At 50.8% G+C, this 65,625-nt stretch overlaps 1 protein-coding gene and 2 long non-coding RNA genes across 14 annotated transcripts; 2 read left to right on the forward strand and 1 right to left on the reverse strand.

The window, feature by feature from the left end:
- Window positions 1-22,292: 22,292 nt before the first annotated feature.
- On the reverse strand, window positions 22,293-49,739 carry C1H10orf71 (chromosome 1 C10orf71 homolog). 12 transcript variants are annotated; one of them, XM_070615337.1, is made up of 6 exons: window positions 49,590-49,726; window positions 49,258-49,331; window positions 47,341-47,445; window positions 31,276-31,378; window positions 27,688-27,805; window positions 22,293-27,451 (listed from the first exon to the last, which is right to left on the reverse strand). In XM_070615337.1, exon 6 carries the CDS (start codon window positions 27,302-27,304, stop codon window positions 23,021-23,023), a length of 4,284 nt encoding a protein of 1,427 aa, XP_070471438.1. In that variant the 5' UTR covers window positions 27,305-27,451; window positions 27,688-27,805; window positions 31,276-31,378; window positions 47,341-47,445; window positions 49,258-49,331; window positions 49,590-49,726; the 3' UTR covers window positions 22,293-23,020. The 12 variants fall into 12 exon arrangements, with proteins under 12 accessions (XP_070471438.1, XP_070471444.1, XP_008520200.2 ...); XM_070615343.1 differs by lacking the exon at window positions 47,341-47,445 and having other exon boundaries at window positions 49,590-49,739; XM_008521978.2 differs by lacking the exon at window positions 27,688-27,805.
- LOC139082700 (uncharacterized) lies at window positions 47,703-52,435 on the forward strand. The gene is made up of 2 exons (XR_011538910.1): window positions 47,703-48,119; window positions 49,606-52,435. It is a non-coding gene; the product is annotated as an uncharacterized lncRNA (long non-coding RNA).
- A 445-nt stretch (window positions 52,436-52,880) lies between these two features.
- LOC139082711 (uncharacterized) lies at window positions 52,881-55,657 on the forward strand. Its single transcript, XR_011538921.1, has 3 exons — window positions 52,881-53,206; window positions 53,712-53,894; window positions 55,304-55,657. It is a non-coding gene; the product is annotated as an uncharacterized lncRNA (long non-coding RNA).
- The last annotated feature ends 9,968 nt before the right edge of the window (window positions 55,658-65,625 follow it).

A 65,625-nucleotide genomic window follows, 5' to 3' on the forward strand; every position in this document is an offset into this window, starting at 1 on the left:
GGGTGTTCAAATATCTCTTTGAGACCCTTATTTCAATTCTTTGGGATATACACCCAGAAGTAGGATTGTTGGATGATACGGTAGTTCTAGTTTTAATTTTCTGAGGCGCCACCACATCATTTTCCACAATGGCCATACCATTTTACATTCCTGCTGACAGCGCACAGAGGTTCCAATGTCTCCACATCCTCACCAGCACTGGTTAGTTTGTTTCATTGATGGTGCCATCCTGACGGGTGTGACGTGATGTCTCCTTCTGGTTTTGATTTGCGTTTCCCTGATCATCAGTGATGTTGATCATCGTTTCATGTTCTTCTTGGAGGAAACTGTCTCCAACGTGAAAAAGCCTGGCTGATGGGGATTCTGGAAAGGATTGAATAGGAAAATGTGAAGTTGACTTTGGTGATGTCATGTTAACTTTTTGGGATAATTTGTCAAGAGGAGATGGAATGCCAGCCTGTTTGTCTTGGCCAAGGAATCTATGGCAAGCTGTGAGTATGACATATGGATGCACGAATTTTCTCTGCATTTGGATCATTATACTGCAACCTACAATCACCTGGTGAGAAAAGAAAGGAAGTGGGGCAAATTATAGCTTCTCCCCATTGCCGACCTTTCCTCTTCTGGCTTCTCTGTCTAGAGATGCCCACTGCTGCCTGGTTTTGCGTATCTGTCCAGAGATGTGCATATAAATAGTAGCACATCACACACACTGTTTGGTTTTTGCTTTTTTTCTCTTAAATGCATACTCTGGGGACGGTTCCATATTAGTGAGTGTAGCTCTGCTTCTGGAATGTTCTTCTGAAGCTAATTCTCAATCCACATGTCTGCATTCCCTCTCTCCATGCACTTAGCCTCGAGAAGCTTGCCCCCATGTTTCCTCCTGGTGTTCGGCCAATACTTTTCAAGTGGTTTCTTCCTCACTCACACAGATAACACCCAGAGCTCAGGTCGATCCCATGAACATCAGAGCGAAAGCAGAGGTTTGTGGGAGCAGCATGCCTCTTGACGTTTGTCTTTTCCTGCTTTAATTCCAGTTAGCAACTTGATTTTTCCCTTTACATTTCTTTTAAACATAATACGGGTCAGTAGCGTCTGGTGTAACACAAACACTGCTGTCTTAATAAGTATGTTGATACTAAACTGTTGACTACTTAGCTTAAAACGTTCCTTCATCAGCTGAGGTTCCAAAGCCTTAACTTTGGCCTGAGAAAGTTGATCTAGAGGTTGCCGTATGATGTTTGGAAATCCTGCTTGTGGGAAAGTCGATGTGTTCATGTCAAGAGTCAGTATCGGGGCCGGCCCGGTGGCGGAGCGGTTAAGTTCGCACGTTCTGCTTCTCGGCGGCTGGGGGTTTGCTGTTTCGGATACAGGGTGCGAACATGGCACCGCTTGGCACGTCATGCTGTGGTAGGCGTCCCATGCATAAAGTAGAGGAAGATGGGCACGGATGTTAGCTCAGGGCCAGGCTTCCTCAGCAAAAAGAGGAGGACTGGCAGTAGTTAGCTCAGGGCTAATCTTCCTCAAAAAAAAAAAAAAAGAGTCAGTGTTGCCCCAAGTGAGAAGAGCAAAGCCAGCCGGGGAGCCCTGGGGTGGAGAGAGAGGAGTGGAGGATGTGGGCTGAGGGCGGACAGCAGGGGCCTTGTGAAAAGTATTGGAATCCGCAGTTGTCAGTTGACTTTGTCTTTTGTTACAGAAGTAATGATCAGTTACGGGTATTACCCACATGCCAGGCATTCTGCCTGACGCTTCTCACCTATGGTTTCTGATGCTCACACACATTTACAAGGTTAGCATTGTTTTTCTCACTTTACATCGCAAAGAAGTGCTGCTCAGCCGGTTTGAGTGACTGATTCAGAATCAAGCAGCTGGGGATGGGCGGAGCCAGAATTTCTACTTGGTGTCATCCAATGCCAAGGCCCTGGCTCCTCGCCTTTGCTACACTCCCTTTCCTGCTGTTCCTGTCTCAGAGTGGAGGCCCGGTCTGTGGGGACACCAAACTGTTACGAGCCCTCCCGCCTGTTGGAGAGAGAGGTGTGTCCTGCTGTCTGCAGCGTCGGTCAGCAGACTGGTTGGTGCGCCTTCCCGGGGCTTCCAAATGGAGGCAGGCCCTTGGCCCTGCCAGCGCCAAGGCAGATGGCCTGATTCTCTGTCTGCTGACGTGGGGAGCCAAGCACCCTACTTCTCATCCCTCGAAAGCCACTGCAGAGGTCATGTTCCAACCTGGGAGCAGACTGGGTGTCCCCAACAGGGCCCCCTGGAATGTGGGCTGCACTGCACACTGACCTCAGCCTGTTGAGGCAACCAGACACCTCTGCACAGCCATCAGATATACCTGGGCAGCTCAGCGCATGGCCTTGGGGCCTGCCTCCTCCTCCATCCAGTTATCACTCCTGCCCTGGCTTCACCAGCTCCCAGCTCTTGGCTGATTCTGAGCCATCTCTATCAGTCAGGGTCAGCAGGCACCCTCCCACAGGGGACAGAGGAGAGCTTAAGAGAGGGACCGTTTTCAAGCGTGTAGGTGGCATAAAGGGAAGCCAACCAGAGGTGGTGAAGCACCCAGGGGTTGGCGACAGTGGAGAGCCATTCCCTCCCTGGACCTGATGGGAGGGCACTGGAATCAGTGGGTCCTGTCACTTGGAGAGGGCTGCTGGACGGGAGCATCGGTCTTCGGGAGAGGAATCCATCCACTGCCTGCCCACAGTCTCCTGGAGAGAGAGCCAGGGGAATAAATATTTCTGCCTGCTTTCCTCCTGCTCCTGGTTCCTGGTCAGTTCTCCATCGTCTGAATGGAAGCCAGAGGACAAGGGAGCCTGTCAACGCAGCAGAGTGGGCTGGAGGATATGGAGCTGGGGGCTGGAGGCCAACTGGAACCCAGGATGCACGCCATCCCTCTGGTCCCTTTGGGATGTGGGTCTGATTCAGTCTCCCAGGCTGTCTGGGCTGGTCCTCCTGCTGTTCCAACATGCGGAGGAAAACTTGACCCTAGCCAGTCCTCCCCAAGCCTCCTTGGAGGTGCATAGGTAGGTGGTGCAATGGGGACAAGATATGGAAGAAAGTGTGAGAGTTTGGGGAAGTCCTGAGCAGAGTTATGAGGGCCTTTGGGCCACTTCCGTCCAATCTTTGGGACCCACGGAGGCTGTCTGCCACTCCCGCTCTATCAGTTCCCGGAGCTCCAGTTCTGCTCCGCCCTTCCCTCCCTGGCTAAGTGGTCATCAATTACTCAGGGAAATGAATGGCGTGTCCACTCTCTTGTTTTCATTAGTGTCCATTTCTCTTTCTCTAGATGTCTGTTCAGAGCTGGCTCCCCAGTGACAGTCCTGGGCCAAAGGCCCGTGTTCTTTCTGAGCTCTTTCCTCCCAGGAACCAGCCAGGGCCGCAGCTGCTCTGGGATGAGCCCTGCATGGGGCCGGTGAGATGGAGCCCTGAGGACAGAGGGGGACCCCCATCGCTGTCCAAGTTGGGTTGGCTTGTTCCCGTCCTGAAAAGATGGTGTGTCTGTTGGTTCCTGTTTCTCTGTGGGTCAGCCCCTCTTGTAGGGGCAGGATTCATGCGTGTGGGTGGAGGAGTGCTGGCGAGAAGAGGAGGGACATAGGACAGCCAGGCTGGGGCTGCCGGCCACGCCCACTGCCCCATTTTCTCCAAGGAGTCTTTTCACTCTTCTTATTTTTTGGTATCTGCACCATCCCGTTTATGGGGCAATTAAGGAGCAGATGTGGGGTTGATGCGAATCCACAAATTCCTTGTTAATTTCTGAGCATTTTGTGCTGCAGGAGGAAATGCAAATAAACTTGGGAGAAAATATTCATCTTTTAAAAAAAACTTTCTTCTTCCCTCCCTCCCACCCTCCCTCCGCTTTCTCTTACCTTCTTTGGCTCTGTGGCTTCTTTTCAGCTGGCGGGCCCCTCTGCCTGTCAGCCCATCTCATCACCCTCACTCACTCACGTGTAGCCGGTGTGGCAGGCAGCTTCTAAAATGACCCCCGCCTGCCGTGTAATTTCCTTCTCTTGAGTGTGGACCGGATTTAGTAAGTCATTTCTCATGAACAGAAGAAGTTATAGGATGTGGCTTCCCAGATTAGGCCACGAAAAGATGGTGGCTTCTATCTTGGAGACTGCTCACTGTGGGGAGGGGGAGCCAGCGGCCACGTCACTAGGCCGTCCTGTAGAGAGGGTCCCGGGGTGAGGAACCGAGGGAGGCCTCAGGCCAACAGCCGCGAGGACCACAGGCCCACCCGGACGAGCCTGGACAAACCCTTCCCCAGGGGCCTCCAGATGAGACCGCAACCCAGGCCAACAGCTTGACGGCAACCTCATGAAACACCTTGAGCCAGACGCCAGCCAGCCATGCCCAGCTCTTGACTCGCAGGACTGCATGACAGTGAACATTTGCTGTTTTAAGGTGCTAAGCTTTGGGATAATTTGTTATGCAACAATAGTAGGGGAGACTCATTGAATCATGGAAAGGAGGACTGGACCCCGGTATGAGTTGGCAGGAGAAATCCAGGGAGTCCTGCCTGCCTCTCAGGAGTGGCAGAACGGGAGCTGGGCAGCTCCCCAGGGTTGGGGCGTCATCCAACAGCCTCACCAGCCTCGGAGCTGATATCAGCCGGAGCTCAGTGCCAAGGCTGAGGGATGGTGGGAGACTTTATTGGGGTGGGGGAGGCTGGGGTCCCCTTTCCTTTTATTATCGACTGAGCTCCATGTCTATTTTATGAATAATGCATGCCTGGTGGTAATGTCTGTGAACGAATGCTCATCTCCCAAGTCTGATGGCTCTGTGGGGCATCCCTCCCGGAGATTTATCATTTTGTCTCTGTTCTTTATTTAGCGGTTTTATTGCCAGTGATTAGCGATGGCATCAGTTGGAGTCCATCTTTATGGGGAAGATCTTCTCTGTTTACTGGTGGGATGACTTGGGAATGATGGGGCTTGTGAGGCCGGGAGCCTGTCCCCACCCTGGGCTCCCTCACCCAGCAGCCCAGGTGCCCCAGTGCCTCCACGACCTCGGGCCACAGACGCCCCTGCAGGCCCGCCTTAGCCTCGTTGTCATCGGAGGTGGGGAGCACGTGAATGAAGAGCTCCAGGCTTTTCTCTCCCCTTCCCCCTCTCAGAGGAACTTGGAATGGTGACACGCCTGAGCTTCCCTCCCGGCCCCTCCTCCAGCACCATCCCCCAACATCTCACATTCTTAGGAGACTTTGGAGCTGAGGAGATGCCCCTGTAGCCGACCTGGGGGCTGGGTCATTTGGGGCTGCCACTACGCAGTCTAACATTCTCCACTGCCTCACCCACTGTTCCTGCCCGTCCAGTCCCCTGTCCCGGGGGTGGCACCTTCTGACGTTGGGAGAATCCGACCTTCCTTTGCAGTGTCCCTGATGATAGCTGGGCCTCCAGGCATTGCCGGAAGCCGCAGGACCCAAGGCTGGGGGCCAAGGTGTGGGGCTCTCATCCCCGGTGTAACCTGCCTAGGCACGTGCAGCTTTCCTGATGGACCTGTCCCCTGTCTGCTCCCTGAGAGCTCAAGGGGCCATAAAGTGAGCCCCTCCTGTTCATGCAGACAAGGCGTATAGGTGAGGCAGGTTGGCAGCCAGGGGTGTGTGGGGAGGAGTGCATCTCTGTGGCTGGATGGCCTGGAGGGCCCAGCCGAGCTCACTGGGGTTGTCTGCAGCCAGGCCCCCCGGACGCCAGGCCTCTGCCGAGCAGTGAGCTGATGTGGTCGAGGGGAGCACACTGATGAGGACTTAGTGGGTGTCAGGCAATAGGTTAAGTGCTCTACCCACACTAACCCAGCTGATCCTCATTACCATCACACGAGGCTGGGATTAGAATGATCGCTATTCTACAGATGAAGATACTGAGGGTCAGAGTGGTCTGCTCAATCACTAAGTGGTCCACTGGGGATGTGGACTGAGGGAGCCTCATGAGAGATTGAGCCAATAAGCCACTTCTGCATTCCTGACCCAGGATAGTGTGAGAAAATAAAGATCTATTGTTCTAAGCCATTAAATTTTGTGGTATTTTGTTGCCCGTCAATAGATGACTAATACAGTGTTTATATTCTTGCAAGCAGGGTATGGGAATGCCCATTGCTCTGTATCCTTGTTAACACTTGGGACTGTCAGAATTTTCCCAATCTGATGGGTGGGTGATGCTACTCATTACCCTTTTCATCATGATTTTAATTTGCTTCATATACTTAGAGCTCTGTTATTAGTGTAAACACATTTAGGATTGTTATGTCTTTCTGATTAATTGGCCCCTTTATCATTATGAAACATCCCTATTTATTCCTTATTCTAAAATCTACTTTCATTGATATTAATATAGCCACTCTAGTTTTGTTTTTTAATTCTTCTGTAACTTGATTTTATTCCTGTAATTATTAAACCAGTAAGAGTCATCTCCATGTGCAGTTTAAGTTTATTCATGCTTCTTGTCATGTGATAGTCAATTGTAGGAATAGTTCATATTCTTCATTTCCAATATTTGATTGATTTATAATTTATCTATTTATTTGTTCTTTAATTTTTGCAATTGCAATCAACTTCTGAAAACCTTTTTTGCACTAAGAGTAAGGAGTGTTTTAAGCATGAGATTATTTCCATGGATTTTTCTTTTCTTTTGTGAGGAAGATTGGCCCTGAGCTAACATCTGTGCCAGTCTTCTTCTACTTTGTCTGTGGGACGCCTCCACAGCACGGTTGATGAGTGGAGTAGGTCCATACCCGGGATCCGAACCCACGAACTCCGAGCCACCCAAGTGGAGCACGTGGAAATTTAGCCACTCAGCCATGGGGCCAGCCCTGGATATTTTTTAATTTAATTTTTTTGTTGTAAAAATTTCATACAAGAGACCCAACCAGTCCAGGATATGTGGAGCATGGACATGCTGGGGAAGTTTCTGTAGTGGACGGACTGGAGAACACTGACCGCTCCTAATGCGCACGAGTACAGTGTCTGAAGCCACTCAGTGAATGAAGTGGTTTATTCAGATATTTGCCTAATAATGAGACTTGGGATTAGATTTTGTAGATTTGAGCTGCTAACATCTCAAATGTGTTAGAAAACACCAAATTGCTTCCCCTATTAGTTGTGTCCAATGTGAGCTCTACAAGCAGTGTCGAAATCTCTTCTTTATGCCCATGTTCTCTGAACAAGCTATTGTCAGTTATGCATCTATCTCTATGTCTGTACCAATACCTCCATCTATCTATCATCTGTCTATCTATCATCTATCATCAAATTATCCATCATCTATTTACCTGCATACCTACCTACATATCTATCTACCTGTAACCTAGATATCTTGATATTTTACTAAACTAATGAGCATGAAATATTATCTCATTTTGGTTGATAAAACTCATTAACAGGGTATAACACATAAACTGCATAGACCATGACGCAGAAAGGTAAACATCACAGAATTATCCCAAAGTGGACACACCTGTGTCATCATTGCCCAGTCGCCGAAAATAAAATGACATTACCACCGTGCAGAACTTCCTTAGTTTCCCTCTCAACACTGCTCCTCCCTCCACTGTCCTAGCTTGTAGCTCCATGAAGAAATTTTGAGATGGGCATGGATGTTAGCTCAGGACCAATCTTCCTCAGCAAAAAAGAGGAGGATTGGTGGCAGACGTTTGCTCAGGGCTAATCTTCCTCAAAAAAAAAGAAGAAGAAAAAAATTTTGACTGCTTTTGCACATTATAGAAATGGAATCATACATTTTCTTTTAAATCCAGCTTCTTCCACTTAGGGTGGCTGATGAGTTTCCTCCGTTGCATTGATTGTGCCTGTAGTTTGTAGGATTTCATTGCTTCATAGGTTTCCAATGAATGAGTATTTCACAACATTTATACATTCCACTAATAAATGTCACTGCATCCTTATCAGTTTGGGGTTTTACAAAGGATTCTGCTAGGAATATTCTGTTACCTGCCTTCTGGTGAAGGTGCGTACACGGTTCTGTTAAGTATATACCCAGGATGGAATAGCTGGATTTAGGTATACATGTGACCAGCTCTAGTAGAGAATGCAATACGGCTGTTCAAAGTGGCTGTGCAAATTCCCCCTCCTAGCAGCAGTATATAAAATTCCCTTTGCCAATGCTTGGCACGGACAGTTTGGAAATTTTAGCTATTCTGATGGGTATATAATAATACTCCTTTTTTAGGTCAGGTTTTTGGAAGAATAATTAACTTACAGTAAAAAATCAACCTTTTTAGTGTACAATTCGACAAGTTTTAACAAAATATAGTTGTGCAGACCCTACCACAATCAAGATATAGAACATTTTCATTATTCCCCCAGATTCTCTCGTGCCTCGTAAACACAAACTCTCTTTAAACTCTAGTTGCTGGCAGCTGCTGATCTGTTCTCTGCCCGTATATTTTGCCTTTTCTAGAATGTCATATAAAGGGAATCATACAGTATTCCATTTTATAGGCGGTCTGTTGCGATTGGCTTTTTTCTCTTGGCAAAAATGCATTTGAGATTTGGGGCCAGCATTCATTCCTCTGTATCGAGTAGTATTCTGGGGTATGGATGCACCAGCCTGTTGATCTATTCATCAGCAGAAGGACATTTGGTGGTTTGGGGGTGAGTAAAGCTGCTATAAACATTCAGATACAGTTTTTTGTGTGAATCTAAGTTTTCATTTCTCTTGGGTAAATTCCCAGAAATGAGATCACTCAGCCACATGGTAAGTGTGTGTTTAAGGTTATGAGAAACTACTAAACTGTTTCCCGAAGTAATCTTACCATTTTGTATTCACCAGCAATACGTGACTGTTCCGGCTGTTCTGCATCCTTGCCAGCGCCTACTTCGCTTTTTTGTTTTAGTCATTCTCATAGTTGTGTATAGGTATCTGATTATCTTAATTTACATTTTTCTAATGACTAATCAAGTCGAACATCTTTTCATGTGCTTATTTCCTATCTATATAACTTCTTTGGTGACGTATCTCTTCAAATCGTTGCCCATTTCTTGTTGGATTGTTTGTTTTCTCGTTTTTAGACAAATCGTGGATATAAGTCATTTGTCAGATACATGTTTTGCAAATAGTTTCTCTCATCCTGTGGCTTCTGCTTTTCCTTCTCTTAATCATGTCTTTCACAGAGCAGAAGCTTTACATTTTGATGAAGTCTAATTGATAAATGCTTTCTTTTGGATGTGCGTTTAGTGTAGAAGCTGAGAAATCTTTGCTCAACCCAAGGTCGTACATCGTCTTCTGTGTTTTCTTGTAGAAGTTTTATGATTTTAGATTATACATATAGGTCTATGATCAATTTTGAGTTAAGTTTTGTATATGGTAGGAAGTACGGGTTGAGGTCCTTTTTTAAATTTGATTTTCAGCTGTTAAACCAACATTACATTTCTGGAATAAATGGCGCTTAGTCACGATACATTAAAGGTATTGGTCTGTATTTTCCTTTTCTTGTAACGTCTTTGGTTTTATATTAGAATAAAGAAGAGAATGGCTTGCAAGGTTTTTTATCCTCTTCGTATTTTTAGAGGAATTTTTGTAGAACTGGCCTGATTTCTCCCTTCAGTGTTTGGTAGGACTCTCCAGGGAAGCTGTCTGGGCCTGGGGAATTTCTTGCTGGAAAGCTTTTAAGCTACGAGTCTCGTTTCTCTAACAGACATGGGGCTATTCAGGTTACCCAATTCTTCTTGAGTGAGCTCCGATACTTTGTGTCTTTCCACGAATTTGTCCATTTCATCTAAGTTGTCAAATTTCTCCGCGCAAGATTGTTCATGATGTTCCCTCTGTCTTCTTTTAATTTCTGTAAGACTGTGGTTGTGTCCCCTCTCTCATTCCTGATACTGGTAATTTGTGTCTTCTTGCTATTCTCCTCCGTCTGGCTACACGTTTACTAATCTTTTGAGCTTTTCCAAGAATCAGCTTATGATTTCATTGATTTTCTCTGTTGTTTTTCTGTTTTTTAAATATTTCATTGATGTTTATTATTTCCTGTCTTCTGCTTATTTAGGGTTTCATTTGCTCTCCCTTTTTTTGTAGTTTCTTAAGGTGGAAGCTGAGGTTATTGATTTGAGAATTTTTCCACAAAAAATAGGCATTTAGTGCTATAAATCTCTGCCTCTAACTAGAACTTTAGCTGCGTTGTACAAATTTAATATGTTGTGTTTCTATTTTCATTCACTTCAAATACCTTCTAATTTTCCTTTGAATTTTTTTCTTTGATCCATGGCTTCTTTAGAAGTATGTTACATAGCTTCCAAATATTTGAGTATTTTCCAGATATAGTTCTGGTATTGATTTCTAATTTAATTTTATTTTGATCAGGAGACATACTTTGTATGATTTGAATCCCTTTTTTTTTTTTAGAGATTGGCACCTGAGCTAACATCTGTTGCTAATCTTCTTTTATTTATTTTTCCTTCTTCTTCTCCCCAAAGCCCCCAGTACATAGTTGTATATTCTAGTTGTGAGTGCCTCTGGTTGTGCTATGTGGGACACACCTCAGCATGGCCTGACAAGTGGTGCCATGTCCATGCCCGGCATCTGAACCAGTGAAACCCTGGGCCACCAAAGTGGAGCACGTGAACTTAACCACTCGGCCACAGGGCCAGCCCCTGAATTCCTTTGAATTTATTGAGACTTGCTTTATGTCCCAGAATGTGGTCCATCTTGGTAAATATTTCATGTGCACTTGAAAAAAATGTTTATTCCAGCATTGCTGGTTGAAGCTGTATAAATATCAATTACATCAAGTCAGTTGATATTGTTTTTCTAGTCTTTTTATGATTACTATTTGTTGTTTATCATGACTGGTTGTCCTATTAATTATTAAGAGAGGGATGCTGAAATCTTCAACTATAATTAATTATTTTTCTATTTCTCCTTGTCATTTTATCAGTTTTTGCTTTATGTATTTTGAAGTTCTATTTTTTGTTGGGTCCCTTAATCATTATATATAATTACCTTGTTTGTTCTTGGTAATATTTATTTCTGCTTTGTTTGATATTAATGTAGGCATGCTCACTTTATTTTGATTAGTGTTAGCACGGTATATCTTTTTCTATGCTTTTACTTTTTTAAACTGTTTGGAACTTTACATTTGGACTGAATGTCTATTTACAGGTTATAACTGGGTCTTGCTTTTTCTTTTTCTTTTTTAATCCAATCTGACCATCTCTCTTAATTGAGATTTTTAGGCCATTTCTATTTAATATAATTATCTATTTTGGGTTTAAATCTACTCTCTTAATGTTTATCCTATCTCTTCTTTGTTCCTTTTTTTTTTTGTCTTTTTCTACCTTCTTTTGGATGAATTATTTTCTATAATATCATTTTACTCCACTCTTGGCTTATTTTCTATATCTCGAGTTTTATTTTCTTTAGTGATTGCTGTAGGGTTTACAATTTAATCTTTAATTTATAATAACAACATTATCTTTCTTCTCTTGTAGTGCAGGAACCTCTCAACAGCATTCTTCCCTTTACCTTCTTTCATCCTTTGTGTGGTTGTTGACATATATTTTACTTCTGTTTATGCTACAAACCCCACACCACATTGCCATTATTTTTGCTTTAAGCAGTTATCTTTTCAATATTAAATATAAGAAAAAAGTGTTTTTAATTTACTCACATATTTATCACCTTTTAGGCTTATAATTCCTAGCGTAAACCCAGATTCCCAGACTTTCATGTGCAATAATTTTCCTTCCTCCTAAAGAACTTGTTTCTATATTTCTTGAGGTACAGATCTTCTGGAGATGAATTCTCTCAGTTTTTTGTCTGAAAGTATTTATTTAACCTTTATTTTTAAAAGATTTTTTTGCTGGGCAAAGAATTCCAGGTTGACAGAATTTGTCTTTCAATAGTTCAAAGATGTTGCTCCACTCTCTTCTTACTTTAATAGTTTCTGGTGATAAGTCTGCCATCAAAAATCTTTGATGTTTTGAATGTACTTTTTTTTGTATGGCTGCTTTAAAAATTTTCTCATTATCACTGGTTGGCATCATTTTCTTTAGATTTATTCTGCTTGGGGTTTGTTGAATTCCTTGGATCTTTGGGTTTATATTACTAATTACCAATTTGGCAAAAAAAAAAAAAAATCACTATTTCTTCAACGCTTGTCTTCCCTCTTTCTTTTCTTTTTTAAAAATTCCAATTAAATGTATATTACATCCCTTGATGTTGTCCCATAATTTGCTGACGTTCTGTTAATTTTTTAAAGTCTTCTTCTATGTGTCTTATTTTGTATAGTTCCTATTGCTGTATCTTCTAGTTCACTAATATTTTCTTCTAATTATATAATTTGATTTTAACCTCATCCAGTGTATTTTTTCATTTAAGCTATTGTAGTTTTCATCTTTAGAAGTTCCACTGGGCTATTTTTTATGTGTTACATCTCTCTCCTCATTATGCTCATGTTTTCCTCTACATTCAGGAACATATAGCATATATTTAGAATAGCTGTTTTGACGTCCTTGTCTGCTCATCCACTATTTCTTTCATTTCAGGATCTGTTTCTATTGAATGATTTTTTGCCTGTTATGAACCATATTTTCATGCTTTTTGCATGCCTGGTGATATTTGACTGGATATGGAACATTGTGATTTTTATATTGTTGATTGCTAGATTTTCTGTATTCCTGTAAATGGAGCTGGGTTTTGCCTGGTGAGCAGCTAAGTTACTTGGAATCAGTTGGATCTTTTAGAACTTTCTTTGATGAAGAAATGTTCTATGATCTGTGCTGTTCACAGTGGTAGCCACTACTCACCTGTGGGTCTTGAGCAATTTCTATATGGCTAGTGTATATTTTTAAATAGCCACATCTGGCTAGTGGCTACCATATTGGACACTAGCTTTAGAGGCTTGCTTTCAAGTTCATTAAGGGCATATCCAGTGAGCCTTTATTCTAAGATTATTTAGCCCCACCTCTAAGGTGATGTCCTTCTGAAGATTCTCCCTAATGCCCGCTGTCTTAGGAAGTATTTCCTTTCTGATTAGTGGGACATGAACTATTCCCAGCTTTGTGTGAGCTCTGGGAATTGTTCTGTCTATGCATTTCTGGTGGTTCTTTTCCTGGTATCAGTGGTTTCCTCTTATACATATGTGTTTCACTACCCAGCCAAAGACTTGAGGGGACCCCTCTGTGGACTTTTGGAGCTTTCCTTCTGTACGGCCCCCTCCTTTTCAGTATTGACAAATAGAAAAGGCAAGCAATAGGATATATTGGAGAATATGAGGAAGCCATTTGGTGTAAACATAATTTGGCCTGACCTTGTTTTTCCAAAAGGGCCTGACCATGGCAGTTGAGCATGCATTGTATATCTGCTTTAGATATTCCCTATGGCAAGAACAAAGGCTCTTGAGATAAAGGTGCAACTTCCCTCCCCCTCCCAACGTTGGCATTTCCTTAAGGATTAAGCATCTTTCCTTAGGCTAGAAACTGATTGCTATGCTCACCTGTGACCACCCAGCTTGAGACAATAGACTTGCCTCCTGCTACGCCCTCTGAGACAGCAGACCCACTATCTGCTTTGTCCATCAAGCGCTGTGCAGACAGGGCAATCTTGTGACTATAGTGGGAGGGACATTTCAATCATATGTGAAACGTCCTGCTTGGGGGTATATAACCACTCTGTACACCTCACTTCTTTGGTGCCCTTTCTTCCTTTGGGAAGAAAGGCCCTGGGCCATGGTCCTCAGATTTCAGCTCAGAATAAACTCACCCAAATTTTCATTTATAGATTGGTTATGGATTATTTTCATTGACAGTATTCTATCCTGAAAATTCTGGTTTTCTTGGCCTTTCCAAACTCTAATCTCTGTATGCACAAAGGCAGACACCAGGCTCTGTTTGGGGTCCCTCTCCCTGGAGGGAAGCTTGGAAATTGCCGCCCCACAGTAAGCTGGTAAAATCGTAGGGTTCACCTTGTTTGTTTCCCTTCTCTTCAGGATCCCAGTCCTACACTGCCTGTCGTCCAATGTCTAAAAACTGTTGTTTCATGCAGAAGAATTCCCGTTACCGAGAGCGGAGGCAGAAAGGGTCTGCTTTCCAAAGTGCAGTTCAGTTAGTTATAGTGACTAATAGAAGTGTTTGGTAAATTCACTTAAGAGCTTACTCATGGAATATGATAAAATGATCCTTAAGCAGGTTCCTTTTGATACTAAGCTCCCATCTAAATCCTAAAGACTCTTGATTTAAATAAAAATAGCCAAAGAGCATGGGCCTATTGAAGAAACACACCTTGGAGAAACACATCTTTTCTGGTTTGTTGGAGTTCCCGTTTGAGTGGCAGAGAGAAGGGAGTTACCGTGAGTTATTTCGGGCCTAGAAAATCTTCTCCAGGGCCATCAATATGGGCTCAGATTTGCTTAGGAAACCCTGTCCCTTAGCACCTTCTGTCAACAGCTTGGAGGATTGAGATTAAATTCAAATATATTGTGGGCATTTTTAGAGGGAATAGCATATGGCTTCTTCCTTTCTTCCTCCTGGCTCCTGGTGGCTTCTGCCCTGACCCCCTCCCTCCCCACCAGGCAGAGGATAAGAGGGAAAGCTCTCTCCTAGGGCTGGATAGACCAGCCCTATCAGCAAAGACAACATGTTCTGGGAAGACAGCGTGGTCAAGGTTTTTTTTTTTTTTTTTTTAACAAATGTGCTTGGCTGGGGTCGACTAGTTTTGAGTTTCTGAAGCCTCAAGAACATGCTCAGAGGAAGCTGTTGGAAATTTGGGGGGCATGAAAAAGTCCCTTCATGGCCGATTTGACTTTCCAAAAACCTTTGGAGTCACCCTTTTCAAAAACTCATAAAGAAACTGAGATGTAAAGATGTCACGCAGTTCCTCCTCTAGAATTTTCTAAAGCTTTGCTGTGCTTGATAATATTCAAGTCCTACTTACAGAGTTACAACTTAGATGTGTGGATACCTTAGAGAGTGATGCTATTTATCTTTTAGAGCCATTTTTTTCTGTAGTAATATTTATTTCTCCACCTAATAAACTAAAATTAGACAATTTCATTGGATTGAGGGGAAATGAGAAGAGATAACCAGCTTAATTTACCCTCTTTGTCCTGAAGGAGAGCACCTTTGATTTTTCTTAGGTGACTTAAGAGTTAGGACCCCATCTATACCAACCTGGCTTTCCCACTTGGCAACCAAACACGACGAAATACTTCAGAAGACTGTGGCCTGATGCCGAGTCCTCTCCGTGGCAATAAACATGGAATTCAGGTGCATTCACCACTTTCGCTTAATACAATTTGTCTAATGTCCTCATCATTTCATTGTCACAAACCCAAATAGTAACCTGGTTCTAATTTGGGTTTTGGATGGCGTTGTCAGTGTTAGGCAAGACTTTTGGCCTCTTTTTGTTGGCAGGTGTGGAATTTCTCATCAAAGAACATTGGTTACGTGTGAATGCTGACTTAAGGTTACGTTGTGGGACATCTGTGCTTGGGCCTTGGGTCCCAAGGACCCCATTTGTGGGATCACAGCCAACTTAGCTGCCCATCATGCAGGGTCGGGGGAGCAGAGTGCCTACCCTGGCCTGGGAGTGGGTTGGCTCATCTATGTGGTGTCAACAACTAGTTGGAAAAGTGACGAAATAAGGTCAAAATGGCCTTGGTTGCTCTTCCCAAAGATTCTTTTTACTGGTTTCAACTCTGTATTTTAAAATAAGAATTCCCCTGAATTCAGTGATGTTTGCCTATTGCCTACCTCAGACCTGGCACTGTGTTAGCCGCTGGGGATGCAGTGATAATGTGGATGGGCAAGATTCCTCCTCCAAACTGACGACTGAGTGGGCGAGGGAGACAGACAGTCAAACAGGCTATTACAGTATGTGCTGTGATGGGGGTAGGGGTACCACATGCTGGCAGACTTGGAAAGAGACGTGCACAGTCAGGATCAGAATTGAGGGCACTGGGCGGCCTCCTGGGTGCTGCCGTGTGTAAGGTGGGGCAGCTCTGGGTACATAGGAGTTAGATAAGAGGAAGCTGGAAGGTCAGGATCTGTAAGAGTTAGTCAAGAGGAGGCTGGCAGGGAGAGGGTGAGAGTGGAGAGGGAAGCGAGGCTGGGAGAAAGAGAGGGAGCTGGATATCTGTCGCTGTGTAATATTCCACTCTGAAACTCAGTGGCCTAAAACATCAGCAGTTTTTTTACCACCTCTCCCGGATGTGTGGGTCAGGAGTCTGGGAAGGGCCTGACCAGGTGGTTCTGGCTCAGGCAGCTGGTGCAGGAGCTCCCACAGGAGGGCTGGGCTCTCTCCCTCTCTTTCCATGTCATCTCAGGGCCTCTCCAGGCCATCTCCACATGGGCCAGTGTGGGCTTCTTTACAGCAGAGTGACCCTGGTATGTGGCCTGCTCCAAGGCAGCTGGGGACTTGAGGAGCATGCATTCCAGGGGACCGGGGGATGTAGCCTCAGAATTGCACATTGACTCCATGCTGCTGGGCACAGGACAGCGGGTGAGGGGACACAGACTTGACCTGCTGGGGAGGGGATCAAAGAATGCACAAAGGGCTGGACACGGCCCATCTGGTCAATTCAAAGAAGCTTGTGGTAGCTGGAGCCTAAGGGAGCTGTAGGAACAGGCAGATGATGAAGCTGGAGAGGACCGAGGCGCCAGCACATGGCAGCCTTCTACGCCCTCCTCTGGAGCCTGACCCTTTGCTGAGGCGAGCAGGAAACCCAGGCACACTCTGGATCAGGGGTCAGGCATCACTCAGGGAGGGAGTACAGTATGTGCCGTGGGGAGCAGTAGCTTGGCAGGCGGTCAGATTGGGAGTGGGGCAGTGGGGGGTTCTGTCAGTGGTTGGGGTGAGGGCTGGTGGTGGGGTGCAGATGAGCGATGTATTGATAGATGCCTAGAAGTAGAATTCAACAGGTTTGAGGTCTGACTGAACTGGGGGCAAGACATGGGGAGCAATGGGGATGGTGCCCAGGACTGTGGCTTGGGCCACCAGGGGGCAGGCACTGCGGCCGCGGAGTGTGGGAGCCAGGAAGGAGAGGACCTAGTTTGGGACAGAACCCTGGAGCTTCCTCTTGTTCAGTTTTTCTCTGTGGAGTCAGGTGTCGTTGCTCTGCCATCATGAGGGCGTGAAACTGAGCCAAGCCCACCCACCTCCCGTGTGGCCCGCAACCCCGAATCCTGCCTCACACTGGCTCTTGGGCCTTTGTCGCCAGGAGAAGGTGGAGCAGGAGGGCTGTGGTGTCCAGTCTGTGCTCATCCCCAACGCTGAGCTGGGGCCTCGGGGTGACTGGGAGGTTTCCTACTGGTCAAAAGGCTTTTTCTGCTTTGTTTTAAAATTGTGGCAAAATATACATACGATAAAATTTACCATTTTAAGTGTACATTAAGCACATCTATCCATCTCCAGAACTTTCTCATCTTTCCAGACTAGAACTCTGTACCCATTAAAATCAACTCCCTATTTCCCCTTGCCCCAGCTCCTGGCAACCACCATTCTATTTTCTGTCTCTATGAATTTGATGACCTTAGGTACCGCATATGAGTGGAATGATATGATATTTGTCCTTTGGTGACTGGCTTATTTCACTTAGCATAATGTCCTCAAGGTTCATCCATGTTGCAGCGTGCGTCAGAATTTCCTTCCTTTTTAGGGATGAATAATATTCTGTTGTATGTATCTACCTCATTTTGTTTGTCTGGTCATCTGTGGATGGGTACTTGGGTTGCCTCCACCTTTTTGTGGCTATTGCGGATAATGCTGCTATGAACATGGGTGTGCAAATACCCGTTTGAGTTCCAGCTTTCAATTCTTTTGTGTATACACCTAGGAGTGGAATTTCTGGGTTACATAATAATTCTGTATTTAACTTTTGAGGAACCACCACACTGTTTTCCACAGCAGCTGTCCCATTTTCCATTCCCACCAACAGTGCACAAGCGTTCCAAATTCTCCACATTTTCCCCAACACATATTTTCTGTTTTTTTGATAGTAGCTGTCCTAATGAGTATGAGATGATATCTGCTTGTGGTTTTGATTTGCATTTCCCTAATGATCAGTGATGCTGAGCGCTGGTTGAAAGGTTTCCACCAGAACGTAGCTGCCTTTGGGGAAATCAGCAAACTGGGCAGCAGAGAAAGTGCGTGTGGGAAGGACAGACAGGGAGGCCCATGGAAACTACGCTGCCCCATGCACTGGATCGCCTGGCCAGAGGCAGGGCCCTTGGAGGGACTCCTAACACAGGGATGGGATAGGCGACTGGTGCAGGGAACCCCAGAGACGGGAGCTCCGCTTACGGCACCACTGGCTGGGAGTGTCGGCTAGAAGCAGACCATTTCAGTACTTCTTAACTTGGACTGCTGACACCTTCAGCCTTGATCAGTAGGGAAGAATGGGCTGATGTAAGTACAGAAATACCGAGTGAGATTGACCCTCTAGTCTGGAGTTTATAAACATAAAAGAAGAGTGCGGCAGCCAAAAAATTTCCAAATTCAAGGGAAAATAGAGGACTGACTATAGAAAACAGGAGGGCCGGCGCCGCTAATGTCACTCCAGAGATATCATTGGGGGCGGGGGTGGGAGGGCTCCAAAGAGAGCTAGGAGCACCTATGAGCTCGGAAAGATGGTAACAGGAGACGGGAGTCTGGGTTGGGATGCAGGAGAGGACTGATGACATGGAAGGACCTGGAAAAGTGGCGTCACTGTGGCAGTGCCCAGAATGAGGCTCGAGAAAAATGCTGGAACAGCAAAAAGACTTGAAAACTAAATGACGTTTGGATGAATGATGAACACAGAACGGTCGGCTCTGCTTGGGGGTGATGGTGGGCATAGCTCCTTAACCCTCCATTATCCAGTTGTCCTCTGCTCTGGAGTGGCGTTTGTGACTCTGGGTGTCTTGGAGTCTCCTGGGAGCTCTCCCACCTACTGCTGCCCTTTCCCTCCCCCTGGAGAGTCTGAGGAGGTGGACCGGAAGTGGGGCCTGAACTGTTCTGTTAACAAGTGCCCAGGTGACGGGAAAGCCCAGGCGGGCTTGGGCATCCTGTCTGGGAGCTGGCAGGTGAGGGCGAGAACCACCACCAACTTTGGCTCCAGTCCTGGATCCACCCAGAGTCCTGGTGCAAAGGAGGAGCCCTCTGCTCAGCTGGCTCCGTTGGGGTGAGACTGAGGACGTGTAAGCAGGACTCGGGGTGGTGACAGGCTCTGGTGACATGGCCCAGGGCTCTCTCTTCTTCCCTTAGACTTTATATCTGAATGATGGAAGGACCGTATGAGACAACTGTGTCCAAACTCATGGTGTTATCTAGGCCAGGATGCTTTTCACATGCGCAGACTTTGGGTTTTGACTAGAGTTCCTTTTCATATGCAAATGCTTCTCTCATGTGGCCACCCTCTGTTTAGACTTTGGATCTATGACATGGGCATACGGGAGCCTCACGCATAGCCTAGGGTCTCAAAAGATGTGGTTAGGGCCTCTTTTGATGTCGGAATCCACCACTCTCTTAGGAAGGGGGAGCTGGCTTCTCTTGCATGCTCCCAGTGGTGGGGAGCTCAGTTCTCCTCACGTGACTCTCGCCACGTGGAGGCAGCTCTGGTCCCTCGAGATGCCTTCCTTACAGCGAGTGTGAATCAGCCTCCCAGCTGCCCTCCCACCCAGGCGTGTTATTCACTCTTCCCTCACCGTGGAGATGCTGTGGGGACATGGAGACATCCACGCATCTCCCCTACATCTTCTCTTTTCCAGGCCAAACAGAGGCCAGGAGCACTTGTCAAAGTTTAATGTGCAAACGAGTCCCTGGGGAATCTTGTGAAAATGCAGACCGAGGTCTGGATTTCTAGCGAGCTCCCTGGTGATGCGGAAGCTGCTGGCCCGGGGACCACACTTGCAGAAGCCGAAGCTTGGGTTGGGGGTTGAAGCATGTCCACCTACAAGTGAGAGAGGCCCGACTTCCTGGCTCACTTAGTGGCTGTGTGACCGTGGGAAGTTGCTCCATGTCTCAGTGCCTTTGCTTCCTTCACAGTAACACGAGGCTAATGAGGGAAGCTCTCATAGGTTCATTATGAGGACAGAGGCCAGGCTGAAAGCTCCCCGCTCAGGGGCTGGCACGGGGCATGCGATCGACAACGTGAGCTCTTGGTCATTTTCAGCTGAACAGCCCCAGGGCCTTTGATCATCCCCTACAGGTGCTCTAGATTTATGTCCCCTCCCCAGGAGACACTCAGAGGGGCCATAACTTGCAGTAAAGAGCCAGTGCGCTAAACAGAAGGTGCAGGCGTGGCCTTTACCTACAATTTCCACAAACGACGCTTTCACAATTCTCACTACTATCCTTTCAAACACAATGCAGAAATAACTGTTTCTCTGGGCAACTCAGATGAGTTAAATATCAATTCAGAAGCCGAAGGACATATCAACAAAGGTCTATCCTATGAGGCTACCCGGGTTCCACTCTTCTACTGATTAGAAATGCTAATGATAATTAGCTAACTCATTACACTTTGATATGGCAGGACAAATCTATTAGTGTTTAATGACTGTCACTTTTGTTTATAGAGGGATGAAAGCTGAGGAAACTGTTTCTTCATAAGCTGATGCACCACTCTGTGTTTCTTGACTCAGCTCAGGTGCCATCTCCTTCAGAAGCCCCTTTTCCCTCCCCATGGGGCTGTAATCGTTTTCCTTCTCTGTTAGATTTTAATTCCTTAGGTGCAGGTCCTATGATCATGGTATCTTTAGTGTGCAGAGAAGTGCCTGGCACAGAGCAGGAACCCTGAAAATGTTTGTAAAAGGGAGACAGGGCAGGAGGAAGAAAACAAGGAAGAGAAGGAAGGCAAGAAGGAAGGAGGGGGAAAAAGGGGGGGAAAGAAGGAAGGAAGGAAGGAAGGGAGGGAGAGAGAGAGGAAAAGAGGGAGGGAAGAAGGAAGGAGGGGACAATGACCCCCCCTCCCTGCCCAGGGACAAACAGAGAGAGGAGAGCATCATTTGCAAATGAGTCGGTCCTCGCTGACTTTCGTCCCTGGAGGCGTGGTTGGCTTCTTAGGGACTTGGGCACTTGGCTGTAAGTGGCGAGGCCTTCCCTGCAGCTGACTTGCTGGGGAGCCTGGTGCCTGAGGAATGCCTGCTCTCTGACGGGAGTGGCTGCTGCCTTCTGCCAGATGCCGCTTCCTCGTTTGCATCCATGGGGCAAAGAGGCCGGGGGCCTTGACCTTGCTCTCCAGCTACCTTCCTTCCTGTTTTAGCTCCATCAGTAGCTCTGCTCACACTGGTTCTAAGATGGAAGGCGACTGCTGCCCCAAACAGAAGCTCCCCTTATGTAAAGGGCATTTTTCCTTGTGGGGACGTGGTTATTACAACTAGTTATTTTCTAACTGAGGGACTTTGTTAGCCATTCTTTGCCTGGGCCCCGAGGATTTTAAGAAGAGACATCACTTTTCCTATTTGAGTAGGACAACAGCAAGGTGAGAGGACGCTTGGCCATTTGGTGGCGGAGCCAGGATCCCAACTTTGTCCTCTTCGCTTGCACCCCACTGAGTGACTTGTGGGAACCGAATTTCTCCACCCATGGCCTGCCTGCATTCCTGGCTCCTCATCTGGTTGACTCACTCCGTGTAGACAAATTTAATGGCACTGGGCTGGGAGATTTGAGTAGTATTTTCACAATGAAATTAAGGTTGGGAAAGCAAATAGATGTAAAATCCCAAATCCTGCATTTATGCGTGTCTGGGACTTGGTGAGCAGGCACCGCCCCATCCTCCCAGCCTAGAAACGGCATCTTTGCCAAAAGAACAGGGACGATGCATTTTGTGTGGTCCCCTGGGGCGTGGGCCGCCCAGACCCGACAGCTGCCTGGACAGCTGCCCTTTCTAAACAAGGAGGGAGGCGCTGGTTGCCCCTGTCTTTCCCACAGCACAGGAATTAAGAGGCTTAGCGGAAGCCCCGGGTGGCAGCCCCTGAGGACCGGCCCGGCGCGGTTGCCCTCAGCGGGCATCTGCTCACAGACCCTCAGTGCTTTCAGAGGTGCAGAGGCGGCTACTGCACTCCGATCCCCTGAGTGCGTTCAGATACTGCCCTCCAACTCCCCAAAGGGACTTGGGGAAAATACAGTCTCCTTTTGAGCACAGGGCGCAGGTACCGGTCACTAAATTGGGACAGTTGGGGTCTGATTCTGGTCCTGGGCCATCCTTGAGGGTGGGCTTGGGTCCTCTTTATCTTTCCCTGCCAAGGCTGTCCTGTTGGGATGTGCAGACCCCGCGTGGCTGCCGGTGATGGACGGCCTGGGGGCTCGCGGTCCTTCTCTATCCAGCTGACACCCGCCACTGCCCACAGAAGAAAGACAGGAGTCCAGTGACAGAACCACATCTGCAAACTTGTTTCACTTTTTCCAAGGTAGCCTTCTCTTTATCAGAAAATAGCCTTCGGAGGAAAATTTCCTCAGTGAAGAGAACCCATTCTATTCAAATAAACATTTCTGCGAGATTGCCTCGAGTCGGTCCTCAGCCCTCTCCGCCCGAGGTGAGCTGGAAGGCAGCTGTGTCTGAGTGAGGGTGAGGGTGGAGTCGCCACCCTCTGTGCCAGGCCCGACCTCGAGGGGCTGCGCTGGGCAGCCGCTTGCGGGGCAGGCCTCAGCAGGTGCAGCGTTTCTGGGGGCTCAGGGTCTGCTCACTGCCCGGTCCTGCCCTTGAGAAGGGGTGGGTGGGGGTGCTGGAGCAGAACAGCCCTTAGGAACAGGGTGGATGCACCCCAGCGGCAGGGCCAAAGGAGGACAGGGAGGCAGGGTGGGGAGGAGAAAAGAAGTGGAGCAGATCTGACATCTGGGATGGGCTTAGAAGGGACCGGGTCATGCAAGCAGCACCTTCCTGAAGTGGGAGCACTGGGGAGCCCTTCGGGGGGGTTGCTCAGGATCCCCACTTCCTTTGAGACTTTAGGGATCTCAAATGGCTAAGTATGTGTTGGGGCGTGTGTATGTGTGTGTGTGGGGCACGAGTGTGTGTGTGTAAGTGATTGATGTTCTTGGGGAGGGGGAGGGAAGCTCTTCTGGGTTTCTTTGGGGCGGGGGTGAGTGAGCTGTAGTTCTCAGGAAATGCCTTCTGTGGCAAAGTCCTCTAGGTCGTTGGTGGAGATGATGCCCAGGCTTGGAGCATTTCCTCCCTCCTCCCCTGGGCTCTGGGGAGGCCCGCTGGGGCGCTGGCCTGCAGAGTGCTGGGTGGGGTCGCCTGGAGGCCCAGGGGTCTGCTGCAGGCCAGCCTCGCGGGCGCTCTGGGGCCTGGCACTGGCTGGCTCCGTGGCGCGAGGGCCCTGCCTGAGGAAGGTGGGGGTGGAGAGCTGGGAGGAGCAGCGCAGTGGCATCAAGGCTGTCACGGGCAGGGGCTGGAAGCCGGGGTAGAGCACGTAGGGAGCAGCAGGCGTGTCCGGCAGGGGCTGCTCAGGGGAACCCCTCTCTGAGGTGGGGATGGAGACCCTGACGTATTTGCCTGTCTCTGGGTCATAGAAGGTCTTGATTTTCACCTGGAGTGGCAGATCGAAGACAAAATACTCTCCAGATTGAGGGTCTTGGAGAACCTTCTGGGTGGCAGGGTAAGGGGGCAGGGGCGTGAGGGACTGGGGCCCCCCTGGCCGCCTCCTGACTGGTTCTGAGAAGGCAGACACTGAGTGGCGGTGCATGGGGGGTGGCAGGGCTCGGACCGCTGGGAACCTGGCTCGGGGCCTCTCTCCGGGTGACGGCGGCCTGCGCTCCGCATCCTCTGGGAAGGGCTTCTCCTCCCGGGCTTCACCATGTTTTTCCTGAAGCTGGTCGGTCTTTCTCCTCTTGCTTGCCAGCTTCTTTGCCCGCCGCAGGGCCTTCTCTGTTTTGGGCGGGACGGCAGGTGGCTTGCCGGCCGCCCTCTCCAGCTGAGCAGGAGGCTCCGGTTTCTCTGGAAGGCCCGCCGAGCCGGGGGCCACGTCCAGCAGCGAGCCTCGTGGAGACAGTGTCCTGAGGTCTTCGGCGGACGGCTCAAGTTGGGGGTCGGAGCCGGCCTCCCACGTGAGGGCATGTGTCAGGTCCTCCCTCCGGGTGACCCTGGCATGGCCGGGGCTGGCCCAGGGGCTGGCTCGGGGAGGGTCCCCTGGCAGCAGGCCTAGGTCGCTGGGGGCCTGGGGAGCATCGTCCCAAATGCTGTTGTTGGCAGGGGAGCACACACTGCTCTCCTCCAGGGAACTGGTATTGGGGGAAGTAGCCATCTCGCCGGGGACCATTCTTCTCCCCAGGGGCCCTGCTCTGGGTGTAGACAAAAAGTGACTTTTGAAATCTTGCGCCTGCTCTTCCCAACAGGTCTCGAGCTGCTGAGGAGGTGGCTGGTCTTCTAAGTCGCCTTCAGGCAAAGCAATTGTGGGGATACACCTTGGAGCATCCAGCTTCCTCTGCTCTGGGGAACTGCTCTTGCCATCACTCGCCATGACCTTCCATGCGGCATCTGCGGGTGGCTTCAGCCCTTCACTCTCTCCCATGAGTGGAGGAGATGAGACATGTTCCTTTGGGGCTGGCTGGGAGGTCTCCATCCTGGCCGTGCTGGGCGCCCACCCGTGGTCCTCCACACCCTCATGGGCCATGTGCTTCAAGTATGTGCCCCGCGTGCTAGCGGGTGTCGGGGTGCTGGGTGTGTCCTGGCTCTCAGAGGCACACGCACCAGCATCCTCGCCCCAGCCTGGCCTTGGCAATTCCTCCCCTCTGTGGCCACTGCCCAGCGGGTCCTCTGAGGACAGGGCCCTCAGGAGAGGCAGCATGATGGGTTTTATCACGGGGGTGGCCCTGAGGGTGTTGTCCTTAATTGCAAACAGTATGTGCTTGTTTGAAGTGGAAGATGGTGAGGGGGTAAGGTCTTTGGCTTGTGAAAAGGCTGTGTCCCTACTTCCTCCTATCCGAGTGCCTCTGAAATTTGCTCCCTCTCTCGACGCCTTCCGGGGTCTACCTCCAGACAAACGGTCCCCTTCTCCTTGCAACGATTCCCCCATCCCGTGCTCCTCTGCGCACGCAGGCCCATTGCTTAAGGCGCAGTACTGTAGCTCATCTTTCCCCATCACTTTCTCCTTCTCGTCCTTCTGACCGGCACCTGCACTCGCCTCATTCCTCCTGTCTTCCCACTGGCCCTCGCTGAACCACGTCTTCTGCGGATCCTCAAAGGAGGCAAAGGACTGATCTGAAGAGCTGGTGCTGACTTTGGCCTTGCTTTTGAGGGCTGGCATGAAATCTGACTGGCTGTCACTGTAAAACACATCTTCCTCCTCAGGAGAGAGGGGCCCCGGGGAGAATTTCGGGTTGAAGCTTGGGTTCGGAAGTCCTGCCTCTCTCTCAGGTTCTGTCTCTTGGGAGATGGATCTCAAGAACCCATTCTCCAGGCTGGGGGTCCTCGGTTTCTCCTCTGCCCTCCCCACCTCAGGCTCTCTGCTGCAAAGCTTCAGTGACAGGTGCTTCCTGGGGCACCTGGACACCACTTCCCTGGAGTCTGGACACCAGCTGGACCTGGCCGCACCCGCCTCCAATTCCCCGTCGGTGTCATGCTTCTCATAGCTGTTCCTGTCGGCAGCCTCCCCATTGACACAGAAGGGGGCGTTGGCGGTAGCTGGAGGTGAACTAGGAGTCAGATAGCTGTCTGCAGCGGCTGTGCTGGGGTCGGCTGTAGGGTCCTTCTGGGTACCGCTGTGCGATCCAGAAGGGGCATCGGTTGGTCTCTCCCTGGAAAGCTCATTTGGAGGACTGTCCTCAAGCCCATTGGGAAGGATGACACCATTGCTCACGGCTTCTTGCTTGCCTCTGGTCTTCTCATCCATGCCTTTCAAGAGAGGGGAGGGACTGTAGGTGCTCTTAACGCGCCTCCGCACATCTTTGAGGTTGAACAGGAGGCTGGGGGCTCTGGACTTGTAGCTGTCCCGAGACTGACTGTCACTGGGCTCCTTCTCCTGGTAGCCATTTAGCTGGCCTGGGGGTGAGGAGGTTGTCTCCCCCGGCTGGCCGTCAGATGAATCCAGGACATTCTTGGTGGGGATGACGGGGGTCAGAAGCTTACTGATGTTAAAAGGAGGATTGTAATGCTCATTGGGGTCCACGGGCATGTCAAGAGCATCGTTTTCTGGAAATTGCCCCTGGGGATTGTGCTTCGTATACAAGGCTGGGCCTCGTCGGCTGGCCTGCTTCTTCTCTTCTGAAGCATCCTGCAGACTTTCTTTCCCTCCTCTGCCAGTCTTTGGTTTCCTCCAGGGGGGCTGTGTTGGCTTCAGCTGAGGGTCAGGCTGGGAGCTGGGAGCTTTTCCCTCTACAGCGAATACCTGGGCTCCTGGATCCCTAGATCCCCAGGATGCAGATGTGGAGACGGCCCCTGCTCCCAGCCTGTTCTCTTCCTGACCACAGCTGGCCCGGACCGGGCAGGGAGAGACTTTGCGCTCAGGGGCCTGGGGCTCTCTTACCAAGGGCGTGTCCTCGTAACGCTGGGGAGCTTTGCTTTCCGGGACGGCGTTGGTGGCATCCTTTCTCTCGGGCAGCCTCGGTTGGTGGGCATTCCACGACTCAAAAGCACTGTTTTCACTGTGCAGAAAGGTCCCCTTGCGAGGCCACTCCTTGCCTATTCCAGGCTCACCCTTGGCTGACTTGTGGGGCGCAGAGGGGAACTTCGACTCGAAGGAGCTGGCTGCATTTTCGGGCGTGGGCAGGAAGCTGCTGGAGCCATGACAAGCCATCTCGGGATTCTCCGGGGTCTCCTGCTCTCCGGGCTTCCTGCTGGGCTGGTGGCTCCCCTGATGGCTGCTGGAGACCTCGGCCGGCACCCTCCTGACGGTCAGAAAGGCAGAATCGAAGCAGAAGTTGACACCACTTTCCGGAAGAGGGGCAAACTTGGGGGCATTTTTGAGAGCCGGAGGTGGCCTGCTGTCACAGCGCTGGCTCTCGGTCCTGTCGAAGGATTTAATTAGCGATGACACTTTAGAAATAGGCTTGTTGCTGCTCCTCAGGCCCGACACCGGCACCTCCAGTCTCCTCTGGGCTGGCGTCAGTGGGGGGCTGCCTTTGGGGTACCTTTCCTCCCCTTGGACATACTTGGGCTGCTGGTGGAACGTGGCCGCCCAGCCTGTGTGCTCGGTGCCTTGTGACGGTAACTGGCTCCAGAGGCCGCTCTTCCTGTGTGTGTGGTGAAAATTCCCAAACACCTGCCGGGTGGTATCCGGGGAGAGGCCCAGGTCGGCGTCGTTGAAGGACGTGTCCTCTGAGATGCACAGGCTCCGGAACGCCCGGTCTGTGAGGCTGCTCACCTCCCTGTCTGCATCGTCCAGCACACTGCCGATGCTCGAGGAGTCGCTGAACCCGTCCGTGCACTTCTTATTCCCCTGCATCGTCTCTGGGCTAGGAAGACTGTCTCCAGTGAGCCAGTGGGCGCCTCTGGGTGATGATTCTCAAAGGGTTAGGTGCTGCGCTCTTCCCACAAAATGAGAGCTTCCCGTTGATCAGGTGCAACTGCAAAGTAGGATTTCCTTTTTTCTCTGCAAAAGAAAGAAGTGCAGAGTGTGAACGGGACATCCAGCCTAGCGTCTCCATACAAGAACTACGTGCTCGTCCAGATGGGTAATGGAGCCCGGGATGGTTACTTTTATGTGTCAGCTTGGCTGGGCCCTGGTGCCCAGTTTTTGGTTAAATGCTGGTCTAGACGTTGCTATGAAGGTATTTTTTTGGATGTAATTGACGTTTAAATTAATAGACTTTGAGGAAAGCAGATTACCCTCCATAGTGTGGGTGGGCCGAATCCAAAAGACAGATCCCCAGGGGAAGAGGGGAATTGCCTCCGGTCTTCGGACTGGAGCTGCAACATCCACTCTTCCCCGGTCCTCCAGCCTGCCCTGCAGAGAAAGTTCAGCTGTGTCATTTTTGCAGAGACCTGCCCTGACCTTCCATGGGGTGTCCCCTCCTCTCTCTCTCTCACAGGGCCCGGTTTATTTTCTTTGTGGTACTGAGCACCATTTAAATGAAATTTACGTCTTTGTTGCCTATCCCCTCATTAGACTGTAAGGGCCAGGAGCTCAGGAGACACTAGGCTGTCTGTTTGCTGGTTGTCCTTGTCCTAGAGCCACCCCAAGAGGGCACAGTCCCCAAGACCCTGCATGGCCTGCAGTCCTTCACTCTCTGACTCGCCCGTGGGTGTGGCCAATGGGAGGTGCTGGTAGGAGCCTGGAGGGAGGGGCCGCCAGCATCCCTGGCCTTCCTCCCGCATCCCTGCTCCTGGTGGTGGATCCGGATCTGGCAATGCTGCAGTCCTCCTGCAGTACGGCCCCTCCCCTGGGCCCTGACTCGCTGAGCCCAGCAACACTGCTCCCCTGGGCCTGGGGCTGTGGGGAGGATGCCTCACACACTTCCTGATTAACTCCACATCCTGGGGTCTCCCTGATTCTGCCTACAGCTCTCTTATAGCTCCTTCATTATGTTCTCTTTTTCTTCTTTTTTTTTGAAAATCGTGATGAAATATACATGACATAAAATTAACCAACTTAACCATTTAAATGTGCAGTCCAGCAGTGTTAAGTACATTCATATTGTGGTGCAACCATCAACACCATCCATCTCCAGAACTTTTTCGTCATCCCAAACTGAATCTCTGTACCCATTAAACACTAACCCTCCATTTCCTCCCCTCCCACCAGCCCTTGGCAACCACCATTCTACTTTCTGTCCCTATGAATTTGCCTACTTTAGGTACCGCATATGAGTGGAATCATACAGTATTTGTCTTTTTATGACTGGCTTATTCACTTAGCATGATGTCCTCAAGGGTCATCCATTTTGTAACATGTGTCACAATTTCCTCCTTTTTTAAGGCTGAATAATATTCCATTGTATGTATGTACACCATTTTATTTATTCATTCATCTCTTGATAGACACTTGGCTTGCTTCCATGGCTTGGCTACTGTGCATAATGCTGCTACGAACACGGGTGTACAAATATCTGTTCAAGATCCTGCGTTCAATTCTTTTGGGCACACACCCAGAGGTGGAATTGCTGGATCATACAGCAGTTGTATTTTTAAGTTTTTGAGGAACTGCCATCCTGTTTTCCACCGTGGCTGCACCATTTTACACTCCCATCAACCGTGCACAAGTGTTCCGCTTTCTCCACATCCTTGCCAGCACTTGTGATTTCCTGGTTTTTGTTGGTTGGTTTGTTTTTGATGGGAGCCATCCTAATGGGTATGAGGTCATACATCGCATTCCTTTCTGGATCCCGTCTGAGGATGCTGCTTCCTGCTGGGACCCTGACCACCACCACTGGGATACACATGTCCAATGTCTAGAACAAGCCTGGCCTGGAGCAGTGGGTAAATAAATAAGTATGTTAAGAGTTAGATAAAATAGCAAGTATAGACCCTAAACCGGGCCCAAGAGGAGGGACTCCAGGAGGACGCTGGGAGTCCTCAGCTGACAGATGAAACCTGGCCCCGTTCACATCAGCAGCAGGAGCTGGCGAGGCTGCAATCTTCCCTTCCTGCCTGGCTGGCCACAGGAAGAACACTGTCAGGACTTTTAGGGGATGGAAGATGGAGGTGCTCCTGTCAGGGAGGTAGGGCCGCGCGTCAGGAGTTCCCGGTCCTACCTGGGCATCCCGTGCGGGACGGCGCATGCGCGAGGCCTCCCACGCCGGCCCGATGGTGCCGCACTAGCGGTGGTGGTGTTTGTCTTCCTGTCCTGGAGGCCAGACTCCTTGAGGTTTTTGTTTCCCCTCTCTTGACCACAGCACTCCGGTGAATTTCCAGTGCTGATTCATTGGCAGTCTAACTTGCTTTTATGAATGAAAGACCTGAGCTGGGTCTGCTGGAGGCGGGAAACGACCCTGAGTTGCAGCAAATGACTGACAGACTTGCTCTGAGGTTTACATCCTCGGTTTCCGTGTCTTCAGCCCTGCCTTGAAAAGCAGGTTGCTTGCTCCCCAGAAAGCACAGAACGTGCCTTTTAGATGGCCGCGGGAAAGGGGAACGGCAGCCTCAGACCCTGCTGGCTGGCCAGCCTCGCTCCTTGACCCACTTCCTCTCTACAGGCTGTGGAAGCAAAATGCTCATGTTCTTGGACTCCCATGCAACTCGCGGGGCCACGCGACACGGTTCTGGTCACACAGATAGAAGCATTCGGGTGTCTGGGAAAAGTTCTCCCCTTTCTGCTGTCTCCACTCCGTTGGTTCCCTTTCTTCCTGTTTTGAATGCAGACGCAATGCCTGAAATGGAGTGTATTTGTTTGCTGGGGCTTCCGTGACAAAGTGACCACAAACTGATGGCTTCAGTAAGAGAAATTTACTATCTCGCAGTTCTGGAGGCTGGAAGTCCCAAATTGAGGTGTCAGCAGGAGGGCTGTGAGGGCGGCATCTGCTCCAGGCCTCTCTCCTTGGCTTGTCGATGGCTGTCTTCTCTCTGTGCCTTTTGCCTCTGCGTGTGTCTCTGTGTCCAGATTTCCCCTTCTGAGAAGGACACCAGCCCTATCAGATTAGAGCCCACCCTAATGACCTCATATTAAGTAATTACACCTACGAGGCCCTATTTCCAAATAAGATCTGAGGTCCTGGGGGGTAAGGACTTCAGCATGTGAATTTTGGGGGCATACAATGCAACTCGTGACACGGAGGCGTTCACCTTGCAACCCTGAGGGACAGGCAATGATGACTAAAGGCCAATTTGCTGAGGGTGGCATCCCCCTCTAAGTAAAAACACTTGAGACTTTTGGGGAATTTCCTCTCCCATGGTGTTCAGTCTTGGCGAGGCTGTAAGTCAAGGTGCCTGCCGAGACCTCCCTGGGCGCAGACATGAGACCCAGGCCAGCCCCGCTGGACCATTTCTCCTGGAGCGACGCAAGGATGGAAATGTGTTCAGACATCTTTGCAGAGGCGGAGCTCCCTGTTCGTCCTTTCCCAGCCTAGAACTTCAGCCTCATCTTGAGTCTACAGGGCTCCAATTTCTTGTTAATACTTATCCATTTCTGCTTCGTTTGTCCAATTTCTGTTTCCGTCATGTGTGGCCACAGAACCCTAAGTGATCTTGGGTGTCTGTCCTAATTCCTAACAGTGATGATATTTACTGATATTTAGAGTATTCAGAAAAGAACCACATTCCTTCTCCCTCAGGAAAAAGAGAGACTTCCCTTTTGCTAGCTTCGTTCAGGTAACTTCTTCAGCTCTGCTTTGATTTTCCTCGGTTCAGAGGGGACTGTCATAAATCTGGCCTCATCTTCCCACTCCTATCCCTGGTCCCGCCCTGCCCAGTGGAACCCTCAGCATCGTAGCTGACAGCCTGAGGTGTTTCCAGACGCCAGCTCTTGAGCTGGTTCCATACCTGTTACAGCAGTGGGGGCTGCGGGTGCCTGTCTTGCTGGGCTTTAGAATCTGTAGTTTTAAAACTTCTTCTCATGCTTATGTTTGTGGTCATCACTACCCATCTAGAAAGAAGAAGAAAAATAATTTCAGTGGAACTCAAAAGGCCAAGCATGTGTTCAGTGCAAAAGATGTCTTGAAACGTCAGTGAAACAACTGGCTTTCAAACTGTTTTTAGTCCACACTTAACAAAATTCCAAACATAGGCCTTTTTGGTGAAAACCAGTATAGAGTCAATTTTTATCCCTTCCAACATTCGTTAATTTGTCTCTGGTCCAAGAAATCCTTAGGAACCTGTTTTAAGCCTTTGGGGTTTCGAATAGGATTGGCCCAGTTGCGAATTATTTTTTGCTATTAAATCTGACCATAGGTCCTTTTCCCGTATGAATTAATATCTCGGGTTTTGCAGTAAAGAGAACTGCAAAGAGAACGGGAGTGGCCGAACTTGAATCTCCTCAGCAAGCAGTAGCTCACCGTTCGATTTATTGTTGGCAGGAGGCTGGAGTATGTATTTTGACAGCTAAAAGAGCAAAAAAGCTGCCCAGGAGAATTTTAAGAGTGCTTCAGAATGAAGTGTAAACTAATTAAAATAAATCCACTCTGCAAATTTTAAATGCAGACCCTTGGGGCTTCCACGAGACCTTCCTCATCTCACAGCTCCTGGATTAATTTAGTTCATGGTAGTTTATTAATAATATTAATAATCCTAATAACTCAGATTTGTGGAGCACATTTCTTTGGAGACGCATGGAGTTGTTTTGTGTCTACTGCCATATGGTTGGCCCCGTCCTGTCCCTGATTCCCAGGCTCTCCTTCGAGTCCCCACGGCACGCTGGGTTTCCCTTTTCTTTAGATTATATATCATAATTATATATCATATGTTTTAGGCGCTGCTGATTGCTTCTTTCTCTCCTCAACTAGAAAGAAAATGCCTTGAACCCAGGAAGACAGCCTTATTTGCTTTTGTGTACTGTGCACACCAACCTGGAAGCCGAATGAACGTTTGTGGCAATGCTCTGAATTGGGTATCTTTATCCCGAATTTTTCTGGAGGGCAAACCGAGGCACAGAAAAGAAGGAGTAAGAAAGAAGGAGAAATGCTATTGAGGAGGACGCCTGCCCTGGGTCTTGAGGCCATCTGAAAAATTCACATGGACCATTTGTGCCTGCAGCTCCACCGATGTTCATCTTAGGGATGAGGATGAAATCAACCCGTGTGGCACGTGGAGGAGCCACAGGTGCAGAAGCACATGGCGGCCTTGATTTGGGAACATTTAGGGGACCTCTCCCTCCATGCTTGGGTGCATGGCTCAGTGGCACGGGCGCTGAATTGCACTGTTCCGAGGCCAGCCCAACACTGGCTTGCTCGCTGCTTTGGACCCGTTGAAGGAGGCAGCCTGCATCGGTGAGCAGTCTGGCTCACGGAGCACGTCTCAGGTAAAAGGGCGTGATTTATCCTCAGGTGGCGTGAGTGAGGAGAGACTGCATTTTGCTGAGCCATGTTGTAAATAAGGTCTTGGCATCTGCTCGAATGAATTAGTTGTTAGTGCTGTCCTGTCGATCGCAACTCCCAGCAGCTCCGTGTCCCGCAGAGCGGAACCCTGCCCCGTCTTTCTGCGCCATCCTCTCCCCTTCTGGTGCTGTATCAGACAGTGCCCTGCTGCTCTTCAGAGAGTTTCCATGGCCACTTTGTGCGGAGGTGGGTGGCCAGGTCCTTCTTCCTAGTCTGTCCTAGTCTGGGAGCTCCGCTGAAATACACCATGGGTGACACTGGTGTATTTGAAATACCGGTGGCATAGCTTTCAGCATCACAGCAACATGCAACCGCCACTGTATGACAACCGAGAGATCTGAACCCATGAACCCTGGGCTGTTGAAGCAGAGCACACAAACTTAACCACTGTGCCACCAGGCCAGCCCCTTCTCAGGGCTGTTTTAAGTTCTCCGTTACATGCTTCCATAGCCTGCCATGCACATCTCCTCTGCAGTGCTTACCATAATTGTAATTAAGTATTTAATGGGGTGGTTTTATTTAATGTTTGTCTATCCTCTAGCCTGGGTGCTTTGCTGTCGGGGCCGTGTCTGCCTGGCTCTCCAGGCCGTCCTCCTCATGGAGTATAGAGCACAGCTCCAGAAATATCTGTCAAACAGATGAGTGAATTCCTCCACCTCTGTCGTGGTATTATTCACACTATTGACCAGCCTGGCAGGACTTATTTTATTGAAAGTCAGTTATCACAAATTTCAATGAGTGAATTTGCATCCAAGTGGATTTAATTTACTTTTTGATTCCAAGCCCGAAAATATATGAGATCTGCGTGTGGTAAGAGGTGGAAGCAGGTGGAGGAGATTATCGTTAGGGACGGCTAACAGGCTGGCGTGGTGAAGGCGTTCGTCTGCACTGCGGCATCTACCGGTCACGTCAGGCTTGATTTTTTAGGTGGATATCGGCTCACGTTTTCATCAGGGAGACATGAGAAGTGCCTTCGTGACTTTGCCATTTCACCGTTTGTCTCTCTAATTGCACTCAGAGCTCCAAGTTGGGATATGGCTTTGAATCCCTCTGGAGGGCCAGTGTCCAGCAGATATTTCTTGAGTACGTTAACCGGAGTGTTGTTCACAGCCGCGTTTCCAATGGTCATTAACTGATACGTTATCTAAGTTCTGGGTGTCAGAGATGAAATATTGGCCTCTCCCTGTGTTGCACGGGCAACGCTTGAGAACTCAACAGCACCCCGTTATCTGGTCTTCCCACACTCCATCACCAGGCGCTGGGTGCTGGTCAAGCTTGTATCAGGTCAAGCAGCTTCTGCAAAGCCCCAGACTGTACGAGGGCGAGCAGGGTCCCTGGGCTTGAATTACTGGACTGAACTTCCCAGTTCAGCCATCGGGGAGGGCGTGAAGGGTCTGCCTGTGGGCTGGATGCTGGGAGAATTACCCTGAAGGATGCCTTATTGCCGGGGTCATCTTTTTGAATCAGAGTGTATCAAACACACCAAATCTAAGCGTGCATCCATGAATCAACTTTTTCTTGCAACGAACAGTGAAACATCCTTTGCCCAGTCGTCACCAAACCCCAGCTCCACAATGTTTTCTCACGTGAGGCTTTTCCCCATGTTGCGCTGCGCCATGCTGTCAAACCATCGTGGACTGGAATATGCTGCTTTGTGCAGATACAGTTCTCTCTCTCTCTCCTGGTCCCTTACAGATGTCTCGGCGGGACCCTCAAGGTGCTCTTGGTGGGAAAGCTGGAGCTCTCCCCAGCTCCCCCATCCCTCCAGGCTTGTGGTGCGTGAGGTGAAGGAGCTGCAGGTCCAGGGGTGTCCCCGCTTGGCTCCTTGGAGTGGTGGCTCCTCTGTTTGGAATGTCTCTCTCTGTCCCCTGGCCACCAACTGCTGACCACTTCCTCCTGTTCTCCTGTTCCTTGTAGAAGTTTTAAAAGATCACTTGCACTGCTTTATTCCACTTTATCTGCTGTGAATCTGTGTTTCCAGCAAACTCCTGGGAGCCAGGTCCCTGGCCTGCTTCGTCTTTGACTGACAGGATTCCTGGTGCCTGGTGGTCGCTCGTCGATGTCTTCAGCTGCTGTTGCTGAGTGCACGTCTTGGGCCACAAGGAGGTGATGACAGAGGTGGGCTGCGTGCGCAGCGTGCAAATGGAGAGCTGAAAGCCCTGTCTCCCCACGTTCTCCTTGTCTCCCAGGGCCTCCTGGCTGCCGGCCAGTCCAGGCCTGAGAGGCCACACAGCTCAGCCTCTGCTGGCCTGCCCCAGGCTCTGCGGACAGGAAGTGGCCGGGTCCGTGTCACCCTCTACAGGCCCGGCTCCAGATCTCCACACACAGCCACTCATCTGGGCCCCAAAGCTGAGGAAGTGTGACGGGCTCACAGGCCCAGAGCCTTGACTGGGGACCCCGGGGGATCCCCAGCTCCTGCACCGAATCGTCCATGTGACTGTGCACAATCATGGGCTTGGGACTCAGGCCTGTGTGGTCCTGGGGTTAGGATATAGAAAGGGAAGGAGCAGTGGGTCGTCTGGCATGGCTAGGTTGCCAGATTGAGCAAAGTAAAAATAGAGGACGCAGTGAAATTTGGATTTCAAATAACAGTGAACACTTTTTTTTTTTTTTTTTTTGCTGATGAAGATTTGCCCTGAGCTAACATCCGTGCCAGTCTTTCTCTATTTTTTAGTATGTGGCTGCCAGCACAGCATGGCCACCAGCAGAGCAGTGTAGGTCTGAGCCCGGAAACTGAACCTGGGATGCTGAAGCAGAGTTCACCGAACTTAACCACTAGGCAGCCAGGGCGGGCCCTAACACATTTTTAGTATAGGTATGTCCCCAGAAATATTTGGGATATACTTTGTACTAGTCAGAGTTCTCTATAAAATTAATCATCACGTACTTATACTAAAAATAGGTATTCATTGTTTGTCTGAAATTTGGATTTCACTGGGCATCCTGTATTTTTTCTGACAACCTGAGGTCCTCACCAACTTTTAGGATCCAAAGTGGATCACAAGGAGAGGAAGCCAATCCAGTGAGTCAATCCTGGGATGACTCATGTCTGCCTGTCACCCTGCCATTCAAGACGCATTTTGGCACCCATTATCTTGTTTGATTCTCATGATCCCAGTGAGGTGGGGTGAACGGGCCTTATTATTACCATTTTCCAGGTGGAGAAATAAAGGCACAGAGAGGTGCAGAATATTGCTCAGTGTAACACAGCATGTAAAGAAGAGAATGGGGGCTGGGATTCAGCTTGAGTTCACCACTTGACCATGCTGTGCTTTCTCTGGGATGGAACCCTGACCCTCTGCTCTGTGGACTCAGGGGCAAATGGGTGTGTCCTTGGCTTGTGGCCTGGAGTTCAAGGGAGAATGGAAGACAGGTGGAGAAAAGAAGGGTTTTCATTTCTGTTCACGTCTCAAGAATCTTCTTGGCTTAGTTTTTTGAGACAACTGCAGAGTGGAACTGATGGTTCAGCCATGAGTACGGGGTCCCTCCTTTTTGGGGAGGTGGACTACGGGGCATGGGGTTCAGGTGGCTGGTCCTTGCACAGCTGGGAGGGACGCTCTGCAGGCCCAGGGCACCCTCCCGAGCTGCAGAGGCCACCGTTTCATTCTCCTCTCGTTCCGGCCGTCTTTGCACAGGAAGCCGTTGGGGTTTGCTCTGCTGCTGGCTTGACCACTTGCCTGTAGTGTGGTTTGGAGCCCCGGCTCTCTGGGTCTATTTAATTACCTTAATTGAATGGGGTTTTCACTTCTCAGTTCTGGGGAAGCAGGACGCTGGAGGAGATGACAGGGTTGGGTTTATCACACCCAGAAGGCCCTAACAGATTGGAATTGATTCCTCTCGCTCCTCTTTCTGGGTGGTTTTTGAGACGTTGATGCTGGCATGCCTTGAGGAGGAGTCTGGTGCAGTGAACCAGGACAGCCCCCTGTCTGTGCACTGATGGCCCGTTCCAGCCTGTGAACGCACAGACGTTGCACACACAGCCTCCACCATGCCGCCCTGCAGCTGACCAGTGCCTTGCTCTGGACCTTGCTGGTTAGTCTTGGGCCAAGCTCTTGACCTCTCTGTGCAATTGCCAATAGCCCTCCTGCTTGGCTGTTTCAGAGAGAATGTCCTTGTCTGTGTCCTGTATTTTACAAGGTGAAGAATGAAATGGCAAAATGGACTTCCTCGGTTGGGGTCCTTAGGGAGAGGGGAGCAGACGCGTGTCGAGTGTCCACGGAGTGGCTGGCCTCAGGCCTGCTGCCGCATGAACCTGCGCTCACTTGTTCTGTGCTGAAACTCCACAGGGTGGGCCCCTCTGCCCACCTTGCAGATGAGGAAACTGAGGCCACCTGGGTTACCTGCTTGTCCCTTGCAGAGTGCTGGAGCTGGGATCACACCTGCCTTTGGCCCCGGGGCCCTGCTTTCTGCCCCCATGAAGATTCCCCTCAGCTGTCCCCAGTGTGGCAATGGCTCTGCCCTGTGTAGCCCGTTTTGCCTTTTGGAAATCAGAAATTTCAAGTTTGTTTATATTTTCCTGGAAGAAAACATGGGCACTCCCAGCCCCACTTGAAGCTCTTTCACGCATTCATTCACCCAACAGCTGTTCCTCAGGCGTGACCGTGCGCCACCCCTGTTGCAGTGCTGGAGGTACAGCCGATCGGGGCTGACCCGGGCCCTTGCCTTGTGGAACGGGGATAACTGTGGGAGGATGCTGGGCCATGTTTCCCTCGATGGCTTTGGATGATTGGCTCCCATTGGGCAGTGCCTCTTATGCATGTAAAACGCAGCTTTGCTTTGCACACAGGTCGTCACACATCGGCTTTGGCCATTTTGGCTCCGCTGGTCTGGTACTCGGCACCCTAGGGCAGGACGGGGGGTCAGCCTGCATCCTGGCCTGGTCTGGCTTGAATGGTCCCAACTGAGGAGCCAGACTGGGAAAGCTGAGGGCGCTCAGACTGACCCTGAGGCTCCTGGGAGAGGACGAGGGTGGCTCCACCCAGCCTTGGGAACACCGTGTGGCTGGTACTGGGGGCCCCAATGGCAGCGCTGGCCTGGCACGGGTCTGAATCCTCCTTGAATCAGGTCATGTGTCGGGGGCCTCAAAGCCCAGGACGTCCCAGGGAATGTGGCTGCAGAAACGAGCTTGCCCGGGCTTGCTGGGCTGGCGGAGCGGCTGTGAGTGGGTGGTCACAGCTGCTGTGGGTGTTCTGCTGTCCTCAGGAGAGAGCCCGGGCGGGGAGAAGCTTTTTCCCCAGCGCTCGACCCAGCCTGACTCCCACTTCCGGCCTGGGTAGCCGATCTGCTGTGTCTGGACGGGACGTTTCCTCAGGAGCCACTGAGCAGTGCCCAGACCTGGGGCCGTGTCTGCAGGTGGAGGCCAGGGAGCCTGGCACTAGGAAGGCTGGGCCGGGTCCATCCAGAGCTCCCCAGGATGAGAGGGTGCGGGCACCTGGCATCATACATCTGGGGGGACCCAGTTGCAGGGGAAAAGAGGAGAAGCAAGGCAGGAAGGCACGGAGAGGGAGGAGAGAGACAGAGAGACCGGCTGGGCTCCAGGAGTCTCCCGGCAACCTGGCCTTCCTGGCCCCTGTTCCCGTTCCTTGGTTGTGTGGCCAGGGGGGCTGAGCCGTGGTGAACAGAGGGCTCTCTGGGGCAGAATTCCTGCTTTGCAGCGCTGGCCGATTTCCATGATGGAATTCCCACTGCTGACCTGGCATCATGGCAGAGCTGGGACGAGGCGCACGCGGTGGGCCCTCACGCGGTGCGGGGCCTCTGAATCCCGCAGGCTCCCACCGCCCTCGCAGCTGCTTCCATCAGGAGACCTGGGCAGGGGTCTCACTCCACAAAGGCCATCAGCAGCACTGTTTCTCGCCATTTCTGGTGGCCGGAATCACTCTGTGGAGCTCCTGGTGGCCAGATGGGCTGGACTGGGCCAGGGCTGTCCCTGGACGCTCCCCCCGACCAGGAGGAACCCTGGCCTGGCGATGCCCAGCTTCTCAATGCTGCTCCACTGGGACCTCTGTGCAGATGTGAGGGTCTCAGACTCAGTGGCCAGGTGGGGGCCCTCAGTCCTCCTTGTGGGCTCAGAGGGGCCCCGATTACCTTCATAGGAGCAATGACGCTGGCATCAAAGGTGAAAGTAGGAGAGAAAAGAGCTGAGCCCAAACAACCCCGCCCTGGCCTCCCTCGTGCCGCCCAGGAAGGGTCGCAGGGGAACTGCCTGAGAGGCGAGATGCTGGAAACCAGCGGGGGACAGACTGGCAGAAATGGTTCCACTGCTCAGCCCTTTGAACCTTTGACCTCCCTGATAGTCCCAACCCAAACTCCCGGGGCCATACCCACTGCCAGGCCAGGCCAGGGCCGGTAGCCACCGGAAGGGGGACATGCAGCTCTTTCAGAAACACGGGGCCACCAAAACGGTGGGTCCCACTGGGACCTGGGCCTTGCCCCATTGATACACTGTATTCGCTAGGCACACCCCTGGCTGAGTTACAGCATCTCTGAGCCTCAGGCTTCGCATCTGTATAATGGAGCTAATGACACACACCTGTGTATCAATGACAGCATCTCTCACCCTTGACCCTGTGGACTTCGCCAAAGGCCCTGGGGGCAGAATCGCCCCTGGTTGAGGACGCTGTTATAGAATCGAGGAAAGAGCATAGCCAAGACTCTGGAACATTGTTTGTCCATTCATTCATTCATTCATTCCTTCATTCCTTCATTCCACATTTCCCAGGAACCTCTCGCCCTGGGTTCTGGATTCTGCAGGAGCTGACGTGAGACAGGAGTTAAACAGGCAGCTCTGGGCAGTGGGAAGCGCTGGAGACCCGGGCGGAGTCCTGGTCAAGTCACTTGACCTCTACCTACGTCTGCAAAACTGGGACAATGAGACTCAACCTGGCTCTGCACCCCTCCCCCTCCCCTGGGGCTGCTCCCCACGCTGGAGAGGGCCGAGGAGAGGCATTGTCATGAAATCGGTCCTCAGGTCTCCAGATGTTCACTCACCAGGTCCTGGGGCCGCCTCAGCCAGGGGACACCTCCACAGGACGAGGCCCAGTGAGCCCTGGCCACCGCAGCCCCATGCTTTCCCTGCAGGCTGCTGGGCAGCACAGGAATTACATGCACACCCTCTCTCTGCATGTCTCCCAGGAGAGGTGCCACACTTGTTTGTTCTCCCCTCAACACACATTAAGAAATGCCTTTACATCGTGGTGCAGAACATGCTCAGAGACATATATATATGTCCCGCAGGCCGGGACCCCTCTGCTCGGAGGCCCCTCCCCTGGCTGCCCCCAGCCGCCACACTCCTGGTTCTCACCCTCAGGTCTCCTTGGAGCTCATCGTAAGACCCGCAGCCACAGGACGTCCTTCTACTCTCTGCACCCCATCCCACCCAGGGGTCTGCATCAGGGGCAAAAAGGCCTCGAACGCCTGCCCTGCCCCTTCCTGACAGGCACACGGCTCTCCAGGCAAGAACTGAGGACTCAGACAGACTTTGGACAAGTCACTCAATTTCTCTGAGCCTCAGGCTTGTTGTTGTAACCTGGGGCTGACAAGAAGGCAAACCCGGCAGCCTGGTCCTTGAGTCCCTGTGCAACCATCCTCTGTCCAGCCCCTGGGCGGGGAGCAGGGCAACATGGGGAGGGGCACCCCTTGGAAGCAGCCTTGGGGTGTCCCAGGCTTGGCAGAGAGAGGAGGTTCTAGGCAGGGCTCCCAGAACCATGGGAGGCAGGGGTGCTGCAGAGTTCACCTCACCATCTGTGGACCCAATTTCCCCACCTGTACACCAGTGCTGCAGGCCTGGGTGGCAAGAGCAGAGAAGCAGGAGAGCCCGCACTGAGCGTGGCGCCCTGCTGGGAGGTTCCAGGTGGCCATCCTATTTATCCAGCTCCTCCTACCTGCCATGTGCTTTATATCCATGATCTCACTCAGTGGTCACAGCCACTGGGCAAGTTAGGTAAAGCTGATGCCAAAGGAATCTGAGGTGGAGAAATTAAGGATCAGAGAGTTTAAGGAACTCACTCAAGGTCACACAGCCCGGGAGCAGATGACCCAGGATTCAGGCATGGGTCTCTGCTTTACATGGCTCTGCCCTCCCTGGGCAGCCAAGGCAAAGAGAGGCATCGCATGGGACGAGGGGAGGTGGGGCGTGGGTGTGTGGGTCTCTGTCTGCCATGTGTCCCTGCTGGGTAAGGAGGAGTGGCAGCCTCTCTCAGCACCTTCTCTTCTGTCTCTCACGGTCTTTCTCTTCCCACCAGGGAGCATTTGCTTTAGTCAAGCTGGAGGAGCCCCTTGGACATGCTGCCTAGGAGGGGCATCCCAGAGGGCGCCAATCATCCCTGTCCCTGGATGGCCAGGAAGCCTTTGTATCTGGGGTGTGAGGGAGCCACTGGGAATTCCTAAACCTCCCACATGTTGGAGCCTGGCTGTCCCCGGCCGTCCTTCTGGAGGCTGGGAAGTAGATGGCAGATGGCTGGATGGTAGATGACAACTGTCCTTTGTCCAACCAGCATGGCGGCGGTGAGCCGGGCTCTGCCAGGGAAGAAAGTGGGAGAAGCTTTCCCGGCGCGGGGGACACCGTCACGGTGCTGACAGCGTCCCGCCTTGGTCATGGACTTCCTCAGGGGACACTTACAGAGGTAAGAAGAAGGATTCAGACGTGGCCCCCAGGTTACCTTTCAAAGTTTGAAATGGAAGATGCTCCTGCAACAGGCAGGGCTATTGAAACTATGGCTTCAGTCGATGTGAAAAGATCAGCTCGTTGGAGCATCTCCTCCTGTTTGAGAACACCAGGGAAGCTTGCCCCCCTTCCTTCCACAGGGCGTGGTCCTCACTTCTCAGAAGGCCCTGGAGGGCTTGTTAGACAGAGTGCCGGCCCCCCAGAGATGCTCACCCGGGAGGTGGGGTGGGGCAGAGCACGGGGGATGCTGGTGCTGCCCGGCCTGGGGCCACACACAGAGCGCCTCTGCCCTGGGCCTTGAGCGATTGGAGGCTGTACCCCTTTCCAGAAGGTTCTATTGACAAGTCATAGGTTCTTGGGCCATTTGGGTCTCCTGGTTGTCAACGACTGTGGTTTGGGCCGTGTCTGCCTTGCTTTGGGGCTGCTGCAGGGCAGGCTATGCCTGGGTGGGGCACAGAGATGAATCAGAAATGCCCCCTCTCCAAGGGACAGTCACCTATGAGGAGAGGACATGGAGGGGACAGTGCAGGCTGCAGGGTCCAGGCGGTGGAAGCAGAGAGGGCTCCCCAGGCAGAGCTTTCTTGAAGGCAGCTGCCAATGCGCTCTGGCTGCTGGTCTATACACCAGCGCCCGGCCGGGTCCAGCCCGGGCACAGAGCAGAGGGAGGTGCGAAGAGTGCAAGGGTTAGTCGGATCAGTGCTCCCGTTTCCTCGCGCTGTGCCACCTCAGCAGGTTACCTCGCCTTCCGAGCCTCCATCCATTCATCAGCAGCAATACCCACCTCGCTGGGTGGCTGGGAAGGGCAGAGGCAGAAAGTGTCAGAAGCCCAGAAGAGACTTGCACAGAGCAAGGACTTGATAAATGGAAGCTTCCACGGCTAGAGACCTTGGGTATTTGAAGCAGACCATGCAGGGAAGGGCCACCAATCCACCACTGCAGTAATAACACCCGCCAGGACTGTGGTGTGTTCAATGAACTCACGTACGTCAAGCACACAGTAGGTGCTCAGTAAATGCTGGCTCGCATGATTTCTAGTCCCCAGACGGGGGCACCGTAACATGGCGGGAAGTGCATGGCCTGAAGCCAGGCCCCTGTGGGCATGAGTCCCAGCTGTGCTAGCCGTGAGTGGCCCTCGGCAAATTACGACACCTCTTTGTGCCTTGGTTTCCTCATCTGTAAGGCGAGACTAATAGTAGGACCTGCCTCATGGGGTCGTTGTGAGAACCTGATGAATTTGTGTCTGTGAGGGGGCTGACACCTTGTAGCTGTCAATAAATGACACTATCATCCCCACCGTGCAACCTGCTTAATCCAGGGCCTGGGGGCTTGAGGGTGTCTAGGATGACTCTGCCTTTCCTCAAGATGCGAGGGAGAGAGAAGCGAGGGGTCCACTGCCCAGAGCGCTCCCTTGTCCCCTTTACCCTCTGTCTGGTTTCTCTGCTTTGCCCACCACTCAGCTCCCTTGCTGGTAGAACAGAGTGGCTGTCCTCTTGCAGCATCCGTGCTTGTACAGCGCTCCCCCCAGACAACATGCCTGCATCTCCTAGGCAGTCACCGAACTAATCTGGGGGAGCCTCGCACGCTCAGTCACAATTTAGCCTCCTGCCCTTGCCCTGGAGATCTAAGATTAAAGTTAGGTAAGTGTGTCCCCTCAGTTTTAGCCTCCCTCTCTTCCTAGGGAGGGGCTGGCGGGGCAGAGCGGGCGTCCTGGCTGATGTGCTCGGGTGCTCTGTGGCGCCCAGATGCTGCCCAGGTGGCCGTAGTGGGGACATCACTTCCCCTTGCGGGCTGGGTCCTCCACCCCAAGCGCTAAAGGTGCACAGATCCATGACCCTCCTTGGTGCAAGAGGGGCGGTAGTAACGATGTGTGAGCGCCCAGCGGTCACTGTGAGGATGGGGTCGGTCCTCCGTGGCGCCAGCTTCTCTCCAGCGAGCAAAGAGCACGGATCGGCTGAACCGTGAAGCCCTGGCATTTCTCTCTAACAACCTCTGGAAGTCAAGACTCAAGCCGGAGTTTAAGCAGGAGAGAACAAACGACAGAGGAGAGCGTGGAGGGGAGGAAGCCATTCTCGTGTTTCCGTCACATGCCCAGTGCCTTTCACCTGTTGCTCACTTAGTGCTTGCTTGTAGGGCCCTCTGAGAGGGGATCCGCTGGTGTTCCCATCAACCCAGGCCGGGTTCCATCAACCAACTGAGGCCGGGGGCCGGCGAGAAGGGCAGAGCTGACCTTGAATCCAGACCCCTCCCCTGCCGAGCGCCTCCAGCAGGCCTGAGCAGTGCCCAGACCCCGAAACTCTGGACCGGCCTGCCTAGGCACGCACAGCTTTTCTAAGGAACATTTCAACTCTTTGGTGAGTGGACCGACCTCCTGGGTGGACACTCTTTTGGATGCTGACGTGAGCTCTGGGTATGGGGGGAGTGAAGAAAAGATGCGGGCTTTGGATGCAGGTCTACGTTTACATTTCAGCCCCTCATTGGTTGTGCACGCTGGGACCAGTTACTTAACCTCTCTGAGCCATAGCGCCTGCCTCTGGGAAGGGAATCATAAGACCTACCGTGCTGGATGACTGGGAGAATAAACCAGACCACCTACGTAAGTGCTTTGCACATGGGAACGACACCGCTGGTGACTGCGGTGATGAAAATGGTGGGTGAACTGTGGGCGAGAAATAGCTCTGAGCTGGTGGGGTTGGCCCGGTGGGTCTGAGTTCCGACCCCTTCACCTCTGCGGCCTTTGGGCCTGACCTGCCTCAGAGAGGGAGAGCCAGGGCCAGGGGAGGGGATGAGCTGGTGGTGCTGCATATGGCCAGGCTGCCCCATGGCAAGGACAGCCGGGGGCGGCTCCATCGCAAGTGAGGTTGAGAGGCACGAGGCCAGAAAACAGCCTCCAGACTCGGCAGGGAGTGGGGAAGCCCTGGGTCACACGGGCGAATCTCAGAGTGTCCTCTACCCCAGGCCCTCCTTAAGCTTCAGGGGAAGGCCTTAAGAAGGGAGGTGGCTGAGACCAAGTCCCTCCCTTAGCCTAGCCTTGCAGCCCCCTAGTAGCTCAAGTCCACCCTGGAAGGGGTCCCTCAGGGACAGAAAGGACCAACAGAAGCCAGGGAACAGCATCCAGCATGCAGAGGCGCCTAGGAGCCCCTGGGGTCCTGCTGAAGCCACATGAGGGCATCTCCATGGGTTTCAGAAGCCCTTCCGTGGTGCCCGGCCACCTGCGCTGTGCTCGCGTCCCCTCTGGGCTGGAGCCTTGAGGGTGGGCCAAGCAGAGATAGGAGGCCGTGAGGAGGCCCCTTCCCCACTGTCACGTGTGGTCCAGAAGGGTCCCTTTCCTCTTCCTACTAAGGAAAGGGGGTCTGTCAGGTCCGGGGAGGAAGCTGTTTGTGGTTGGTTGACTCCTCGGCCCCTGCAGCTGTCAGATTCCCAGATACCTGGACTCTGCTGCTCTCCAGCTCACCCAAAGGAAATGCACTTTGCACCAAGCCGTCTTCTGTCGTCCACCTGAGAACCGAGCTCAGCCGAGTACCTGCCCTGCCTCCATCCTGACATAGGAGGCCCCGTATTACTCACGCACACAGCCCCCTCCAGGAAATGTTCCAGAATGATGACTTATCATCTCAGCAGTGCACCATATGCTCATTTTTGGGTCTTGATCCATGTGCCTCGACCTATCCTTTGTCCTCCCACGTCTGTCCGCCCCTGCCAGCTTGTGTCTTGCAACCCCTGGTTTGGAGCAGAAACTGAAAGGCGTTTTGGGTTTTCCCAACTAACAAAATGAAACCTAAGATTGAGTTATAGGGCTACGGATCGGCCGGATTTGGTGAAATGTGGTTTAAACCCTCAAATGGAAGTAAAACCAAGACCCCCGCAGCCTGTTGGGAAGTGTCAGCACTGAGTATCTTCATGAGGACCACCTTCTCTTAGAGCCCTTTGCATCTCTCCAGTGACGCTGGGCCGATGGAGCGAAATCCTGAGACGCAGTGAGGAAGACAGCCCAGCCCTGGCTCTGCGGCCGGCAGGTTTCAGTTCCTGAGATTTCTGGCGTGGCCTGGAGGGGTGGGGCTATTTCCAGGGGTGGGGCTAGTTCCGGACCTGGGGCTTCCCCTTTTCTGTAAGGGCCTCTAGGGCTTCCGTAGGGTCGGGAGCAAATCAGAAAAGTTCAGACACTTCCCCGCATCCTGGTGAGAAACATCAGAGTGCATGTTTCCCTTGAGGACTCATGGCCCTCTGCGCCCGTCCCCGTCTCCTGCGCCCACCTCTGTCTCCCGGGTTTCCAGGGGATCCAAGCCGCTCTGTTTCCAGGACCCAGCAGGCCGCCAGCCCCCCTTCCTCCCGGCAGGCACAGTTGCTCCCATCCCAGCGAGCCTCTGGACACCAGAGAGCAGGCGCAATTGTTCTCCTTCCAAAGACCCAGGGGCAGACGCACGCTGGACTTGGTCACCCGGAGATGTCTATTTATAAACCATCCTGATAAGCACAATCGGCCCCACTCAGCCCAGCCCACACTCCACAGCAAAGCTAACCTCCCAGTGGCAAACTGAACATTTCCTGGACCAGCCAGACTGGAAAAACCGGCCTGGGGGAGGCACTGGGGGCTCCAGAGCCAGCCCCTGGTCCTGAAGGGTCCCACTCACAGCCTGTTTTCACAGCTAGAACTTCCAGTACTTTTTTTTGTGTGTGTGTGTATCAAATTGAGCCATCTCAAGGAATGTTCTCGTATGGCAGAGGTTGGCAAAGTTTTTCTGCAAAGGTCATACAGTAAATGTTTTTGTTTTTGCCAGCCACATGGCCTTAGGCATCCTAGCCATAGACAATATGTAAATGAATGAGGGTGGCTGTGTGCCAATAAAACTTTATTTACAAAACCAGGCCGTAGCTTACTAACCACTATTAGTAAAGGGAAGTCAAGTGCTGGAAAATTGGACCTCATTTAGCACAAACATTTGTTTAATCTACTCTCCAGGATCCCTATACTTATAGGTTTTTAAAAACATTACTTCAAATAGAGTGTTTTATAATTGGGTTAGATGTGTTGACAGAAAGGGTCCGTAATTTAATTTTTTAAAAAATAGCCTTTATTTCCTAGAGCAGTTTTAGGTTCACAGCAAAACTGAACAATCCAGTGAAAGATACAGCGATTTCCCAGATAGTCCCTGCCCTACCATGTGCATGGCGTCCTCCATCACCAACATCCATGGGGGTGTTTTAAAGTCCTAAATAATAATTTTTTAAGGCTATCTAGCTTTCCACACATATTCATATTGCTCTTCTCGATGATCAATTCTTCTCCAGGAGAAAAAAAAGATACGATTTTAAGATTTGACCAAGCCCCCTCTGCGGAGTCTGGTTCGAGACCCCCAGGGGGTGGGAAAACATGCAGGCTGTGGGAGTCTCCATGTGGAGGACACCCATGCTCTCAGAGTCCAGGGGCCAGAATGTCCAAATGACCAATTGTCCTCTTTGTTACAGTTGGTAGGATCCTACCTGGCCCAGCACTGGGGGACACGAGATAGTCAGTCTCCTGCCACAGAACCTGTGATAGTGGGGTCGTCCCCATTTGGCAATGCAGAGCCCTGGGCACATCCACAGGCTTCTGCCTGCTCCACCATGTGGGAGCAGAGCGCCTGACAGATGCACGGAAGGACAAAGTCACGCATGTCTATACTGTATACTCGGTATGGCGGATCCCCACGGCCTATGCAGCAATCCAGCACCCACAGCACACCCAGCACACTGAGGACCTCAGCCCCCGACGCCAGCCTGCACAGTGCCCTGGCACACAACTGCATCCCCAGCAGCGCGGCCCGGAGCCACCTTCCCTGCCCATGCTGAGACACCAGACAAGGATCTGCACCCTACCTCCCGCTCTCCGTGTTCCGGCTGCTTGCTCTCCGGGCCTCCCCAGGAACGGGAGGGAGCTCCGACTCTGCCTGGCAGTCAAAACGTCTTCCCTCGTTAGCTGGGCTGCCCAAAGATGAGAGGGAAATGGATTCAAGACCCGGGCGTCTTATTTGTCACAAACCAGCCCACCTGAGGAAAAGCAGCGACCAGAAGCTGGCTAGACACTGGAAGTCCGTGAAACGCACCTAAATAGAGACCCAGCTGGGGGAAACCAAATGGTGTTCTTGGTGGGGAAGAGGCAAACAGTCCGCTGCAACACCCGCGTGGTGTCAAGTAACAGTCAGATTAAACAAACAGCCTCAGCAGCTATTTTTACATCCAGATCGGCCCCGGGTAATAGATAACTTGGGCAGTGAGAAATTGCTTGCCGCTTAGCTGACCCTAACCATGATTCCAACTTCCATCCAGAACGATTTCTAAAGCCAGCCCAGCACCTAGATTCACATAAAAATAGCCCAAGGTGCGAAGGAAAACACTTGTTTAGGGAAATCTTAAAAACACCAGCGTGTGTGCTCCGGAGCGGCGCCCGGAGGCCTGCTCATGTCCCCGGGGGGCAGAAATAGCCCGTTTCATCATCGGCTCGGAGGACCGCAGCCTGCATTCCTCGAGTAAGGAGTCGTACTCCGCTGTGCTTTTGGAGCGGAATAACACGCCCAGCTTCGGGCTGGGGGAAGGCCAGGCTGGGGTTTCAGGGTGAGAGTTGCAGAAGGATATGGAATGGTCAGGAAAGAGACCAGGTAAATGCTCCTTGCTGAGCTGGCCATGGCAGGCCCAGCTCTCTGCAAGGTCCCAGGGCCAGTCGACAGGTCTTGTTCTGCCAGGCGAGAGCTCCCCTCTCCGTCTCTGGAGGGGCTGGCCGAATGGCTGCTTTCTGTCTTGGTCTGGCGTCACCTTTTGCCCAAACTGCCTGCAGACCCCCAGACATCTTCCAACCCTCATGCCTTTGCTCACGCTGTGCCAGCTCCTGAGCGCCCTTCTTACCCTCCAAGGTTGGCCCTGGGAGAGTCCGTTCACTGCCAGGATTTAAAGAGAGTTTTCTTCTTTCTTTCCAAGAGCCCTTTCTCACACTCCTCTGCCCCGTGGCCGGGAAAAGCAGAGGTGCCGGGTCCCTACCTCATGCCCCGCTCTGTGTGGGGCTCAAAGTCTCCGGGCGTGTGCATTGCACCGTATCTCTGTGTCCATTTGCAAACTGTCCCCCTCACCCCTTTGGGCTCCTCAGGGCCAGCAACCTCTGTCCCAGGGGCCTGGCACCACCTGCAGCCTGGAACTCGCTGGTGGCCAGGGTCACAGGGACCTGGGTCTCTGCACTTCAGTCTGAACCAAGTCAGAAAGAACAGCTTCTCTTTGCCCCACAGAGGGGAGGGTCAGACCCCAACCAGCAGGAGTGTCCGGCCCCTCCTCCCAGAGCCTCAATGCTTGCCTTTTGCCCTGAGAACTTCAGACCCGGCTGTGGGGACACCTGCTCCCTGATGGGCACTCAGAGATGGTTGGAGGGAGGCCCAAAGGGACCTCCTGATTTTACCCTCCAGCCTCCTCTACTTGTCGAAACCAGCACTCGCCCACCAGGCAGAGGAAAAGAATCAACTTGAGATGTGAGCCAGCATTAAAAAAACCAAAACAAAACAGGATTTGGAGCCCTGGCCCCTTGCATTTCCTGGCCATTTGACCCTAGCCAAATCACTTAACCTCTCTCTGCCTCAGTTTACTCATCTCTAAGATGGACAGATTGCCTCTGCTCTGTGGGTTGAAGATCGAATGAGTTCGTGTACACGGATATACTTGCATATTTCAGAGCTTCTCAAATGTTAGTCATTTGTTATTTTTTTCCCATCATTTTTGCCACATCTTCAACCCTCAGTACCATCATTTACTTACCATTTTTCTGTAAAGAGAATTTAAATCGACTTTTTCTTTTTTCAGAAACAGAGCTCTATGGTCCACAACAATACCTGTGAAATCGTGGATTTGATATTCTAGTTAGTTTTTTTCCTGTTGCCCCTTGAAACAAATTTATAGCCAGTTCGTATGTTATCTGTGTTTGACCCCATAATTTTGTTCCCGGTTTTAGGAAAGGTGGCATCGCTAAATCTCATCTTACGGAGGCGTTTGCTCCAGGGCACAAGTAACATGAGCTGAAATGATTTAGCAGGCCCCGTCTCCCTAACTCTCTTTCCTCCCGCTCCTCAGTCCGGGTCTTCCCAGCTTACTTTTAATTCTTCACAGGTGGAGAACATGACCTCATGTCTGGTTTAGGATCCTAGAAGCAGTGTGGTTTGCTGGGTGGCAGGAGCTGATGGTGTTTGCTTGAAGTGGCTGACTGAGAAACGGAACCCACGAGGACGACCCAGGGAACATTCAGGGGGCGGGGCAGCGGCTGGCAGTTTTGTCAATGACGTCAGCAGGAGGGGTCAGGAGAGAACAATAAAACGCAGTTGACCCGGGCTGCCACAGCCCGTCCTGGGAGCGGGAGCCCGGAACCCCATCCAGCTAGCCTGAGCACAGCTGACCGCTGCAGAATCTGATGTCTCCCAGAATGTGGCTCCACCTGCCCTGTGCCAGGGACCCCCGTCTGGTTCAGTCGTGCTGGGTGCATCGGCATGGACCACCCCAGCACAGAGCACTGCCAGAGATCTCAGCCCAAGCTCAGAGCAGGAGCTCAGGGTTCGCATGAGTCAGAGCTGGCAACCCTCCGGAGGACGGGCCCAGGCAGAGTGACCACTCTCTCCCAGTCCAGGAACTGTGAGCTGCGTGGAAAGAATGTGAATGAAGACACAATTCTAAATGTAGAATCACGAACGCTATGTGAGCCGGCTCCCTAGTCGTCCAGAAAAACAAGGCCCGCTTGTGCATTCTGCAGGAGCATAAATAAAGCTGTCCTCAGCCGGCGTGCAATGGTGTCCCATCCTTGCAGTGACTTCACCAGCCCCAGCTCCCAGCGGAACCCCTGGCATGTTGTGGGAGCTGCCCATTTGCCTAATTGTGAGGGGAAAATGCTTTGTTCTTGTAGCTTAATTTTGCAGCAAATTTACTCTGTTCTGCATCTGTATTAATTAGAAACGTCCAAGAGCTGGTCATGCGGGCAATGTGGAATGGCTCCTTCAGGCCGTTTTCTGGTGCTGGGTGTTCAAAGCTCACATCCTTGCAAAGAACATAAGGCAACTCCCCCCACTCTTCTACCCTGGGACACGGCTGTGTCAGACTGCTGGGCAGGAGGCCACAGAGATGTTCTTCTCTAGGGCTCAGCCTTCTTAGGGAGTTGCTTGCAGAAACTTCTTCAGGAGGCTGGTGCATTTCCCAGGCTTAATAGTAATAATAACAATATAACAATGCTGACGCATATAAAACGCTTACTCTGTGCCCTGCACGGTTCTGAGTCCTTCCATAAGTTAAACTATGTGCTGTACACTCTTTATCTTCGTGCCTGCACCATTTTGTTCTATCCCCACCAATCGCTCCCCGTCAGGGAGCTGGGAGAAGATAAGCTAGGGGACCCATATTGCCTGAGCACCATTACATGCCGCACACTGTCTGTGCTTTCTCGCACCGAATGCCTGTGTGATGGCTTTTCATGCCCTCTCTTTACAGGTGGGGAAACTGAGGCTTGCGGAGGCCCTCAATGTCACGCAGCTAACGGTGGCACTGAGGATGCAAATGAAGGTTTGTCCACCTGCCTGTCCAGCTTAAACATCTCTGTTTCACGCCACCCCCTCCCCCGCCTCCCACCGCCAGTGAGCCAGTCTCCCAGCCCAAGTCCAGGGGACATGAACTCCCTGGTGAGGGAGCAGAGTCTGGCCTGGGCACCTCCTTAGCTGCTCATTTGTTATCAGAACGAGGGGATTCTGTACCTCAGTGTTGGCACAGTGAAAGTGTGTCCTCAGGGCTGATGGAGGATGGGGCGCCACTGGAGCAGGCGTTTCTGGAGCTCAGGCCCCACTGGGCCACGCCCCCGCGGAGGGGCCTGAGCAGTCGGACCCTCCTTCAGGTGGATTCCTTACCAGGAACTCTGGGTTGGTGTCCTTGTGAAGGCATGTCGCGTGATAATGCGCATCCTGGGCCTAGCTCAGGGGGACTGGATTTGGGGGGGGAGGGGGGCTGTGTGAAAACAGTCCCCCGACCCAGGTCACCGAGGCCCCTTCCCTCCACTGCTGCTCTCCCAGTCTGACCAGCCTGGTGCCAAGATGGCGGATGTCACAGTCAACTGAGGGTCACCTGGGCCTGGGGACTCTCCTTAAGGCCTTTCCCTCAAGATTCTTGGCTTAGAACTTTAGAAGGCAAGATTTAAATGAAAGAAATGGTACCTGTGCTGTGAAATGGAGTAAATCCAGTTTATTAAAATGCTACTAAATGCCCACAAAATCATGGCGACCAGCTGGGAGGTGGGCCCCCAGCATGTCTGGAGTTGCATAACTCATTTCTCCACGCAGAGAGAGCTGGAAATCCAGAGTCAGAAGGAGCCGGGGAAGGTGTTCTACTCTCTAGAGCAGGGGTGGACAAATTTTTCTGTAAAAGGCTGGAGAGTCAATGTTTCCAGCTGTGCAGGGCAGATGGTCTTTGTCACAGCTGCTCAGCTCGGCCGTGGAAAACGGGCAGAGATGATCTGTTGACAAATGGGCGTGGCCGCCTTCCAACAGAGCTTGATTTATGGGCACATGTTTGTGTTTCATATAATTTTGATGTGTCACAAGATATTCTTGCTTTGATGTTCCCCCTAACTATTGAAATATGTCAAAACCATTCTTGGCTCACGAGACTGTACAAAAATGGGACAGGATGGACTGACTCATGGGCCGCACCGTGCCGACCCTGAGTTACTCTATCCACTTCATCACCACCAACCAAATGTGGCTAATGAGCGCTCAAAACCTGGCTAGTCTGAGTCGAGATGTGCTGGGAGCGTCAAGTGCACCCTGGATTTCAAAGACTTAGTGTGAACAAAAAAAAAACCCCATAAAATAAAATATCTCCTTAGTAATGTTCTGTATTGAATATTGTATCGAATCTGTGTTGAAGTGATAATTGGATATTTTGGCTTTAATAAAATATGTTACTGAGATTGTTTGCACATGTTTCTTTTTACTTTTTTAATGTGGCTACTGGAAAAGTTAAATGACCCACGTGGTGCACGCTGTGTTTCTGTTAGATGGCACTGGGCCAGCTCTGCTCCTGGTCTCAGATCCAACTTCCCCATCATTAATTGCTCTGAGTTCAGATGTTAAGCAGGAACTCTGTTCCTAGGTCACTAGTATTGTTTCTATTGGCTTCTGCAGTTATCTGTAAAATATTGGACCTTAAGAAGTTAAACTTTGTGCTAATGAAATAAAAATGGGGCGAGTTCCCCTTTTCTAGGCACCTTACTGGGCGCCGGGTTAGCTGTCTTACAGACAGTGTGTATTTTGATCCTCACAACCATCCTGGGAGGGAGCTGTTCCTGTCTCTATTTCCAGATGCAGAACAAGGTCAAAGAGGTGAATTCCCTTGCCCACGATTATGTAATGGGCAGCAGAGCCGCTCTCAAAGTCAGGGCTCCCTGTCTCTCCAGGCTGCGTTTTTTTCCTGGCGCACATAATCACTAAAATGCCAGGAAGCAGAGGCTTCCTGGAAGAACTGCTGAAAGAACCGTGCAAGAGGAGGTGGGATCACGGGGACCTGGAGGAAGGGCTGGAGTGCAGAGCCCAGGGTCCCTCTTTGCTGCTCTGCGTGCCCAGGCATTGCCTGCTCTCTTCCCCAGAGCAGCTGCCACAGAGGAAGGCCGTTGTTGAACTGCCCCAAGCCCACTTCTGACATAGGGATAGCAGGATTGTTTTGACCTCAGAGATGGACCAAGGTAAGAATCATGACTCTCGCACTGGCTCCAGCCACCCTGGCCTCCTTGCTCCTCTTCATGTATCAGCTCTATCCTGCCGCAGGGCCTTTGCACCTGCTGACATTCTGTCCCTGATCTTTCCATGGCTGCTTTTTTCTCCCCATTCAAACATCAGCTCAAGTGTTACTTCCTCAGAAAGACCATTCCTGACCATCCAGCTAAAAAGCCTCACCCCTGGCCCTAGGGGGCCTCTTTCATGCCACCTTGTTTATAGCCCTCATGGCATTGATCACTCATAGAGCTATCACTTCTTTGGTCATGGGTCTGTCTATATCCGCCCCAGAATGCGAGCTCCAGGAAGAGTTTACTCTGTCTGCCTCATCCTGCCCTGCACTAACATGTGCTGGGGAATGAATGGGGGGCTCTGGAGGTAGGGAGCTCCTTACTGCCCTGCTTTTCTCAGAGCAGTGGTTCTCGGATCACCTGGAGGGCTGGTGAAAACACAGATTCCCGGGCCCTCCCTCAGGGTGCGCACTTCTGACGAGTGCTTGGGCACTCCTTACGCTGCTGGTCCAAGGGCCACACTTGGAGAAGAAAGAGATGCTACGGGACAAGCTGGGCCAGCTCTGCCCTTCGCCTGTCGCTACAGATTATTATGCGCATGCTGCCTTTCCAGAGCGGCGGCCACGCAACTGGATTCGACAGACAGGTACGCAGTGCTCATCAGGTCTCAGGCAACACCAGGCGCCTTCTCATTGGCCTCCCTCCGTCCTCCCTGCATCTCTGAGGGGGATTTACAGGTGAGAGCTGAGGCATAAGGAGCTAAATAGATGGCCCAGGGTCACAGAACTAGGAGAAGGTGCATGTGGGGCTTGCGTTCAGGGATCCTGGTGCTCACCCTAAGTAGGCTTCCACCTGCCCTGTCGATAGTCAGACCAGACGGATAAAGCAAATTCGTATGTTAATGTTGTTGGAAAGCGGTTTTTTTTTTTTTTTTTAGTGTTAGAGAAAAGAGATGCAAATATAAAATCAAAATGGTAAGTAAAACCCAGTACTTGTATATTCGAATATCAACATCAAGAGATTATGTAAAATCAAATACTAAAAAATCAAAGATAAAATGAATGTAAAGCATATCAAGATATACTTTCTTTTTAAAAAAGAAAAGCATTTCCAACTGAAAAGGCCAAGAAACAATGACCAATACAGTAGCCACGAATCTGCTTTGTACCTAGATTTTTGTCCCTAAATACGGTTTCTCATTAAAAAGAACAGGCATTCCCTCATCTGGAGCAGAAAATGTGTGAGAAGAGTCTAGAACCCCTTGTCGCATCAAAAGGCAGGCAGGCAGGCTAAGAAAACCTCCTGGGCTTGGGGCCGGCCTGGTGGCGCAGCTGTTAAGTGCACACGTTCTGCTTCGGTGGCCTGGGGTTTGCTGGTTCGGATGCCGGGTGTGGACAAGGCACTGCTTGGCAAGCCATGCTGTGGTAGGCGTCCCACGTATAAAGTGGAGGAGGATGGGCACGGATGTTAGCTCAGGGCCAGTCTTCCTCAGCAAAAGGAGGAGGATTGGCAGCAGTTAGCTCAGGGCTAATCTTCCTCAAAAAAAAAAAAAAAAAGAAAGAAAACCTCTTGGGCTGCTGTCAAAGGAACTAAGGAACCTACTTGAGGAGGTCCCCACCAGCAAAAGATGGAGCAGTGTTTACATCAGTAACAATGAAAACCTTGAGGGTTTGTAAAACACTGCATACATTTAAACCCGTGAATTCCTAATGATGCTGAAAGAAATAAAAACTCCAGCTACCCACCATGGTCGCCTGGGAGGGTGTAGGGAGCAGCTTCATTCTTCGGAAAAGTGAGTGAGGGTCCAGTCCCGGCCTGCTTTTCCTGTACTGAACAGTATAGGGAACCACATGACAGAAGAGGGGGACTTTCTCCAACAAGGAAGGAAGGGTGGAACTAGAATATTATCATTTTTCAAAACCCGGACAAAACAATGGATCAGGATGACAATTGCCAACAGGCCTCCTGTGAAAACACACATTGCCTGTGAAGTATTCTAGCCAAAAAATCAAACCGAAATCAGAACGAGCCTCTCACCCTGGATTTTGCTGCCAGCTTACAGGAACCAGAGGCCCAGAGGAAACTGTTAAATGACACCATGAGGAAGCACTTAGAAAAATCTGGGGTGTGGAAAACTCTACAGGACAAGCGACCAATTTCTTCAACAAATAAGCCATCGAACGCAAGACAGATGGGACCTATGGATTAGAAGACACTAAAGAACACATCGATCGAATGCCATGTATGGACCCTCTTTGGATCCTGATTCCAACCAACCATCCACAGCAAACATTTATAAGACAAGTTGGGGAATTTGAACGCTGCCTGGCATTTGATGCTATTTGGGAATCATTGCTGGTGTTTTAAGTGTGATAATAGTAGGTTAAAAAAAAGAAGTTTTGTTGGTTAGTAAGACCTACACTAATATTTATGGATGACATGAGATGAAATCTGGGCCTTGTGAGTGCTGCAGGGGAGGCGGAAAAGGGTTGAGCACATGAAACAAGATTTTGGAAGTTGGGCGTTTGCTATACTATCTTCTGATCTTTTGTACGCATTTGAAAAGTTCCGTAATTAAAAAAAAAAAGCAAATTCTCTGGGTCAAAGAGGAGAGAAAGAGAGGGTCAGAGCCAGCTGAAGGGACGGTGGGAGCTTAAGGGAAGAAGAGAGACACAGGGAATCAGAGAACATGGGTGGTTGGGCAGGCTCTGCAGGAGCCAGGGCGAGATCTGAGACTGTCCCTCAGGCCACATGGCAGAGGCCGTGGCACCTGGGCCTGCCTGGCCCGTCCCGTAGACTCCAGTCTGTCTGGTAACCTCACTTAGGGTTATTTGATACAAGGCGGCTTCAAGGAGGCCAACATCTCTACAAATATTGGCAGGTACACAAAACATCAGAAAAAGGCGTCCGATTTTAGAATTTGGTAGACTAAGTCTATGCTTAAAAATTAAAAAATTAAAATAGTAGAAAGCATTTATGGTAGATTGTTAAGCCACCAAGTAAAAACGGACTTAATATATCAATATAAAAAGGCAGATATTTATGGAAAGAAAGAAACCTGTAAAAATGTAGTTACGTAAAAAATGTCTTAAATAATACAGCAGCAAATACCTAAAATTTAGGCAAAATACCTAAAACTCCCAGATATTGTTTTGTAAGCAGGATATGTGTGTGTTGATTTCTTTATTATGATTATTTTTAATGAGAACGCATATTGCATCAAGACTATTTGCAAGCAAGGTGAAGAAAACCTGTTCCTACTTTTGACGAGAGATTAGTGTTGGACCAGCTCACAGGGAAACTTGAGTCCAGAGTTTAAGTGAGTTACTTTCCGTTCCCCACCCCACACACCCTGCCGGAGCCAGGCAGAGGTGAGTGGCTAATTTCACCGGTGATGTTAACACCCCTGGAATGGATGTATGGGGCGATGGGGCTAAAAATACCCCAGTGCAGGGCGAGCTTCTCTAGAAAGCCCAGAGCTGTCTACTTTCTCCCAAGGGCTGGGGAGCTCACTCCCCAATGGTCAGGGCTGTGACGTGGTGGCCGTGTCCTGGCCAAAAGCTGCTTCTTGGACGCTTGCACGTCCCAAGGTCCCTTTAAAGGCATTGTCTTTGCTACAGAGGGTCACCTTGGGACCCAGACGGGAGTCGGGCGGTGCTCATAACCACGGATGGGCCACCCCACTCGAGTTACTTTAATCCCATCAAAGTTATGGGCTTCCTGTTGGGAAATGGGGGATGTCAAGACCCCCTTCCCACAGCTCAGCTCACCAGAAGAGGCTCATTCACATCTTCCTGTCCAGTTTTAGAGTGCAGAGCAAGAAACAGATACCCACAGTGGGACCGGGACTGGCTGGGACGTCTTGCAAGGCTGGGACAGAGCCAGACGGCACACTCTCAGATGAGTGGCTTTGCAGGTCACCATCTCCCCTCCAGGTTTGCTGTCTGACATTCAGATCCCAACTCCCCAAGACTGGTCCTGCTTCCAGAAGCTTCCAGAGGATTCCAGAGGCTAGAATTCAGGGAGCTGTGAGGTTTTCACATGCACACGGCTTCCTGGGCATCCACTAGTCACTGCTTTGTTGGCATGAACGGTGCCGTCTGGCCTGCAGAGGGCTTCTCGTCACTTTGTGGGGCACTGGTTCTCAGTGCTGCCCTTTGAGGAAAGCTCAGCAGCCTGTCGCCCTCCAGTTTCCGGCAGAGGGAGCAGGATCTTGGGGACTTATGGAAGTCACATGGCGAGTCCAGCAGATAACAGCTGTGCCAGACCCTGAGTGCTGAAGTCCCAGGCCATGGGCTCTTCCTGCTCTTTCCTGGCCTGTGTGGAGGGACCAGCACACACCTTTGCTTGTTATATTTCTGGCTTTCAGCTCCAGATGCTGAATTTGCCAGCGCAGCCCATGATCAGATGTAGTCCAAAGTCTGCATGAGGTTTTTGCTCTCCAATCATCTGGATTGACTAGCAGTGTTTAAAAAATCAGGAGGTTTTTGTGGAGAAGTGGCATTCTGACTCTTTTAAATGAAAGGTTGGGCACCACTGGGTGGCGTTCCTGCCTGGGGCACGGGAGCTGGGGCCGAGTGGGGCTGCCCCTTTGAGCAGGGCATGCACCCTCCTGCTGGCCACCCGCTAACTTCACTCATTTCATTTACATAACCTGCCAGGACCAAAGACTTCGGTGTCTGAGAGCCCACTCTAAGCAGGGCATGGCTTAGGCTGTGTTGGAGAGGGATAGCTGATTGCAACAAAGCTAACCTGTCTCAATGACTCCCCTAAAGCCGGTTGGGGGGCCGGACCCCGAACACCAGCCCTGCCCCCTTCCTCGCCGCCGGACACCCTTGAACACTTGGAGAAGCGGGTGCCACGTTGCGTCGAATTAAGCCTTAAAGAGGACATGAAACAGGAAGGCAGGAAATGTTCCGCCAGCTTTAATACTAAATAAGGCTTATCTTCAGAAACACTTACCTGCTGTGAGCAGATATGTCTTCATGAAATATGAAATCCACCCAAATTTATTAAAACCGCCTGCATAGTGTTGGGAACTCACACTGCGCAGCCCTCCGTTAGAGCCTCATTATTATTATGGCATTATTTATTTATATCCTAGCCTAAGACAGACATGATGTAATCCAGTAATTAAGATTGTTATGATCGAATATTTATTAAGCACCTCCAATAAGCCAGTCACTGATTCACATAAAATGAGCCTTTACCCTCTAGAGTTCCCATCTTGCGGCCATGGGGGAGCAAGTGGCTCTCATCGGGGAGCAGGGGGGAGTTTAATGGGTTTTGTCTTCCCTGAGCAAGTCTGAGAAATGATGCTGATCAGAAATTGGACCCAGTTTAGTCTTGCTGTTCAATCTGAGTGAAATGAAAATAATCCATCGCTGGTTTAGAAAAGGGATGGGTGTGCAGAGGGGCTGTCCCTCCAAAATGCTCCAGTGGGGGCCTCCCAGAACCCAGCAGTGGGCAGAGCCCTGGCCTCCTCTGGCTCTGCCAACCCCCTGGGCAGGGGAAGAGGCCTGGGCAGCTCGCTCTGCTTTTTAAACTCAACCCCGGGCCTGGATTGGGTTGCTCTTCTGTATTTCTTGCAAAATTCGCCCTGCTCTGACATATCACCAACCAATGTTTGCTGGATCCCTACTGTGGCAGGGGCTGGAGCTGCGGTGGGGAGCTATACACAGCCTCAGGCCTCCCAGAAACCAGTTCCCAATGCAAGGCCCCACGCGGAGCTCGCTCCATCTGCCCCCTCTCCAACTCTTCCGAAGCAGCTTGAAGGCTCTGCGACTTCTCCTTGCTCTGGTCCCCCTTTCTGTCTTCTTCCTTCTTCCCCCACCCTGGGCCACCTCTCCCTGGAAGGACATGCTGGGTGGTGAGCTTACAGGGTCGGGCCCTGACACTGGCTCCCTCTGCTTCTCCTTGCCCCAGGGCCTGGCACCTGTTTGTACAGTGAAAGAGTAAACAAATGAGTAACAGCTCGCAGGGGTCAATGGATGAAACACAATCGTAAACGTGTACCTGGCATCGATACATGGATTTCTGCGACCAGGTTTCTTCACTTACAGTTTTTCCCTAGCAGATTATTTCTGTGTTTGGGAAGAGACCGGAATGTCCCCTGGGCTCTCCTGTGCTGGGTAGGAGATGTTTTGAAAACTGACACGTGCACGTCACGCTTCCCTGAGCACTAGCCCTGACGCCTACATTTGGTTCAGAAAAAAATCCGCTTTATCATAGAGGAGACCCTCATCATTTCCACAAAATGTTAGGTTTTTTTTTTTTAACGTTGTGACTTTTATAAATTGTGGTGAAATAGATATGACATAAAATTTACCACCTTAACCGTTTAGAAGTGTACAATTCTGTGGTGTTAAGTACGTTCATGTGGTTGGGCAACCATCACCGCTGTCCATCTCCAGAATTTTCCATCTTCCCAAATTGAAACTGTACCTATTAAACATCAACTCCCCCTCCACTTCCCCCCAGCCCCTGGCAACCACCATTCTACTTTCTGTCTCTAAGAATTTGACTACGCTGGATGCCGCATATGAGTGGAATCCTACCGTATTTGTCTTTTTGTGATTGGCTTATTTCACTCAGCACAATGTCCTCAAGGTTCATCCAGGTTGAAGCAGGTGTCAGAATTTCTTTCCCTTTTTAAGGCTGAATAATATTCCATTGTATGTACGTACCACATTTTGTTCATCCAGTCTTCCGTTGATGAACGCTTGGGTTGCTCCCACATTTTGGCTGCTGTGAATAATGCTGCTGTGAACATGGGTGTACATATATCTGTTCAAGATCCTGCTTTCAATTCTTTTGGGTATATACCCAGAAATGGAATTGCTGGATCATATGGTAGTTCTCTTTTTAATTTTTTGAGGAGTCTGCATACTGTTTTCCATAGTGGCTGCACCATTTTACATTCCCACCAACAGTGCTTAAGGGTTCCAATTTCCCTACATCCTCACTGACACTTGTTCTTTTCTTTCTTTTTATTTATTTATTATTTTAATTTAATTTTATTTTTGAGGAAGATTAGCCCTGAGCTAACTTCTGCTGCCAATCCTCCCTCTTTTTGCTGAAGAAGACTGGCCCCGAACTAACGTCTGTGCCCATTTTCCTCCACTTTATATGTGGGACGCCTGCCACAGCATGGCTTGCCAAGTGGTGTGTAGGTCCGTGCCTGGGATCCGAACCAGTGAACCCCGCGCTGCCGAAGTGGAGCATGTGAACTTAACTGCTATGCCACTGGGCCTGCCCCTTCTTTCTTTCTTTTTTCAGTAGTAGCCATCCGAATGGGTGTGAGGTGTTCTCTCATTGTGGTTTTGATGTACCTTTCCCTAATAATTAGTTATGTTGAGCATCTTCTCAAAAATGTCGGTTTTGAAAGAAGCATCCAAACATGACTTAGTGAGGTACCATTTTAAACGAGTTGACATGCCGTGTGGTTTGTAACTAAGTCTTTGGATGGGCATGCAGGTGACCAAGGGCGAGATCCTGGGAAGGTGTGCAAGGCACAGGGGTGCCACCTGTGCCACCTCTTCCATTTAGTTCAGGGCCAGCTGCATGCTATGGTCCCTGTGGAGCATTAGACACTGGGATGCTGCGTCCCAGCCCTTACGCATCTCTGGTTTAATCGGTCTAGGGTGATGCTCAGTCATACATAGGGGAGGGTTACAAAGCTGCCACATAAATCTGATGGGCAGCCGGACTGGAACCCCTGCTGCAAGTTGTGCTGGGGCCAGAGTTGGGACCTGGCTGCCTGTGTGAAGCGGATGAGCGCCTTGCTTCGGCAGCTTTCTCCTGGTGCTGGTGATGAGGGCCACGCTGAAGTGCACTTCAGGTCTTCTTTGACTCTTGCCCCGATGCCATCAGAAACCCCGATATCTGGCTTCTAGGCCTTGTGAGGTATTCAGTACTAGGCTGGGGAACACCTCTTCCTTGCAGAAAAGATGCTGACCCTTATTATCCGTGTCCCCACTTGGAGGGGACATGGACCATTTGCTTTCACATAAAGTTTTTGCCATCTGGAACTAGCAGCGGAGCTGCAGTGTTTTCCAACCATCTCTGATGCTAAGACTGGCCTGGAGGCTCCGACGCGGGTTACCAGCCCTCTCCCTTGGAACTTCTGATTTGGTAAGTCTAGGCTGGGGCCAAAGAATCTGTTTTGTTTTGCTTTGAAACAAGCACCCCAGATGATACTTATCTGAAGTTGGGAAACTGTGTCCTGAAGGGTGTGGGATGGTGGTGAGGGGAGCAGCTTCCCTTGGCTGTAGACTCCTGCCCTGCCTTACAGTAACACCACTCCCTGAATGCCACTCACTCTTAACTAGACATTCCCTGTGTGGTCCTTGGACCAGCAGCATCAGCATCTTGGATCTTGTTAGAAATGCAGGTTCTCAAGCTCCACTGAATCAGAGACTAGGGGATGGGCTCAGAAGGCTCTGTTTTTACAAGCCCTTCAGGAGATTCTCCCGGAAACTCTTGTCTTAACAAAGCCGTTCACACATTACCTGGTTCAGCTCCATGTTTCACAGATGGGAAACCAAGGCCAGAGGGACAGATGACTTGTCCAAAGTCAGACAGTGAAAGCGGGGCAGAGCTGGAACTCAAGCCCGGGGTTCCAGACACAGACCCAGGAACCCCAAGATCCCCTTCCCCAGAGAGCACAGGGGTCTGTAAAGACAGAGCCTGGAGCCGTGGGCGTTCAGTAGGTTCGTATGCTTGATTCTACTTTGACTGTGAGGGGTGAGGAGAGCTGAGAATGGAAGGAATGAAATATATGCCTTACAGATACGCCTTTCATATAAATTAGAATATATTTGACCAATAAACACATAAACAGTCCCCCATCTAAATACAACCCTCTTCCCCAAACAAAAGCCCCACCAATTACAGTCTAGGGTTTAAATTACACTAAAGAGGAAGAACTCTTTAAAACCAAGGATTACACAACCAGACCAGTCAGACATGAATATGACATCCCCACCCAGGGCACAAGTGAGAACTCTAACCCAGAAGGCGGGACTGCCACTGACCGTAGTTTTAATTTGGAGCAAGATCAAGCCTCCAGACCCAGGCCACACCCTTCAGGCACTATTTTAAGAGTTTGCTGTTGAAATGCCTGGTCAACCCAGAGGGGAGACGAGACCTCCAAAGCGTCTCAAGGCAGAGCTGTCACTCAGGGCACATTTGCACCTCCTCTGAGGAACATTGGCTGCCCCTCCACAGCCCTCCCAACCCTTCCGGATCGAGAGGCGGTCAGAGAAGAGAAAAGAGCTTTGAGGTCCAACTCGGCCTCTTCCTAGCTATGTGGGTGTGGGCCTGCTACTGATGCCCCCTTGCCTCACTGGTCTTATCTATAAAGTGGGCATAATAAATACTCCACTTGGCAGTTTTTGTCTAGATTTGGTGAAACCATGTATATTCAGTCCTTAGTTCCATACTTAATCCGAGGTTGGCACTCAATGAGAAACAGCTCCGATTAAGAGAGTAATGTGTCCTTGGTGGTTCTTGAAAGGGGCCTCCTTGTGTAGACTGTGCCACTTTTGGTCGAGGCCACCAGTTAAGGCAAAGAGAGCAGCTCCAGGAGTCCTCTTTGCCTTTAGTAAGTGCCCTGGGCAAAAAGTCAGCCGTGTCACCCTTCGATGCTTCCCTCCCCAGAAAGACGAGAATAGCCCAGTCTTTGATCTATTTTCAGTCCCAAAGGAGAGCTCGTAGCCTCCGTTTCCCGGTGTCATTTCATCCTACTTCACACCCAAGTTTCACCTTTTCCTTTTTCAGTTCTTTTGGGGGGTCCTGTTCCTAGAAATTTTCCAGGTGCATTTACAATAGAGTCATTTGGGGGCTAGTGGTGATGATGGGAACTGTGTGTGCGTGTGTGTGAGTGTGCAAGGGTATGTGTGCATGTGTGAGAACATGTGTGTGGCTGTGTGTGTGTGTGTGTGGCGCAGAGAAAGGCTTGGGGGTCAGATCTTATCTATCTTGCCAAAAAGATAAGCTGATTTCTGTTTTGGGAGCTAATTTTCTAAGGATCTTACCCTGAATTCTTTGTAGACGACACTATGTACAACAACAAAAATAAAATGTATCTCCTAAAATGTCCCATATTTTGAGAGTGCTTCCATATTGAGAGTTTATCAGATATTCAAGTGATCCTTGACAGGGTCATAGACCAGCATCATGAACCTGGTCAGGGTTATTGGTGTGTGCACGGCAAACCCTGGTCCTGGCCTCTTTCCCCAGCAGCACAGTTGGGTGGAACTGGCGCTTAGAGTGCTCTCTCAGAGACCGAAGCAGGGTAGATATTGACCCGTCCTCCTGTGGGGAGATGTAATGCATGTAAACGCCACCATCACAGCCCTGAAAAACTCATTTTCCAATTTAAAGCCGCCAAGAGTGCCAAGCATAGACTCACGGACTCATCCACTATTTATTAAACGTGCCTGTGCACCCCTGGTGCTGAGTCCTGGGGACCCTGAGATGCCCACGTGGGCCTGGACCCCACGCAGGCTCAGCACTCTGCCCCCTGCTGGCGGGAGGCTGACATTGCAGGTCATGTTGTTCCCCGCGCCCCCAACCATGGAGGCCAAGTGCACCTGTGTGTGCCTGTGTGTGTGTGTGAGAGAGAGAGAGAGAGAGAGAGAGAGAGAGAGACGGGCTCAGCATCAAAAGGAAAACTTGCCTAAGGTGCAGGGAGTGGGAAGGTAAGCTCAGAGGCTCCCCTTGGTGGCCTGCTGGAATTTTGTGTTCTGGGAAGGGTTGCGGGGTGGAGAAAGCATTAATTCCCTGGCAGAAAGTATGTGGACCAGGGAAATGAGATCACAAACTTAAAACAGTGAGGAATTCCAACAGCTGGTGAAATAAAAAGGTGTGTGGAGAAGAGAAAGGGCCAAGAACCTGTCTGCGTCCTCCCTTTGTGATGAGGGGTTATCCTCTCTCCCTCCTTAATAAAGTGTATTTTTCTCCTTATAGACAATTTGGTAATGTTTTGGGGAAAAAAGAAGGTAGGAAAAAAAAGGCACCCCACCCAGGGATGCTGAAAAGAGGCAGACTATGTTTGCGTGGGGCGGGGGACATATGGGCTGTCTCTGTACCTTCTACTCAGTTTTGCTGTGAACCTAAAACCGCTCTAAAAGATAAAGGCTATTAACTAAAAAAACTACAAAAACCTCCACCCATACGTCCCATGTGCCATTCTTTCATTCACTCATTTTTTTTTTTTTACATAGTTGTGATCACACTGTTCAGACAATTTCATAACCTTCTTTTGTCATTAAACGTTCTAACAAAAGCATTTGCGTGTTATCATGAATTCTTCTGAAACATTATTTTGAATGGCTTACTATTCCCTACTGTGGGGTTTGACGTATTTGGCTCCTTAGAAAATGCCACAGTGAAGACGTTTATAGGTAAGACTTTTTCTTATTCGGACTTAGCGCCTTAAGATATATTTGCGGATGTGTGATTACTGGATGGAAGAGACGCGCGTTCTTAAGCTCAGTTTGAGTACCTCTTGCCAAATAGCTTCCCACGGCCCCCAGCACTGAGTCAGCCCGCCTGTTCAACCACATCTTTGGCTCCAGCGGGTGCTTCCTTTTTAAGGTTCCTTGTTACAGGAGCTGTAGGAGATGTCCTTGGTTAGGACCGAGAGCAGATGTGGCATGCCGCGCGGGGTGCTGCAAGTACAGGACCAGCAGAGGCAGCAGGAGTCTTTTTCAGCCACACTCAGGGCGGGGCACCCCTCCTGTTATCAACAGTGGGACAGAGGGAACATGCCCTGGTGAACGCAGGTCCAAGCTTCTCTCTCTCTCTCTTTTTATTTTTTTGGTAAGGAACATTGGCCCTGAGCTAGCATCTGTGCCAATCTTCCTCTATTTTGTATGTGGGATGCCTCCACAGCGTGGCTGATGAGTGGCAGCATATGTGATGCAGGGCGCCATTTAGGGCAGAGCCCCGGGTTTGATCCCTTCTCTGCAAAGCTCCTGGCTGGGCTGTGTGCTTTTGGGCAAGGGGGTCGTGTCCTGAGTCTCTGTTCCTTTAACACACAGTGAGGCTAGAATGCCCCCAGGCATAGCTGTTCTGGGAAAGAAAGGGATGACAGCCTTTGGGAGGAGGAATTCAAAGTCAGGCTTTGAATTCCTTTTTCCTTTTGCTTCATTCCCAAATCCCCCGGGGAGCCAGGTCACAGCCCACAGTTCGCTCACTGGTGGCTGATGCCAGTCAGATGCAGGGCCCCTGTCAGGGCTGGAAAGGGCACAGCTGACCCCCCGCCCCCCAGTGCACCCTGCTTGCTGCCTAGCGGCTCTGGCCGCCTCTGCCCAAGGCGTGCCCGGCACATGGGGGCACGGCCAGACCACTCAGCGTGTTTTCGGCTGAGC

The sequence above is a fragment of the Equus przewalskii genome, chromosome 1 (genome assembly GCF_037783145.1).
Source record: "Equus przewalskii isolate Varuska chromosome 1, EquPr2, whole genome shotgun sequence".
NCBI classification, from domain to species: domain Eukaryota; kingdom Metazoa; phylum Chordata; class Mammalia; order Perissodactyla; family Equidae; genus Equus; species Equus przewalskii.

What these genes read in the sequence shown, in the direction of transcription:
- C1H10orf71 (XM_008521982.2), bottom strand. Translation starts at nt 27,304, where the DNA reads ATGCAGGGGAATAAGAAGTGCACGGACGGGTTCAGCGACTCCTCGAGC.